Consider the following 72089-nt stretch of genomic DNA (forward strand, 5'->3'; position numbering starts at 1 on the left):
ACGAGCCATACGACCGTACCATAACCCTTCAGATTCATGTTTCTCTCAGTAGGAACCAACAGTAAAGACCTGCTGAAAGTCCTGTTCACATTTCTCCCCCTACTCTTGCTAATAYGGCTAAAATGACAGACATTCATAAAGTCGTTAAACCCCCTTGCCTAGCGGCGCTGTTCTGTTCCTCTGTGCCGGGTCATAATGCAGCTCAGTCACTTCCAGGCTAATCAGATGCCCTGGGCCATGAAGTCATGAAGACATCGCCTTTCGAGAGTTCACATGCTCCATCCTCCAGACCTCGTCTGTGAGAACGACCTCTTAAACCTCATGCAGACAATGACTCATAGGCCCAGTTCRAAAATGASAACCTACTCCYTATGTTARACTGAATTCCAAATCMACTCCTGGCACCCTTCCTATCATGAAGGYGATAGATGGAGATGGAGCTAGCTATGAACACAACGCTCATAGAACCTACATATCGGATCCTCTCAGACCACCACATAATGTCTAGGCAGCGGCGGTCAGCCCATCAGGGAGTTAGGGGCGGCGCCCCACTTTTGATCGGTCAAAAAATAAATACATTATATAATTCATGKATTATGTTTGAAATGCTCATAAAAGTGTGCTAAATGTGTACATTTTCCTGTTTTAGAAAAACACAAGCTGTTCARTTACTTACTACTCCGCCCCTCAGTGACTGCCAGCAGCAGCAGCTCCACCTCCGTGGGGCACATAAGCCGTGCGAACATTGCTTGGATTGTTTTGCCAGCTATTTACCGTGAGGGAGAACTGCTCCAATGAAATCGCAGGATTTCCCGAGGATAAATTATAACAGCACAAAGTAAACGGACCGTCCTGGGGAGCTCAAATGCGCGTTCAGTCAGAACTTCTGGGGCTGCTCTAGTCTCCCTCCCGATGAGTCTCTCACGCCAGGCGGCTTACTTCCGYGTGAGACTAGGTCTGCTCAATCAGGTACAGGTGGCGCTAAAGCAAAAAGCGAATTGTAATGAAGTTGTAAATAAATAATCCTAAGAGTCATGGGAGCCTGGGACCTGATAAACCCGGACAACTACATCCAACAAGAGTTGAAGGACAGAGGGATACACTAGCTAGAACCTTCTAATCCCGGATCTGATCTTACATGTTGCTCATCAGTTTCTACTCTAGGTGACATGTTGTGTGGGCTAAAAGAGTCATTTTGAGAAGCATTTAAGAAATATTGTAGTTTGCTCCATTTTTTGGTAAATTAACCGGTTCTCTACCTTGAATAATCAGCTAGATAGCACTCGTTCTAAATAGTATAATCCAAGCTGTTCAAAACAGAGGCAGCATGTGCAACAGTGCTCATTCGGTTTTTGACACGCAAAAGTCAAATAGGTGTATTTATGCTGTCGTTCAAATCCACAGATTGCTTTACACAGTATATATTCTCAAATAAACTACCGGTAGTTCGAAAACTTTGCATCGTATTTCTGTCATGCTGCTTTGTTGATCTCGCGCGGCCGCCACTGTGTCTAGGGCGTGGTTAGAGGCACGGGTTCGATTTGGGATTCTGCATTACTCACTCCCACTGACCCATGGTGCAAGGCAGAGGCCCTCTGGACACTGGCCTTTTTCCGTTTCTTTAACCATTTCCAAGCTGGAGCAAAGCCCTAGAGCTGCCACGCCTGCCCTGTCAGTTCTAATCTCTCAGCTACGCACCATGAWATGGTGCTTATTAAGAGTTTAACTGAGATCAGCAGAACCACCATCCAAGACATTTAACTGAAAATCAAAAAAAAATTGCAAACTCAGAAAAGCACAWAACCAGGTGGCGAAAGGATTCGTGTCGTTTGCCAAAGCCCTTGGTGTGTTTTCTGTCTCCTCTCTCTCCTCCAGCCTGGCCTCAGAGCCATACGAAACATACTTTAGGTCATTCTGAGCACCTCCAAGATGTATGATTGATACTAATGGTCTAGCTACTTTAGACAGAAACTAAAGTAGGGAGGTTTGTCAGGGAGGATGGTTGGGTCTAGAAATCCAAAGGTTGTGTGTTCGAGTCGCGTCGGGGACAACTGTACCATTTTAGCTCACCCTTCCCCTAACTCTTATTCTAAACATCCTAACCTGCTRCATAAATTCACCTGACCTTTGTCGTTTTAATTCCCGTAACCTTCCACGTTAATTATCCTAACCTTTGTCGTTAGTTCTCCTAACTACCAAATGTAAATTCTCCCCGTTAATTCTCCTTTGTTGTTACAGTGCAACGAGCAACCTGGTCTCAAAGAATGGCGTATAATACTACACATCTCCAAGATGTATGATAAGTTACAGCATGTCATTCAATTTGTATGCTATCGTACAACTGGGTAGACGTATGATACTATACATCCTCTAAATCGTATGATATTGTACGACCGCTATTCCATTCCAAATGTAACCTAATGTAAAGTAAAATATTATACTAAATGGMGTGTTACAGATTTACATATAGAATAATACGAAATGCCCTGAGACCATGTTGTCTCCTCTCCTCCTCTCCTCTCGCTGTCTCTCTGTCTCTGGATTTGAAGTGTGATTGAAGCCCGTCCCGGGTGGTTCTGGCTTTAGAGCAGGGATCACAACTCTCACAACTTAGCCATGAAAAAAAAACTGACACAAACAAAACAAGATACATTTGTAAATCAATAAACAGCTTGTGGTTGAAAATATCAAAATCATTATTCATTTWTGTTGCCGTCCAGTTAATTTGCCATTACAACAACAAACTATTTCAATACTATATCAATTGACGGAAGGGCAAAAATAATTCTGGATTGAGACAAATGTTTGTCGCAGGAGGATTGCACCATACCTGCAGTGTACATGTAATACCATCCTCCTACACATAACATCCAATAATACTACACACTTCTTCCACTTAATTCCTACCTCAGGGTATAGTTTTATTCAGTTTATCTGCAGATACACCAGACTTGTGTCACACAATCTGCTGCGAAACATGTGTACAACATGAAAGTCATTTGCAGCTTACCTCTGGCACGAGACGAACAGGACTGATGACAATCCTATACACACACACCCTTCTCCCATCRCCTTCAAATGCTCTCTTTATCTGGCTATTGCTGCCTCCACCTCAGAAAGCCATCTTGGCTGAACATGGCTCCAGTACACCAAGGCCTCATCTCTCCCAGGCAGACAGAATGAGCAGACAGACCCAGCAGCCTGAGCATCCAGTCGCTCCTGTCTCTCTGCCCACCAGGGACCAGCACCAAGTGGACCTTCTATCTGTGTTTATCAAGCCTGAGATGACACACACACACGGCACATGCAGGCAGACAGCTGTGGTAGAAAAAGTACCCAATTGTCATACTTGAGTAAAAGTAAAGATACTTTAATGGAAAACGACTCAAGGGGCTCCCGAGTGGCGCCGCGGTCTAAGGCACTGTATCGCAGTGCTAGAGGCGTCACTACAGACCYGGGTTCGATCCCGGGCTGTATCACAATCGGCCGTGATCGAGAGTCCCGTRGGGCGGCGCACAATTGGACCAGTGTCGTCCGGGTTAGGGGAGGATTTGGCCGGGGGGGTGCTTTACTTGGCTCATTGCTCTCTAGCGACTCCTTGTGGTGTACCTGGCACCTGCAGGCTGACCTCAGTCGTCAGGTGAACGGTGTTTCCTCCGACACATTGGTGCGGCTGGCTTCCGGTTTAAGCGGGCGGGTGTTAAGAAGTGCGGCTTGGCGGGTGTCATGTTTTGGAGGACGCATGACTCACCTCCTGAACCCATTGGGGAGTTGCAGTGATGAGACAAGATTGAAAAGGGGGTAAAATATAAATAATTTCAAATGCCCTTCATTAAGCAAAGCATACAGCACCCTTTTCTTGTTTTTAACATTTATGGATAGCCAGGRGCACACTCCAACATAATTTACAAACGATGCATTTGTGTTTAATGAGTCCGCCAGATCAGAGGCCGTAGGGATGACCATGTGTTCTCCTGATAACTGCGTGAATTGGACCATTTTCCTGTCCTGCTAAACATAAAAAATGTAACAAGTACTTTTGGGTGTCAGGAAAAATKTATAGAGTAAAAAGTACATTATTTTCTTTAGGAATGTAGTGAAGTAAAAGTAAAAATTGTCAAAAATATGAATATATGTTCACAATGGTGGAGAGCATGGTTGTATCTGATATGATGGAGAGGACCACACAGCCAACATTTATCTTTAAGACTAACAATATGTATTTCTCTCTTATTAATGACGCATGATTTGTGAGGTGTACGAATAGACTTTTAAGGTGAATTGACTATAATGGTGGATTTAAAACCTTTTCCTTTGATACTCATAATCTACTACCTCTATACTGAGTGCACCAGAGGTTTCTTATGGTATCATTTTTCTTGCTTCAGGTAAACATGGTCATTTTGGCCCAACAGGGCTGAGGCACCCCAGTCAGCCTCGTTTAGTGGAAGTAGCCATCTGTAGTGTGATTCATGATGTTTCGACAGGAAGCCGAGAGCTGATGATCCGTAGTGGGGGTATACTACCCCCATGTGGCCGTATAGAGTAACTGCACTTTACTGACATACCATTTTTTTTATGTAACGTTTATTTTAACAGGGAGTCATGCTAAGACCAACTTCTCTTTCACAGATGAGCCCTGTATACACATCAATACACAAAAAGCTAAATACAAACACATTCTTCAGGAAAAAGGTCCTCAATCAGCCTTTTGAATTGCCCTAGACCAGGGCTGCCCAACCCTCTTCCTGGAGATCTACTGTCCTGTAGGTTTTCAGTCCAACCCTCTTCCTGGAGATCTACTGTCCTGTAGGTTTTCAGTCCAACCCTCTTCCTGGAGGTCTACTGTCCTTATAGGTTTTCAGTTCAACCCTAATTTAGCAGTTCTGATTCAGCTAGTTAAGGTCTTGTTGAGCAGCTAATTAGTATAACCAGGTGTGTTAAACTAGGGTTGGACTGAAAACCCACAGGAYRGWRGATCTCCAGGAAGAGGGTTGGGCAGCCCTGSYCTAGAGGCAACAATTCATCCAACTTTAGAGAGCRTTGGAGATCMTTCTATAAGTAAGGTGTAAAAAAACTAAAAGCAGATTTACCTAACTCAGTGGAGACCGAAGGGATCTCCATTCCTGAGACTGGGTCTGGTGTCTCGTACGTCTGTAAGTTAACAATGAAGTAAGGTACGGTGGARGTTTATGCAGGAGTGCTTTATAAACAAAAAAAGTGCAATGCGTTCATCGTTGAGACTTCAAAGAGGGCAGGCCTACTTTCTAATACAGAAAAATTGAATGATACAATGAATGATGGCGAGTGAAATTATGGGGAGGGAGTTCATTTAAGATTGAATGAATGCCTCTACTGAAAACACTATATTTTGTACACAAAAGTTGCATCTCGAATTTTCGAGATTCTCCATTTTACATTTGTAAGACACTTTGGGATTCTGAAAATAAAGGCAAGTTACAAATCAAATGTATTATTACTAAAATGTSTAATAAAAACTAAATAAACTTCTGGATAGATCCATCGTCCAAGTCACGGACTCAAGCAGACAGACCTTGAATCTAGTGTTACTGCTGGGCTGTAAAAATCATGGGCTGACGCACACCCAAAACATTTGGTAGAGGTGCTTACTAACAGAGAGTAAACTGTCAAAAAAGAAAACAAGTTGCACACTATATATAGCAGGGGTACTCAAGTACTATTTGAGAAAGTCCAGTCACACAWATWTCCTAGGTGGCAAAGGTCCAAATGGATACTGCCATATATCGGTTTAATAACAAACACGCACCTCGCAACTCATAGGACCCCAAAYTGTTAACACCCCATATCTTATGTTCATATACCTGAGTAACGCAACAAAATCAATGGGGACCCCCTAGGGGTCATAGCCCCTAGRCACGTACTCTGGCCATACAAGATCTGGATAGCTGATTAGCTAACATGGGCTAGTTGATCAACTGGAAATTTCTGTCAGKGAATAAAGAGCACTAAGGTCTGTCAGCGATATAGTAGGCCTGCTGTTTCTGAATCTCTCGTGGACAGATGACGTAACAAATAGTACCGTAATCGTTCTTAAATCGAGCATCTGAACAAAAATCACACAAGATTTTAGTTCTGGGTTAGTCGAGAAGCCCTGACACAGCTGGTGGTGTGGCAGCATTGTTGATCTAACACTCTGCACAGGATCAGGGAAAAGCCTCTGTTCCATTAACACTCAGTGTGTGTGTGTGTGTGTGGGAGGGGGGCATACTCTCTCGGGGGGGGGGGCTTCCAGACAGGAGCAAGGAGCGTATGTTCACAAGATAACTTTAGCTTAGCAAAGAAAATGGAGGAAGGACATACCACAAAACAATTAAATCAAACAAAAACAGGTTCCAGTGCAGGGAAAGTATTTCAACATTATCATTAACTTAAAGCATCATTTAATAAAAAATAAACAATGCTTCCAAAGCAGCTCTGCCCCAGCTTCACCACAACTGTCGCTTCCCTCTCACCTGCACCTTTCCCTGGGCAGCCACACCACAACCAAAAGAAAGGTTATGAAGGGGCGAGGAAGCACAGTGAGCAAATCACATCGCTCAATGAATCAAGCAATAAACTAGCTCTCAATTAAAAGCACATGGGCAGAATCAGGCACAGTAATTAAGAGCATTCGTCACACCTGTGACATTTATAATACTTGTATGCCCTATAAACAATAATGAGTCGGTAGGACGTCATGAAATGGTAGCCTAAAGTCGTCATGGTCACCTGGAGGTTTTGTCTAGTTCCCGGTTGGTCACGGGGATGTCCCAGAGGATATTTTTAGGACTTTCTTTGGCTATTGTGTCATGGTCCCCTAAAGGTCTCCTGAACATTTGTGGGACGTTGTGTCCCCTGGAGGTTTTTGTCTAGTTCTCGGGTTGTCCCAGGGATGTAACCTGATGGTCACAAAGAAACTAACCCCCCCAAAAATCTAACATTTTACCCAAGGCACGTGCACCCTAGTTTCATTACACATCACCCCTTGTTACTGTTGCCAAGCCCATCAAGGCCCTGATTAATGAATGACTAATCCAGTCACAGTTCAATTTCTTTTGGCAATGCTAGGGACATCATGTAACGGCTGTTGGAAGGAGAGGACCAAGGTGCAGCGTGGTACGTGTCCATATTTAAGAAATGAACACTGAAATAACAAAGAATAACAACCGAAACAGTTCTGGCTGGTGCAGACACACAACAGGAAACAGAAAATAACTACCCACAAACACAGGTGGGAACAGGCTACCTAAGTATGGTTCTCAATCAGAGACAACGATAGACAGCTGCCTCTGATTGGGAACCATACCAGGCCAAACACATAGAAATACAAAACATAGAACAACATAGAACACCAGACATAGAATGCCCACCCAAACTCACGCCCTGACCAACCAAAATAGAGACATAAAAAAKATCTCCAAGGTCAGGGCGTGACACATCAACACACACACAAACAGTGATTTTAATGTACATATTGGACACACTTTGACATACAACATTACATTGTGTACAGTGTCTTCAGAAAGTATTCACACCCCTTGACTTTTTCCACATTTTGTTGTGGTACAGCCTGAATTTAAAATTGTTCCAATTTAGATTTTGTGTCACAGGYCTACATACAATACCACATAATGTCAAAGTGCTATTATGTTTTTCTAAATGTTTTCAAATTAATAAAAAATGCTGAAATGTCTTGAGTCATTAAAGGAAACGGAACGGCGCTAAGCACAGACTAAATCCTAGAGGAAAACCTGGTTCAGTCTACTTTCCAACCGACACTGGGAGACAAATTCACCTTTCAGCAGGACAATAACCTAAAACACAAGGCCAAATATACACTGGAGTTGCTTACTAAGATGACAGTGAATGTTCCTGGGTGGCCTAGTTACAGTTTCACTTAAATTGGCTTGAAAATCTATGGCAAGACTTGAAAATGGCTGTCTATCAATAATCAACAACCAACTTGACAGAGCTTGAAGAGTTTTTTTAATAATAATCTACACATGTTGCACAATCCAGGTGTGCAAAGCTCTTAGAAACTTACCAAGGTAAAACAGCTGTAATTGCTGCCAAAGGTGCTTCTACAAAGTATTGACTCATGGGTGTGAATACTGATGTGAGATATTTCTGTATTTSATTTTCAATGTATTTGCAAATACTTCAAWAAACATGTTGTCACTTTGTCATTATGGGGTATTGTGTGTCGATCGGGTTGGAAAAAGAAAATCTACTTAATCAATTTTGAATTTAGGCTGTAACACACATGTCAAACTCATTCCACGGAGGGCCGAGTGTCTGTGGGTTTTCGCTCCCACCTTATCCTTAATTTAAGAATTAAGGTCACGGGTTAGTAAGGAACTCCCCTCACCTGGTTGTCTAGGTTTTAACCGAAAGAAAGGAACAAAAAACAGCAGACACAAGGCCCTCCATGGAAGGAGTGTGGCACCCCTGCTGTGACACAACTAAATGTGGAATAAGTCAAAGGGTACTTTCTGAAGGTGTATTCATTCAGTAAATATTATTTAACATGTCCTTCCCTGGGACTTCAACTCACAACCGCATTCCAATGTTCCTGCTACTCCACCATGTCTGTATCAATGACTGATTTCACCTATTATACTTATCATAGCAATTCAGAAGTAACATTAAAACAGAATAATATGCCCCACCAACAATAAGACAACTATACTGATAACTAAATGAAATCAATGAGAGACGAGTCAGATTAACCCATAACTAAAATAGCATTTCAGATGGTACTCTCTTCCCAACTGCAGAGATGTATTACAGGTAATTCATGTTTAGGGGACTTCTACAGATCAGCATACCCCAAATCCAGATGTTGTGAGTTCAAATTCCAGTTGGGATCATATTGAAAAGTCACTAATAAATGATCACGTCAAATACTGTAATTCATTCATGTTTTTTACACTATTTCAGATGAACAGCCTACCACTTATCATAAACCCCCCCCCCCCATACCATTTCATTACTTTACTTATAATGGTTTGGGACACCTGGGGGCCATCAAGTGTTGTCCTAAGGACTAGTAAAATGAAAGTCCTGAGAACATCCTAAAAAAGTCCTGACACGGTCCTCAGTGATGTACTGGTAACTTACAGGGAACTACACAAAGGTCCCCCAGAGAATGTTACCTTTGGACTATCAAGTGACGTTCTCAGAACATCAGTGGGATTACGTTACACCGGAACCTTTACCTAATGGGAACGTCGCCAAATGTCTTCAGGACGTCCCGATTGTTGGGTGTTGCCATGGTGAGGCCTCTCTTAGGATGAAGTTCACCWCTTATGAATCATGAACCATGCTGGTGTAACAGTTTAACTTTACGTCCGTCCCCTCGCGAACCAGGGACCCTCTGCACACATCAACAACAGTCACCCACGAAGCGTCGTTACCCATCACTCCACAAAAGCCGCGGCCCTTGCAGAGCAAGGGGAACCACTACTTCTAGGTTTCAAAGCAAGTGACGTAACCGACTGAAAGGCTGCTAGCGCGCACCACCGCTAACTAGCTAGCCATTTCACATCCGTTACACTGGGATGCACCAAGTTCTTTATATTTTGATTTATTGCATTGGGCAATATTTTAAAAAAAATATGCTAACACTTGCAAAGTTTGTATATAAACAAGACTAGCTTCACATTAATACAATGTGAAATGGTATTTTCTATGSTTCTATTCCACCTGTGCAACTAGAAACGTATACAAAGATCTCCCTCGCCCTCCATTTGGAAATCTGACCATAATTCTATCCTCCTGATTCCTGCTTACAAGTAAAAATTCTAATCAGGAAGTACCAGTGACGTGCTCAATACGGAAGTGGTCCAATGAAGCCGATGGTAAGCTAAAAGACTGTTTCACTAGCACAGACTGGAAGAAGTTCTGGGATTCATCCGATAACATTGAGGAGTTTACCAAATCAGTCACTGGCTTCATAAATAAGTGCATCGACGACGTCCTTCCCACAGTGACCGTACGTACATATCCCAACCAGAAGCCATGGATTACAGGCAACCTCCTCACTGAGCTAAAGGCTAGAGCTGCAGCTTTCAAGGAGYGGGACACTAATCTGGACGCTTATAAGAAATCCTGCTATGACCACCAATGAGCCATCAAACAGTCAAAACATCAATACAGGACTAAGATCGAATCCTACAATTCCGGCTCTAACGTTCGTCGGAAGTGACAGGGCTTGTAAACTATCACGGATTACAAAGGGAAACCCAGCAACGAGATGCCCAGTGACGCGAGCCTACTAGACAAGTTAAATTCAATGCATGAGAGCACCAGCTGTTCCAGATGACTGTGTGATCTCACTCTCCATAGCCGATGTGAACAAGACCTTTAAACAAGTAAACATTCACAAGGCCGTGGGTCCAGACGGATTACCAGGACGCATACTCAGAGCATGCGCTGACCACCTGGCAAGTGTCTTCACTGACATTTTCAACCTCTCTCTGACCCAGTCTGTAATACCTACATGTTTCAAGCGGACCACCATAGTCCCTGTGCCCAAGAACACCAAGGGAACATCTGCAGCCATGAAATGCTTTGAAAGGCTGGTCATGGCTCACATCAACACCATCATCCCAGACACCCTGGACACACTCCAATTCACATACCGCCCCAACAGATCCACAGATGACAAAATCTCTATTGCACTCCACACTGCCCTCTCCCACCTGAACAACAGGAACACCTATGTGAGAACGCTGTTCATTGACTATAGCTCAGCGGTCAACACCATAGTGTCCTCCAAGCTCATCACTAAGTTCAGGACCCTGGGTCTGAACACCTCCCTCTGCAACTGGGTCCTGGACTTCCTGACGGGCCGCCCCCAGGTGGTGAGGGTAGGAAATGACACATCCACCACGCTGGCCCTCAATACCGGGGCCCCTTAGGGGTGCGTGCTTAGTCTCCTCCTGGAGTGCCTGTTCACCCACGACTGAGTGGCCAAACACGACTCCAACACCATCATTAAGTTTGCTGACGACACGACGGTGGTTGGCCTGATCACCAACGACAGCGAGACAGCCCTATACGGAAGAGGTCAGTGACCTGGCAGTCTGGTGCCAAGACAGTAACCTCTCCCTCAACGTCAGCAAGAAAAAGGAGMTAATCGTGGACTACAAGAAACGGAGGGCTGAGCACGCCCCCATCCACATCGACGTGGCTGTAGTGGAGCGCGTCGAGAGCTTCAAGTTCCTCGGTGTCCACATCACTAAGGGATTATCATGGTCTACACACACCAACACAGTCGTGAAGAAGGCACAACAACACCTCTTCCGCTTCAGGAATTGGCATGGGCTCCTTAGATCCTCAAAAGGTTCTACAGCTGCACCATCGAGAGCATCTTGACGGGCTGCATCAGCGCTTGGTATGGCAACTGCTTGGCATCCAACTGCAAGGCGCTACAAAGGGTAGTGCGTACGGCCCGGTACATCACTGGGGCCAAGCTTCCTGACATCCAGAACCTATATAYTAGGCGGTGTCAGAGGAAGGCCCCAAAAATTGTCAAGACTCCAGTCACCCAAGTCATAGACTGTTCTCTCTGCTACCGCACGGCAAGCGGTGCCGGAGCGCCAAGTCTAGGACCAAAATGCTCCTTAACAGCTTCTACTCCGAAGCCATAAGACTGCTGAACAATTAATCAAATGGCCACCCATTTGATTAAAGGGCTTGTAAGTAAGCATTTCACAGTAAGGTCTACACCTGTTGTATTAGGCGGATGTAACAAATACAATTTGATTTGATCAAAAATAGAAGTTGAATTGATGTCTGTACAAAGCAGGATGTAGTTGGTGCTTCACTCTGATGGAGGTAATAAAGACTTAACTCCAGTGCTATAAATCTTAGCTATAATACTCCCTGATATCTCCAGTGTGCCGAAAMGTCAGTTCACTCGGTTTAGTCATTCAATGAATACCTGGAAGAGCTATTGAGTGTTACTTTCCATTATCTTCTCAATGCTATCTGATCATAACAAATCCAGCCACCTGCACTCATATTGATCGTATTAATAAGGTAAGTGGTCCCTCTCCATTGTAGCATGTTGAGCTAGCAGGCGCACCCACTAAGCTARGGTGGCTTTACTGAGCTCTGGCCGAAAGATTGAGGAAGGCCAAAGTTGATAAGACACAACCAGCGAGACGGTTAAGTCACACCAATTACAATTTTTTTATTTAACCTTTATTTAACGAGGCAAGTCAGTTAAGAACAAATTATTATGTACAATGACGGCCTACCGGGGAGCAGTGGGTTAACTGCCTTGTTCAGGGGCAGAACAACAGATTTTTCCTAAACTCTGTTGTGTGGGGGGGGAAGATCTGTGAAAAGAACGTTTCTTTGTGACAACTGTATGGTGTCAAACGGGCTTTGATTGATTGATTAATAATGTTGTTTTGTTCCATATTTTTGGATGATATGCGCTGATTATGCATATGTCTGATGTCTGCATGGATACAGAAATAATTTAGTTAGAAATGTTTTTTAATGTCCCAGATTTACAATCTTCAACAATATTTATTGTTGATATTTTTCTTAAAATGCACTTTAAATAAAGATTACTCGCCTGACGAAAGTGCTCAAACTTCCTAATCCATTTGATCTATCCTTGAGGTTTAGAAAAATCAAACGGCTCTGGAGGCTGTATGCTAAATGTAGCACTTTGGCCTGTATGGGCAAGGATCTGTGCCCCTACCGCCACAATGACATATGTCTTGGACTGTCACCAGCAACGCAAGATAAACATAATGTCTCATCAAGCCTACTAATTTCTACGGGGCACATGTTACGTAGCATGATGGAGACATTTGAMTGAACAGACCATCAATATGGCATGAGTGAGGCAGCATAACAAGCAAAGGGACCTGGAAGTGTGAACTCGCATTRTTATCGTTTTAGTTTAATTGCAGGTCTGAACTTTGTTCACAACACTAGGGGATAGAAACAACTCACACCTTCAGAATCAGCTTTCAAAGAACAAAAGGGACCACAACAGTTAGCTGTGTGAGCTGCGTTCAGTACGAAAAAACGCTCAATTAAATGGAAACGGTGCTGTTCTGAACGACTAGTTAAAAACAGGAGGGGTTCATGATTGGGGGAACACTGTCAGCAGGGCCGCTGCACTTTAAATGCGTCAGTCAATGCTTCAAGCCACACCCGCCACACCCACCAAACACACGTACCTCAAAGTCTGCTCAAGAACGTACAGGAACGTTTTGGGAAAGCATGTCATTCAATACAAAACCGTTCCGCAACATGTCAAACGTACACCCCTGTTGTAAAAYGGAGGAGAATATAACACCTACACCTTGATAAGGCAATAGGCTAACGCCATGTTATTTTGTGAAATAGGGGTACGCCTAACAAGGCTGGGCAGTTTAGATATGTAAGCCTATCTGCCCTTTTCTAGTCTCAAAATAGAGGGTTATAATCAGATTTGTGAGTGGTTTTCATTTGTAGCCAGAGCTCAGAGCTAAGCAGCTAAATAGATTGTTTTGGTTTTAGTGCAAATATGTACAAAATAAGTCTCTTAGCCTAGCGGTTTTCCTCCTGTACAGAAAGTAGGTCATAGGCCACACGGAAAACAAACAAACTGCCAGCAAGCCTGTCTCTCTGTCACATCCTCTCTTTAGCTAAATGTTCCTATAATGTGCTTCCTTAGGGCTCTCATTGCTTCCTAAACTTCAACTCACTCATCTTCGATCACTCACTGAGAACATGCTTTGCCAGAAATGTAGGCTAACACTCAACACACTTCTTTGAGCCCAGGCAAAATCTTCTATTTTGAGATTGTCTAAGTCTACTCGTTGTTCTAAACAATTTCCATTGCTATCAAATTATTCTCATCAAAACGGTTTTTCTTTTACACAGACCCCAGTGTACTACAGCACAACAGTAGAGTTATTATTGTGCAGTATGTAGGCCATCTGAGGAAGAGAAATGGATCACTTATTTATGTGGTCATTTTTCTTATAGGCGGCGTCGTGTGACACACCAGGGACATTAACTCACTTTAAAGACTATCCCAGATAGGATGACATCCCCCCAGCCTATACCCTATACCTGTGCGTGTGTGTGTGTGTAGGATCAGGAGGCTGATGAGCCATCTGCCTTCAGCCTGTTGCCGGCTTATAGCAGCATTATACTAGTGTTATAGCACCGCTGTATAGGGCTCTCCACAGGGATTTCAGTCTATGCAAACGAAGCTACGGAGCTCTATTTGCATCTGCATCGCTTAAACCGCACCAAATTATGTAGAACTACTGATAGAGCTACACGAATGAACTTCCGTCGAATCCGTTGCCGTTCTGTTGCATAGACAGCGTAGAGCCTTTAAGTATTTTAAGAATCCACTGAAGTGGTTTGCCGGCCTTCCTTTCTGGGGGTCTATTTCTGACAACGACTAAAGCACAAACAGATTTGCTTCCAGGGATGTGCACTTTCAGTAAAGAAGTAGTCGGCTACTTCTGACTAAACATGATTTTTCAGGAGGTGACCATTCGTGCCTCCCTGTTCCACCAGACCTTGTGTAGATTGACAGACACACAGCTGGGAACAATAGGCCTACTAACATGCCTGGCTCTAACCCCTCTATCCCTCTCCTTCCAGACATGGCCCAGCCCATCCAACAGCTCACCTCAGACAGAGAGAGCACAACAGACAGGGAGAAAGCCCCTTTCACACTGGTCAGACGCAAAGAGAAGGTAAGGTAAGCTAAGCTAGCTCCTTCTGTGCGCCCTCTGTCGCCATTAGGGAAAGATGGACTAGTCAACAGGCAGTTGCTTTATATAGCCTGTCTTGTATCTGTCACACCCTGATCTGTTTCACCTGTTCTCGTTATTGTCTCCACCCCCTCCAGGTGTTGCTTGTTTTCCCCAGTGTATTTATCCCTGTGTTTCATGTCTCTCTGTCTCTTTGTCTTGTATGTCCAAGCCTACCAGCAGTTTTTCCCAGTTTCCTGCTTTGCCTTTTCTCCTTTTTCTAGTCCTCCTGGTTTGGACCCTTGCCTGTTCTGGACTCTGTACCCACCTGCCTGACCATTCTGCCTGCCCTGATCTCAAGACTGCCTGCCACTCTGTACCTCCTGGACTCTGATCTGGTTATGACCTTTTGCCTGTCCACGACCATTCTCTTGCCTATTCTCCCTTTGGATTTATTACACATCTTAAACTCCAACCATCTGCCTCCTAGTGTCATGATAGTATCCTTGGCTTGAGTTCATTGAGTTTGAGTAAACAGGGGAGAATTGTCAGAGTATTGATGCACGCCTTTGAGCCAGAGAAGATGGCTAGATACAGTATATAGGAACAAATCAGTATCTACAGTACCACTTTCTAGGTCTCTCTCTCTCTCGCTCTATTGCTATCAATCCCTTCTACAGTGCCCTCTGTAAATCATTTTTTATTATTTTGGCTCTATACTCCAAAAGTTTGGATTTGAAACCAAACAATGTAAGGTTAAAGTGACGACTTTCAGCTTTAATTTGAGGATATTTTCATACATATCGGGTGAACCATTTAACTTTTTGTATGGATAATTGTGAATAATGATGAGTGAGAACGTTAGACGCACACATCATACCCCAAAGACAAGCTAACCTCTCACCCTTACAATGACAGGGGAGGTTAGACTTGTTGTGGGTCTCCCGAGTGGTGCAGTGGTCTAAGGCACTGCATTGCTGACGTGGTCACAACTGACGTGGTCTTCCTGTCTGGGTTGACGCCCCCCCTTGGGTTGTGCCGGAGATCTTTGTGGGCTTATACTCGGCCTTGTCTCAGGATGGTAAGTTGGTGGTTGAAGATATCCCTCTAGTGGTGTGGGGGCTGTGCTTTGGCAAAGTGGGTGGGGTTATATCCTGCCTGTTTGGCCCTGTCCGGGGGTATCATCGGATGGGGCCACAGTGTTTCCTGACCCCTCCTGTCTCAGCCTCCAGTATTTATGCTGCAGTAGTTTATGTGTCGGGGGGCTAGGGTCAGTCTGTTATATCTGGAGTATTTCTCCTGTCTTATCCGGTGTCCTGTGTGAATTTAAATGCTCTCTCTAATTCTCTCTTTCTTTCTTTCTCTCTCTCGGAGGACCTGAGCCCTAGGACCATGCCTCAGGACTACCTGGCATGACCTGCTGTCCCCAGTCCACCTGACCGTGCTGCTGCTCCAGTTTCAACTGTTCTGCCTGCGGCTATGGAACCCTGACCTGTTCACCGGACGTGCTACCTGTCCCAGACCTGCTGTTTTCAACTCTCTAGAGACAGCAGGAGCGGTAGAGATACTCTCAATGATTGGCTATAAAAAGCCAACTGACATTTACTCCTGAGGTGCTGACCAGTTGCACCCTCGACAACTACTGTGATTATTATTATTTGACCATGCTGGTCATTTATGAACATCTTGGCCATGTTCTGTTATAATCTCCACCCGGCACAGCCAGAAGAGGACTGGCCACCCCTCATAGCCTGGTTCCTCTCTAGGTTTCGTCCTAGGTTTTGGCCTTTCTAGGGAGTTTTTCCTAGCCACCGTGCTTCTACACCTGCATTGCTTGCTGTTTGGGGTTTTAGGCTGTGTTTCTGTACAGCACTTTGAGATATCAGCTGATGTAAGAAGGGCTATATAAATCAATTTGATTTGATTGCAGTTGCAGTTGCTAGCTGTGCCACTAGAGATCCTGGTTTGAGTCCAGGCTGTCGCAGCCGGCTGTGACCGGGAGACCCATGGGGCGGCGCACCATTGGCCAGCGCCGTCTGGGTTAAGGGAGGGTTTGGTCGGCAGGGATGTGCTTGTCCCATCGCGCTCTAGCGACTCCTGTGGCGGGCAGGGTGCATGCACGCTAACACGGTCACCAGCTGTATGGTGTTTCCTCCGACACATTGGTGTGGCTGGCTTCCGTGTTAAGTGGGCATTGTGTCAAGAAGCAGTGCTGCTTGGTTGGGTCGTGTTTCGGAGGACGCATGGCTCTCGACCTTCGCCTCTCCCGAGTCCGTACGTGAGTTGCGGTGATAAGACAAGACTGTAACTACCAATTGGATACCACGAAATTGGGGAGAAAAAGGGGCAAAAATATATTTTTTAAAATAAGAATTTTCTAAAATATAAAAAAGTTTTAAAAAATTGGTGGAGGTATTATATTAGTGCATCTAACTTTCTCACTCATCATTATTCACGATTCATTCAGGATTATCCGTAATCATGGTAGCATCTACATTCATGTATAAGTGTTAAGAAACATATTATATTCTTATTTACAATACATGTGACTCCAAAATGACACAATACATTATTTATCATTCATTTCTATTGGGCGCAAAATAATCATAAACACAGCCAAATCAAACAGCAAATGCATCCAACAAATGTGTAGAGTCACAAGCTTTATGTAGTCATTTTGTGCTATGAATATGCGACCAAATACTTAACTTTGTATTACTTTAATACCCATGTAAGTGAATTTGTCCCAATTCTTTTGGTGCCCTAAAATGGGGGGACTATGTACAAAACGTTCTGTCATTTCTAAACGGTTCACCCGATATGGATGAAAATGATTTGATTTCAAATCCAAACTTTTGGAGTATAGAGCCAAAAGAAGAAAAAATGCTTCACCGTCCCAATAATTATGGAGGGCACTGTATATCTCGTCTGTCATTTCTCTCTCTTCCGCACTCTCTCCATTTCTCTCACTTTTTCCTTCCCCTTGTCCCTCACCCCATCTTCCTGTTGCACCCTCATTGTCCCTCTCTATGCCCCTCTGAGTCCATTTATCCACCAATCTGCCTTATGCATTGTGCATTGTGCAGTGTGAGAATGTACTGTATGAGAAGCGAATCTACGAGAAGACAATTGAGGCATATGGATTGTGTATGTGTGCCATTCAGAGGGTGAATGGGCAAGACACATTTGTAAGAGCCATTGAACGGGGTATGGTAGTAGGTGCCGGGCGCACCTGTTTGTGTCAAGAACTGCAACGCTGCTAGGTTTTTAACAAATGGTCCATCACCTAAAGGACATCCAGCCAACTTGCCCGACGAATTGAGGCTGTTCTGAGGGCAAAAGGGGAGGCTGCAACCAATATTCACTCTAATTCTTTGAGAAAATGTTTGGTCTTGTGAGCGAAACCTTGAACATTGTGAGAATTGTGTGCAACTTCCAATGCGTTAACAGTGAACACTGAGGCTGTACCCTTGCAGTTTTAGACAGTAGCCAATAGGCTATTGTGGCTATTTGAGCATAATATAGGCCTACCAACAAAACCAATGGAGCAAATCCCAGAACATTTTCACATGGAAATAGCTTTTGATTTCTATGATATAGCCTACAGTAGGGCACTGTAGGTGGTGTTCAATGCAGGCCTACATTGCATGAGACTTTTTAAAAACGTTTTTACATTATAAAGGGCCAGACATGAATTCATTATTGTTTACTTGGTCTGTAACACCATTGGCCAAATAGGTGACTGTACATTGCATTGCATTGTGTTGTAAGAAACCACAAAATAAAATGTATTATTATTACCACACAGAGAATTCGACAATGTAGGCTACCCCTCTGCCTATTGGCTTATTTTCATATTCAAGCCATTCTCAAAATACAACACTGCCCCTTTAATTAAGACAAACTTTTTACCTGGCTGGCAAAGACAGCTTGAAATGTAGCCTACACGTTTTGTGCTCTTGTAAGAAGCAGTAACTCCCCATTGCTGACCAATACGTATCTATCATCCAGCTAATAACTGGCTAACTAGCAAAGAGATGTGCAAACCCGTGGCTCTGCGCTGATCTGAAAAGCGTATTCACTCGCGGGTGATTGAAAGACCGCTCGTGGGCTACACCCGCCAATATAATTCTACTCTGTTGCACTCTAGCTCTGCCTACAACAAAATCACAGGCTCAATCTTGCAAAGTTCGATTTGTTTTGGTTTGTTGCATAACACGTGATGCTATGACCTTGCAGCCCTTCACTCATATTCAGCACCACCTGCATCCCCTGATTCTTCTCAGGCACTCCGCTGGGTAGCTTCCCAGTGTATACTTGCATAATCCATGCATAGCTTGATTTGGCATCACATGCTGCCCATATTTTGATGCCATATTTTTCAGGCTTGTTTGGCATATACTGTCGGAAGGGACAGCATCCTCTGAATGGAACAAGGCGTTCATCCACTGTAACATGAGGACCAGGGTTGTACAGTAACTGTAGAATTTCCAYCCGTTTGTMYMAYMSTGATWYCWGAYYWSMKCWARKTKRWMKMKWYMAMYTWGMKSWRRTCWGRWATCASKRTKRKACAAACGGRTGGAAATTCTACAGTTACTGTACAAYCCTGGTCCTCATGTTACAGTGGATGAACGCCTTGTTCCATTCAGAGGATGCTGTCCCTTCCGACAGTATATGCCAAACAAGCCTGAAAAATATGGCCGAGCAGCCGCACACAAACCTAAGATCATCATGTGCAATGCCAAGCTTTGGCTGGAGTGGTGTAAAGCTCGCCACCATTGGTCTCTGGAGCAGTGGAAACGCGTTCTCTGGAGTGATGAATCACTCTTCACCATCTGGCAGTCCGACGGACGAATCTGGGTTTGGCAGATGCCAGGAGAACGCTACCTGCCCCAATGCATAGTGCCAACTGTAAAGTTTGGTGGATGAGCAATAATGGTCTAGGGCTGGTTTTCATGGTTCGGGCTAGGCCCCTTAGTTCCAGTGAAGGTAAATCTTAACGCTTCAGCATACAATTACATTTTAGACAATGCTGTGCTTCCAACTTTGTGGCAACAGTTTGGGGAAAGCCCTTTCCTGTTTCAGCATGACAATGCCCCCATGCACAAAGTGATGTCCATACAGAAATGTTGGTCGAGATCGGGGTGGAAGAACTTGACTGGCCTGCACAGAGACCTGACCTCAACCTCATCGAACACCTTTGGGCTGAATTGAAACGCCGACTGCGAGCCAGGCCTAATCATCCAACATCAGTGCCCCACCTCACTTAAGCTCTTGTGGCTGAATGGAATCAAGTCCCCGTAGCAATGTTCCAACATCTACTGGAAAGCCTTCCCAGAAGAGTGGAGGCTGTTATAGCAGGACAAACTCCATATCAATGCCCATGATTTTGGAATGAGATGCTCGACAAGCAGATGTTCACATACTTTTGGTTATGTAGTGTGTGTATATATATATATGCTATAATAAACAGGATATCTTGGTAGCCAGGCTAACAAAGTATATTGTTGTTGACCGCATATTTTATTGACGCTTTAAAGCTGTGTTTACATTTCATTGCATTCATTAAATCCCTGGCTGTCATTATTATTGTTTTTTTGCCAGTCGATGTATACTGAACAAAAATATTAACGCATCATGCAATTATTTCAAAGATTTTACTGAGTTACAGTTCATATAAGGAAATCAGTCCATTTAAATAAATAAATAAATCACTAATTTATGGATTTCACATTACTGGGCAGGGGTGGGCATGGGCCATGGGTGGGCCTAGGAGGGCATAGGCCCACCCACTTGGAAGCCCAGCCAATCAGAATGAGTTTTTCCCCTCAAAGGGCTTTATTGCAGACAGAAATACTCCTCACCACCCAGCTGTGTAATGATCATGCTGTTTAATCCGTTTGTTGATAGTTTTCACTTCTATTTTCATAGCATTTTATATTTTCATCAGTAGACAGACACACGTGATATATCAGTCAGGCCTAAACCAGGTGTTTATAAACCTCAGGTAATGTGTTCATGGTTTCTTGACTATTATTTCAGCTACAAACTGTAGTAGGAAGGAGTCAATGCAAAAGTAGTCACTAACGTTTGTCTATTTTTGTTTTTACAAAAGATGAATAAAAAAAACTGTTGTCTGTCTATAGCTTTGCCTCTTGACGGAATACAACTTATTAACTGCTATACAAAGATTTACCACCAAAATTCACTGATTATACAGACTAAGGTGGGACTCTTTAATACACTTCAGTTGTGGAAGAATGAGTTTAAAACACAGGCAAAGCCGGGAAAAGGACTGATATGGTTTCTCTAACACATCTCTACCACAAGGTGGCATCGGAAGGAATTTGATTTACAATCAATTGCAACCCCGTGCACGGTCTTGAAGAACATGTCCGTATATATAATTGACCACATTATCACTTGCAATTTTCTTACAGGTGGTTTCATTAAATGCACATTATTAATTTGCAATATTCAACATGAATATACACTTTGTATTTTCTATTTTATTAATGAAAAAAATACAAAGAACTGCATCTAATGTCAGATTTCTTTGTCAGATTTTGCAATCAAAGTCTAAATAATTATTTTCTGGTCCTGTAAAATATATTTATTAAGCAGAGCACTAATGATGATGATCTCCCTTTGCACCAAGGCAAGCCAAACCGCAAAAAATACTGTTTTGTTGCAGTATGAGAATTTAAGCAGCAGGTTATGAGACGGAGGTTATGGTTGGTGTTAGGGTTAGCGAAAATGCTCTCCTAACCTGCTACGGAAATCACTTTGTATCGAAGTGGCGTGAAAAGTGTCACAAGAAGATTGCGCCTCCGGTCCTCCCACAACGGAGGTGAAAGTTCAGCAGTGCGCCTTGTAAAATGGCGGCTGAATTGACCAGAGAGTGGAGCGATGAGCAGCTCAAAAGTGATGATCTATCCAAAAAAGACGTTATTAAGTTCATTCAGGACAATGCGGCCCACTCGGTATGTTTTATGTTTGATCAATGCATGCATTGATTTAACAGCACTAACTAAAACGCCATTGCTCACTTTTAGTGCGCACGCATGGTGATATCAGTTACCTCCGCATTGGCGCACCACTGCCAATTTAGCTTGATGCTAGCTTGTTAGCCTAGCATGTAACAGTTCAACATGGCATGCATGTATAGTCCCATTCGTTCTGTATATCACCATTCCGTGTCAAGTTTTTTGATACGACTACTTATTTAACTTTGAATATCTTTTTCGCCGGTGGGCCACCCGGTAGCAAATGCGTTATTGCACCAGACCGTAAACAACAAGCTACGAATCAGAGATGGTGTTAGCCCGTTTTGGGTTAGTCTGGCTAACACCTCAAAACCAATGTGTAGGCTAAACAGTAACATGCTTACTTACGTATAGGCCTTTCCCAACAATGCAGAATATTTTTTTTTAAATAATAATTGAGAAGGAAAAAAACTAAGAATAAATACACAATGAGCAGTGATAGCTTGGCTATATACATAGGGTATATTTAGGTAGGTACAGTGCATTCGTAAAGTATTCAGACTCCTTTACTTTTCCCACATTTTGTTACAGCCTTATTGTGAAATGTATTTTTCCCTCATCAATCTACGCACAATACCCCATAGCAATAAAGCGAAAACAGGTTTTTAGAATTGTTTAAAAAATGTACGTATTTATATAAGTATTCAGACCCTTTGCTATGAGACTCGAAATTGACCTCCGGTGCATCCTGTTTCCATTGATCATCCTTGAGATGTTTCTACAACTTGATTGGAGTCCACCTGTGGTCAATTCAATGTATTGTACATGGTTTGGAAAGGCACTGTCTATATAAGGTCCCACAGTTGACAGTGCATTTCAGAGCGAAAACCAAGCCATAAGGTAGAAGGAATTGTCTGTAGAGCTCTGAGACAGGATTGTGTTGAGGCACAGATCTGGGGAAGCTTACCAAAAAATGTATGCGGCATTGAAGGTCCCCAAGAACACAGTGACCGACATCATTCTTAAATGGAAGAAGTTTGGTCCCACCAATACTCTTCCTGGGAGACTAGTCAGAATGGAGGGAAAGATGAATGGAGCAAAGTACAGAGAGAACCTTGATGAAAACCTTCTCCAGAGCGCTCAGGATTTCAGACTTGGGTGAAGGTTCATCTTCCAACAGGACAACGACCCTAAGCACACAGCCAAGACAACACAGGAGTGGCTTCGGGACAAGTCTCTGAATGTTCTTAAGTGGCCCAGCCAGAGCGTGGACTTGAACCCGATTGAGCATCTCTGGAGAGATCTGAAAATAGCTGTGCAGCAACGCTCCCCATCCAACCTGACAGCTTGAGAGGATCTGCAGAGAAGAATGGGAGAAACTCCCCAAATAGAGGTGTGCCAAGCGTGTAGTGTCATACCCAAGAAGATTCGAGGCTGTAACTGCTGCCAAACGTACTGAGTAAAGGGTCTGCATGCTTATGTGAATGTGATTTTTAAGTTTTTTATTATAAACTCAGCAGCCAAAAAAAACATTCCTTTTTCAGGACCCTGTCTTTGAAAGATAATTCGTAAAAATCCAAATAACTTCACAGATCTTCATTGTAAAAGGTTTAAACACTGTTTCCCGTGCTTGTTCAATGAACCATAAAAAATGTATTAACATGCACCAGTGGAACGGTCGTTAAGACTCTAACAGCTTACAGACGGTAGGCAATTAAGGTTACAGTTATGAAAACTTAGGACACGAAAGAGGACAAGAAAGATGTCCAGGGTCCCTGCTCATCTGCATGAACGTGCCTGAGGCATGAGGACTGCAGATGTGGCCAGGGCAATAACTTGCAATGTCAGTACTGTGAGATGCCTAAGACAGCGCTACAGGGAGACAGGACGGACAGCTGATCGTCCTCTCAGTGGCAGACCACCTGTAACAACAACTGCACAGGATCAGTACATCCGAACATCACACCTGCGGGACAGGTACAGGATGGCAACAACTGCTCGAGGTACACCAGGAACGCACAATCCCTCCATCAGTGCTCAGACTGTCTGCAATAGGTTGAGAGAGGCTGGACTGCGGGCTTGTAGGCCTGTTGTAAGGCAGGTCCTCACCAGACCTCACCGGCAACAACGCCACCTATGGGCACAAACCCACCGTCGCTGGACCAGACAGGATTGGGAAAAAGTGCTCTTCACTGACCAATCAATCAAATGTATTTATAAAGCCATTTTTACATCAGCCGATGTCACAAAGTGCTATACAGAAACCCAGCTTAAAACCCCAAACAGCAAGCAATTACATTCTGTTACATTGTAGACCTCGACATAACCAAATAGTACTTAGTTCTACTTTTGTTTTGATATTCTGCACTGTACACAATGCACTCCACTCTACCCTTTTATTCTAGCCTACAGTCAGTCACAACAACCTTCACCAGAGTGCATCACACAGACAGGGTGAGAGGAGGACAGATGTATCGCCCTGAGTCAATTATACAGAGAGACCAGCCCTCCAGTCATAGCTACTGACGAGTCGCGGTTTTGTCTCGGCAGAGGAGATGGTCGGATTTGCGTTTATCGTCGAAGGAATGAGCGTTACACCGAGGCCTGTACTCTGGAGCGTGATCGATTTGGAGGTAGAGGGTCCGTCATGGTCTGGGGCGGTGTGTCACAGCATCATCGAACTGAGCTTGTCATTGCAGGCAATCTCAACGCTGTGCGTTACAGGGAAGACATCCTCCTCGCTCATGTGGTACCCTTCCTGCAGGCTCATCCTGACATGACCCTCTAGCCTGACAATGCCACCAGCCATACTGCTTGTTCTGTGTGTGATTTCCTGCAAGACAGGAATGTCAGTGTTCTGCCATGGCCAGCGAAGAGCCCAGATCTCAATCCCATTGAGCACGTCTGGGACTTGTTGGATCGGAGGGTGATGGCTAGGGCCATTCCCCCCAAAGATGTCCGGGAACTTGCAGGTGCCTTGGAGGAAGAGTGGGGTAACATCTCACAGCAAGAACTGGCAAATCTGGTGCAGTCCATGAGGAGGAGATGCACTGCAGTATTTAATGCAGCTGGTGGCCACACCAGATACTGACTGTTACTTTTGATTTTGATAATGTGTTCAGGGACACATTACATTTCTGTTCGTGACATGTCTTTGGAACCTGTTCATTTTATGTCTCGGTTGTTGAATCTTATGTTCATACAAATATTTACACATGTTAAGTTTGCTGAAAATAAACGCAGTTGACAGTGAGAGGACGTTTCTTTTTTTTTGCAGAGTTTATTTATATTTGCAAAAATGTATAGAAACCTGTTTCTGCTTTGTCATTTTGGGGGTATTGTGTGTAGATTGGAGAGAGACAAAAGGTTGTAACATAACAAAATGTGGAAAAAGTCAAGGGGTCTGAATACTTTCCGAATGCTCTAGATATGTACATATAGGTAGGGGTAAAATGACTAGGAAACAGGATAGATAATAGACAATAGCAGCAGTGTATATGTCGGCGTGAGTGTGGTGGTAGAGTCAGAGTTACTGCAGAAAGGGTCAATGCTAATAGTACGGGTAGCTGTTTGCTTGGGGGTAGAAGCTGTTCATGAGCCTTTTGGTTCCAGACTTAGGTACCGTTTGCCGTGCGGTCGTAAGAGCAAACCGTTTATGACTTGTGTCTTTGATCATTTTTAGGGCCTTCCTCTTACACCGCCTGGTATAGAGTTCCTGGCTGGCAGGTAGTTTGACCCCTCTGTAGCGCGTACTACTTAGTGCAAAGACGCTGTCGGTGTGTTCAAAGCGTTAGCCCTCTGTCCTCCGTCTGTATTGCATGAACATGCTGTAATGGGGCTGCGTGGGGGAACTCAAACCTTCAAAGGTTTTACTTTTTTTTAATGTTTAACTTTTTTTGTTTTGAAGAAGATAAAATAATGTTGCACTGATATGAAAGATACTTTGCTTATGTTTCCAAAACCGTACTACAAGCTATGCGTGTTTAAGTGCAGTCGAGGCTCTTAACTTCCCTGGCCCAGAAGATACCTTCATTAATAGACACAAAGGGTAGTTAGTCTATGAATGGGCTCGCTAACACCTAAATCGACGTCACTGTGTCCCCATGAGTCACGTCAGCCAGGCTTGTTTTTTTGGTCGCCAATTTTGGGAAATAATAATAATGCAAAAGCATCCATTTGCACCAAAGGGTTGAGTGTTGCTTTCATGCCACAATAACCCTCTTTGACGTCATTACTTTTCTTTTCCAGTTTCTTGCCGAGCACAAGCTGATGGGAAATATCAAGAATGTTGCCAAAACGGCGAAGAAAGAGCAACTGATTATTGCCTACAACGACTTGTTTGAGAGCAAGGTAGGTGGACAACATGGATGGAGTGATGCATATTTTAGAAGCACATGGCATGACATAAGATGTGAATTACGAATGATAAGATTGTGTTTTTTTTTGTTTGTGCAACTAACAGAGGTTTTTAGGGTCGGAACCCATTGAAGATGTGACAGAGCATGTGAAAAATGTGAAGATTGACGACAAGCCCAAAGAAGTCGTGGATGTCGTGGATGAGGTAAACGGCCCATGTTTGAAAAGCTTTTGATTCAACGTTTCCCGCTGAAATAAGCATCAGGGTAAAAGTGTTGAACAGAATTGAACAAATCTCAAAGTTACTGCAACTCCACTACATCCACGTTCCACTGGTTGTCAGAATAATTTGATTGTTAAAATGGTCACTTGTGTTATGCATTTCCATTCCCAGGGTCCTCCTAAGTTCTTTAAGTCTGTGCTGAAGAAAGGAGACAAGACTAACTTCCCTAAGAAGGGAGACAATGTGAGCTGTTGGTACACTGGCTCCCTGGAGGATGGCACAGTGTTCGACACCAACATCCCTGCAAGTACGTTTTCTCTCTCATACACACACATGCAGACTATCTCTGTCTCAAACGCACATATTGTCACTCTGTCACACACACACTCCCTTCTGCTCAATTACCTTTCTCTCATTAATACCAATAATGATTTTACTGTTTCCTCTGTCCTCCCCTCTCCAGCTGCCAGAAAGAAGAAACAGAGCAAGCCACTGAGCTTCAAAGTTGGCCTGGGCCGGGTCATCAGAGGGGTAAGACCATAGAGAGATTGATGTTGTATTTCGGGCTTCTGAGTGGCACAGCGGTCTACGGCACTGCATCTCAGTGCAGGAGTTGTCACTACAGTCCCTGGTTTCAAATCCAGGCTGTATCACATCCAACCGTGATTGGGAGTCCCATAGGGCTGCGCACAATTGGCCCAGCGTCGTCCGGGTTTGGCCGGGGTAGGCCGTCCGTTGTCAATAAGAATAAGTTCTTAACTGACTTACCTAGTTAAAGGTTAAATAAATAAAAATATATGCATGTATGTGCCTTATTGCAACCATTTCCCTTGTTGAAAAATAGATTGCAACAGTTATCACTAAGTCTTATGAGACATGTTTTTTTCCCACAGTGGGATGAAGGCATCCTAACGATGAGCAAAGGGGAGACGGCCAAACTGGAGATTGAACCAGAATGGGCCTACGGGAAGAAGGGACTTCCTGACTCAAAGTATCCTTTACATTGGAACATCATGGGAACTATGGGCTAATATTTAACTAGGAGATTAAAGTCAAGATGCTTCACTTTCTGCTATGTTTTACACCACCAGTGATCGTCAGGACGATTGACAATCCTCCGAGAGGAGTCTTCTCCTGTACAATGGCTCTATCATAGCTTTCTCGATACTAATTGAATTTGAGCTGGATTTCTTACCACCAAGTCTTTTAAAGTTGAACTATATAATGAATGTCTCCCTCTCTGAATCGATATGCAACTGTTTCCTGTGTGCTTCCCTTAACTCTCCCACCACCAGAATCCCACCCAACGCAAAGCTGATCTTCGAGGTCGAGCTGGTGGCTGTCGATTAACGGCAGAAACCGACTCAGCATGCACTTCTCTCCGTGGACGGGGAAGACGCAGTAGTCACCAGATGGCCATGCGCAAAAGGACAGAAGTGGCTTTCATTGTCAGAACTTTGAAGAAAGAATCTGTAATATATTTTCTTAATTTACGTTTAAGGTTAGTCTGGTTGTTTCAAGTCTTTTTCTGCTTAAGCCAAGTCCTTTATCATTGTCTTGGCATGTTTGGCATATTGTCTGAAGCAGGAACAGACATGGGACCAGGTTAGGGTTATTAGTGCTGAGTTAAGTAGGTGCTTTACTTCTGTCCTTTCCAGCATGGCCAGATAGTGACGACTGGGCAACACTGTACAGACGGGGCATCCTTTCTGACAAGTTACACACCGCAGAGTAAAGCCTCTCAGGATATTCTGTTTTATTCCTGTTTTTTTTGTTGTTTTTATTGCATGTATAATGTTCTTGTAAAGATTAAACCAATTTTGGAGACTAAATTGTCATATGCATCTGAAATTGTGTTTATTGGACACCTTCAGTAAGTATTTGAATGGTCAAGAAAACTGGGCATCAGTGAATGGTTTGGAAATAAGTTCCTGCACTTGAAATCAGACGTATGATCAAGTTTCAATGTCACATGCAGAAGTACAGTGAGATGCATTTCTTTTCACTGAACGTTGTAAATATGTCCCTGGAACTGAATGACCCTGTATATATAGTATGCTTGCTTTCTTGTTCCTCTTATTTCTAATTTAAATGACTTTTAGTATTACATTATTGGGTTTAGAGCTTGCAAGAAAGGCATTTCACTTGTACTTGTGCATGTGACAACTTAACTTTGCAAGCTCCAATGGTATGTCATCAGGTATGTCATCACGTTTTTAACCTGAAGGTGGGCAGTTTCATGTAGTGGTAGCACACAATTGCACTCTGGGCCACAATATATATTTTTTTTTAAACAGCACTGGTTCTGTTGACAAACGTTAACTCCTGTTGAACATGACCCAGTTCCTTTTGGAAATGTATACTTGAAATACTATTTTTAGTATGAAGATTTATACTACACACGAGAACTCTGCCCTCAAGTCACTTTGGATAGCTACCAGAACTATATATAACTCCTCTTGGACTATCACATGGTGTTGGTATTACCAGTTTGATTTTGCTAACATCCCTGAGACTACATCTAGTCAGCAGTTTGAAGTTCCTTGGCGCCCACATCAGAGGACATGGACCAACAGCGCCTCTACTTCCTAAGGCAGCTGAAGAAATTTGGCATGCCAACCAGGGTCCTCTCCAAATACCGCTGCGCCATCGAGAGCATCATGGCCTGGTAAGGGAATTGCTCCATCCACAACCGCAAGGCCCTCCAGCGGGTGGTGAAGACAGCCCAGGTTCCCACCCACTTGAAACGGTGCCCAAGGATGTCCCGCAGCATCAAGGACCCCACATGAGCTGTTCACTCCCTTAATGTTAGGCAGATGGTATCAGACCTCATGCTCTGATAACAGGGTCAGAAAGTCTATCTACAAGCCATCAGACTGCTGAATGACCTGGACTGAATCTCCACTTTAAAACATCACAATTGCTGCTACCAGACTTAAACACTTTCCCCCTTTCTCTGATACATGTACATATTTTTCCTACCTGTATACTTATGCTAAAATGTTTATTATTCTGAGCCATTTACTTTGCAACAATAAGAAATCAAATATGAACATTGTCGATACAAAACCTGCAAGTAAGCATTTCATTGGACGCTGTATACTCCTCAAACTCAACTCTGGACCTTGAAGCCAGTTTCAACTCTTACCCTATGAGGTCCAGAGCCCGCTGGTTCTGTTCTACCTGAATTGCACCCACCTGTTGTCTCAAGTCTAAGTCAGTCCCTGATWAGAGGGGAATAAAACAATGCTGTGATGCTGGCTTCAAGGTCCAGAGTTGAGTTTGATGGTTATACACCATATGTAGCCTTTACATACAACTAATAAAACATTACATTGCCAAATAAACCATTAGAAACTAGAACAGGAAAATTCATATTGACCTYCAAGCCAGCTCAACTGCCAATTTAAATGTTTTCCCTCTAATCAGGGACAGATTTAGATTTGGGACACGGTGGGTGCAATTATCAGGTACAACAGAAAACCAGCAGTACTGCAGCCAGGCTCAATCACTTTTCAATTTGTTGTCCAAACAATCCTTTCTATTACGAGCCATTTATATTATCGAGCAACCCGGTCTCAAAATGCATAAACACCCAAGAAATGACAAACAAGTTCATTAGTCTAAGCCAAATTTTTATTCTGTACAGGAGGAAAACCTTTCAGTGGGTTAAAATGAAAGGGGTGTCATCACAAGTATTCTCCTGAGGGACAGTGTTTTTAGGAGTTGGCGTTGGGGCCCTTCTTCTTGCCGAAGGTGGGCACAACATTGACGAAGCGCCTGTTGTACTGGATGCGGCGCTTGGCGCGACCAGTCTTCTTTTTCTTCTTCTCCTGTTTGTCAACCTGAAGTGATAAAAAGAGGCACAGCGCTACCATGGTCATTACTATGCAGAAATACATAACATTTAGCAGACACTAATCCAGGAGCTATAATGACTTTTAAAACAACCAGACAATGTTACAATTGCCACAAGATCAACTACAAAATCATAGCCAACTAACAATCTAAATATATATTTTTTAAATGCAGAAAGTATCTGCTGACCTTGGGTGTCTGTCCCCTCACTTTACCGGCACGGGCCAGGGAGCCATGGACCTTTCCTGGTGGAGAGAGAAACCAAAGAGTGATTATTCCAAGTGAACATACAGCAATGGAACTAATGACAAAAGAAATTCATAGTATCCTTGAGTAAACGACTGATCCGGAACTGTATGTACAGCAGGTGGCCTAGCGGTTAGAGCATTGCGCCAGTAACCAGAAGGTTGCCTTTTCGAATCTGAGCCGACAAGGTGAATAATCTATTGTTATGCCCCTGAGCAAGGCACTTTAACCCCCCACAACAGCTCCCCAATGTGGTAACCCCCCTGAACTTCCCAGATTCAGACAGGTTCTGTTAAAAGCAAAAGTCAAGTTTCGGTTGGACTGTTTGTGCAATTGACGATACAAATAAATGTACCAGAAAACCTTTTAATAAGTCAAAGCAAGGTGTCCACCCTATTTCTTTCAACAATATCCAATCCTCATGTGTGATTACTTTCAMGGGGGGAAGGAAGCATTTTCAAAGTATTCAAAATCAGGCCATATTTGATGCGCCATCATTTTGAGAACTGACCTCCCAGCAGTCTGCCGGCCACCTCCAGGGTGCAGTGCTCAGAGATGCCACATTCCACCAGAGAGGAAGCATCCTCCAGGGGGGAGCCGGCCAGCAACAACACCTGGTCCTCCACTAGGAGACCCTCCAGACTCTGGACATGGACCTGAAACCACACACACAATGGTTTGATCCAGACAATTTACATACATGTAACAATCCAGACAAGAGCATGCAGAATACGATTTGTGGCTGTGGTATTGTAGACTCCAAACAGTACACCAGTTACCATTACACCACAATTAACATTTTCATTGATGTACCCTAGCTTGGCCTCACCTTGAGATCTCTGACAGTCTCCTGTCCTGTCACCTCAAGGGTGTGAGTGTTCTGGGCACGCAAGAAGAGCTGCATCTTGATGCTGTGGATAAGAAGAGATGGCCAGTTAGCTTCCAGTATGAAAACAGCAGGCAGTAAGTGGGGTGTCATTAGTCCACATGTGACTTGAATCCCCTCTAAAAAGCAATAATGACTGAGCTAGGATTGAAGAGAGAACTTAAACAGGCAATATGTCAAACTATTTGTAGACATCTACAAATCAATAGATAGCAATTTAGGAACCAATAACTACAACTTTGCACGAACGAGAGCAATGTTAGCTAGTTAAATAGCAAACTAGCTAGCATTGCAGTAAGGATGAGGAATGAAGAATTTCACTGGCTAACGTTAGCTTAAGTTGTAGTTTGACAGTTAACGTTAGCCCGGCAATAAGTTTGCAAATCAGCAACATGACAAATATGTGAAAATACGTTTGATTATACGACCATATATGTATTATATTACCAAATTTAGCTAGCTAGCTATCCATACTTGTTTGCTTCACGACAGTCACGTAATTAACGTTAGCTAGCTAAAGCTAGCCACGAGGCATGCGGTTTCGGAAAAACTATTAAAATTGCCAAATAAGGCAATCCAAAAAACTATTGTTCATCGTGGATGGTGAACTACTTACGATCAATATTCCTACCTGATATGTTGTCTCTAAAGGGTATAAAATTCAACATTTCCTCTCATTTTGCACAGGCCTTACCTCGTTTGGTGCTAGTCGTTCAACACTAGGTTAAAAAAGGACTTAGGGAGCGTCGGCGGTGCGCATGTGTCAACGTGTGACGTCGATAAGTAGAGAACCAAAGAGATCCTATTAAACTACTAGAGGATAATTGTCACAAATCCTCATATTTGCATAATTCAGTGTGAATGGCAGCCATCTTGGTCAGGGAGAAATTTCAAACTAGTCTAGTTGGGAATAAATGGCAGTAGAGGCATAGGTGATGCTTTTCCTGCTTTTAATTATGAAGAAAAGTAAAAGGCATGTGATGTATCAGAAATGGTGTAATGGAATATTAGTCAACCTAAGATAGTCATAATTATAGAGTTTATATGGGTCTTATACAAATTTTCTGCATAAGTAGCCTCTAAAATATAGTGAACAGACCATCAATTACTGGAAAGCTGTGAGTCCTATTATATGATACAATATCAGGCCTTGTTGCATTTACAACTTGTCTAAGTCCTATCATTAACTGATTTGAGCCAGTGTATGGTTGTGGATTGACAGCATTGTTCAAATGGAATGTTGCCAGTTCATTTGAAAAAATGCATGGAATCATTCTTCTAAAACTGTCTGGCTAGCAGTTTCTAACAGTGCAGATAAATTCTTCAAATTCATGTTTTAAACAATATCTTATCACAGCACTAGCAAACCATGATCAATATGGATGACCTTCATGATCAATATGGATGACCTTGGGACCATCATAAGGGACACGGTTCTTAGAACCCCTTCTAGTACTGCAATTCCTAATTTCTAAACTCAGCAAAGAGAGAAATGTCCTCTCACTGTCAACTGCATTTGTTTTCAGCAAACTTAACATGTGTAAATATTTGTATGAACATAACAAGATTCAACAACTGAGACATAAACTGAACAAGTTCCAAAGACATGTGACAAACAGAAATAGAATAATGTGTCCCTGAACAAAGTGGGGAGTCAAAATCAAAAGTAACAGTCAGTATCTGGTGTGGCCACCAGCTGTATTAAGTACCACAGTGCATCTCCTCATGGACTGCACCAGATTTGCCAGTTCTTGCTGTGAGATGTTACCCCACTCTTCCACCAAGGCACCTGCAAGTTCCCGGACATTTCTGGGGGGAATGGCCCTAGCCCTCACCCTCCGATCCAACAGGTCCCAGACGTGCTCAATGGGATTGAGATCTGGGCTCTTCGCTGGCCATGGCAGAAGACTGACATTCCTGTCTTGCAGGAAATCACACACAGAACAAGCAGTATGGCTGGTGGCATTGTCAGGCTAGAGGGTCATGTCAGGATGAGCCTGCAGGAAGGGTACCACATGAGGGAGGAGGATGTCTTCCCTGTAACGCATAGCTTTGAGATTGCCTGCAATGACAAGCTCAGTCCGATGATGTGACACACCGCCCCAGACCATGACGGACCCTCCACCTCCAAATCAAACCCGCTCCAGAGTACAGGCCTCGGTGTAACGATCATTCCTTCAACGATAAACGTGAATCCGACCATCACCCCTGGTGAAACAAAACCGAGACTTGTCAGAGAAGAGCACTTTTTGCCAGTCCTGTCTGGTCCAGAAACGGTGGGTTTGTGCCCATAGGTGACGTTTTTGCCGGTGAGGACCTGCCTTACAACAGGCCTACAAGCCCAGCCTCTCTCAGCCTATTGCAGACAGTCTGAGCACTGATAGAGGGATTATGCATTCCTGGTGTAACTCAGGCAGTTGTTGTTGCCATCCTGTACCTGTCTCGCAGGTGTGATGTTCGGATGTACCGATCCTGTGCAGCTGTTGTTACACGTGGTCTACCACTGCGAGGATGATCAGCTGTCCGTCCTGTCTTCGACGTCTCACAGTACGGACATTGCAATTTATTGCCCTGGCCACATCTGCAGTCCTCATACTTCCTTGCAGCATGCCTAAGGCACGTTCACACAGATGAGCAGGGACCCCGGGCATCTTTCTTTTGGTGTTTTTCAGTCAGTAGAAAGGCCTCTAGTGTTCTAAGCTTTCATAACTGTGATCTTAATTGCCTACCGTCTGTAAGCTGTTAGTGTCTTAATGACCGTTCCACAGGTGCATGTTCATTAATTTTTTATGGTTCATTGAACAAGCATGGGAAACAGTATTTAAACCCTTTACAATGAAGATCTGTGATCTATTTGGATTTTAACAAATTATCTTTGAAAGACGGTCATGAAAAAGGGATGTTTCTTTTTTTGCTGAGTTTATGTAGTGCACTGGCTGAGGTCACTCCCATCCACAACAWAAAAATCCAATTAGAACTGCTGGATTAAGACCATGATAAACTACATCATCTTTGTAGTGGTGGGTTGGACTTGGAACAAAAGCCAGCACACACCACATCCTACTGTACCACTCCATGACCAGGGTTGATGTCTGCTGAGTATGACCTATGCTTTCATCTATAAAATGTGTAGAAGGAGTAAGTACATGTCAATTACAGGAATGTATGATTGGAGAGCAAATTGCCTGTACCTACCCAATCTTAACGGTTACGCTGCAATGGCAATGATATTAAAAATGGTTAATTCAGGGAACAAAACAAGAAATAGGATATCAATGTCTTTATTATGAAATTAAGTCAAAATAAAAAAATGAATCTTCATTCATTTCTGTTCTTGTCCCAGAAAACAAAACAAACCTTAATCTTAGGAAAGCAGAGGAGAGGCTCAGGGAGGACTCGGAGCACAGCAGGTACCACTACCTCTATACGAATCTATAATCTGTATCAAACATAACTAGTTTCCCCACACAGAGATATCGAAGAGGAACCAATCTAAAATTAAAAACATATAATTTGGCGTAATTTTGACTGTGGGGGAAAAATAATAATCGGAAGTCCGCATCACCAACACATGCGTAAAGAACACAAAAAGCARCCAGTCAATGAATGATGGTGAGATGATGATTACAATGAATATGTCAAATGGCCAATGGAAACAAAAGGACATCAAACAACAAATCAAAGAGGATGGTCAAGCTGAGCGGTTGGGCTGGGTAGAAAGTATGCTTCCTCTGAATTTCTTCCTTCAGAAGGATCTCTGCCCATCGGTCTTTGAAACATCATGTTGGTGGAGGGGGGTAGTACTGGTTATACTGCTGGGCATACTGGTTGTACTGTCCCCAGGAATGCTGTCCCCAGTTATTGTACTGTTGCTGTAGAAGGAAAGCAAGGAAAGACAGGGTTAGTTGGCATTCCTGTCAGCGTCACCAGATGATAGAGTTCAACACTATAGTCCTCCCATTTTTTTTTTATTCTAGTGAGAACCAATTGTCAGGGATGGTATTACATGTGTCACCTTGCAATACAAATTGCATGTATAACAATGTTTGACKCCGTTCTATCATAGGACTCACTTGGTACCAGTTGTAGTTGTAGGCAGAGTTATCTCCCTGCATCATGTGCCCTGAGCTGGTGTGGTCGTCTGTACGCTGTCTCTTCGACTCGGGCTCCTGGGAGCTGCAGGGACACGAAGGAACAGGTTCATGTCAATCAAGAGCACCCAACTAAATCAATTCAGGTATGGCGATTCACAACCTGCTATGAAGCATCCTACGGTGTTGTACTCAATGTCGTAAATGTTAAACAGAGAGAGAAGTGAACAAATTCAAATCTTACCCATTCTCTGCTTTCCTCTTTGTCGACTCATGTTCTTTCAGAAGCTTCTGGTGTTCATCGTATGCAGTCACTAACCTGTGAGGACGGAAAAAGAGTACATGGTTGAGATTAGGAGTGCAAGCATGCCATATKGATTCATTGTCATTCATTGACCAATCAGAACACTGGTCAGTGAAAATGTACTCATTGTTTGAGGGTGTAGGTACTGTAGGTCAACTGACTTATTGATGTCGCTGCCAAAGTCCTCGAGGAACTCGAGCTTGCGCTGAGAGAAGGTGAGGCGGCAGTCGAGGGGCAGCGGGCTGCTCAGGGCGCGGTCGAAGCAGGCCAAGATTTCCGCCTCATTCTGCTGCACGTCCCCACTGTACTCCAGCTCTAGCAGGTTCAGGTACAGCTTAGGACTCGTCTGGAGACACACACACACACAGATTAATGATGAACTCAAATGGTTTCTCTAAACACATTTTCTCTGAATCAATCTCCCTTTGACACCATGTACTGTATCTCAATATCAAGATCCTGAACCAAGTGATTCCATTCATCTAGCTCTGTGATCTTACCTGGTCCTTGTCTATGGTGTCCAGCAACACTTTGCGGGCCTTGGTGAGGCTCCTCTGCACCTTCAGCAGCTGCCGGGCCAGCTTCACGGCGTAGAACGACGTCTCGCTGGCGTTCTTCCCCGATGCCATCGCCTCGCTCAGCAGGGCCTCTGCCTCCTCCAGATTGCCGTGGCGGCGTTCCAGGCTGACCCGCCGCAGACGCACCATGGCCAGACCCGGTACCACCTCTTCCAGAGACTTCAGGATGCCGCGTGCCTCCTCTATGTTCCCTGCAGGGAAACAAAACACCAAAACTCAGTTCCACTTCTGGGTTGAATGTTACTTACTAGTATGTGTAGACCGAGGCTACCAAGGCTTTTGAACTTCTATTACGTGATCGTCTCAGCCTCATTAGTCGAATGCACTTGTTTGTAAATCACATCAGGTAAAGGTCTGACAAGTGAAGTGTGTGAATCGTGGGGCTGGCACAATCGTACAACCAACAATTATGGACAATCACCATGAACCACAATTGTTTTGTCAGAATTGTCTTAACACATTCATTTTAATATGGTGGGGATTCATTTTTATTTTCAAATAGACAAAGTTTACCTAATAATCATTACGTTTTTACAGTTGAAGTCGGAAGTTTACATACACCTTAGCCAAATACATTTAAACTCAGTTTCACAATTCCTGACATTTAATCCAAGTAAAAATTACCTGTCTTAGGATCACCACTTTATTTTAAGAATGTGAAATGTCAGAATAATACACTGCTCAAAAAAATAAAGGGAACACTTAAACAACACAATGTAACTTCAAGTCAATCACACTTCTGTGAAATCAAACTGTCCACTTAGGAAGCAACACTGATTGACAATAMATTTCACATGCTGTTGTGCAAATGGAATAGACAAAAGGTGGAAATTATAGGCAATTAGCAAGACACCCCCAATAAAGGAGTGGTTCTGCACGTGGTGACCACAGACCACTTCTCAGTTCCTATGCTTCCTGGCTGATGTTTTGGTCACTTTTGAATGCTGGCGGTGCTTTCACTCTAGTGGTAGCATGAGACGGAGTCTACAACCCACACAAGTGGCTCAGGTAGTGCAGCTCATCCAGGATGGCACATCAATGCGAGCTGTGGCAAGAAGGTTTGCTGTGTCTGTCAGCGTAGTGTCCAGAGCATGGAGGCGCTACCAGGAGACAGGCCAGTACATCAGGAGACGTGGAGGAGGCCGTAGGAAGGCAACAACCCAGCAGCAGGACCGCTACCTCCGCCTTTGTGCAAGGAGGAGCACTGCCAGAGCCCTGCAAAATGACCAGCAGACCACAGACCTTGTGGGTAGCCTTCCCACAATAAATTGGGTGAATTTTGGCACATTCCTCCTGACAAAGCTGGTGTAACTGAGTTAGGTTTGTAGGCCGCCTTGCTCGCACACGCTTTTTCAGTTCTGCCCACAAATTTTCTATAGGATTGAGGCCAGGGCTTTGTGATGGCCACTCCAATACCTTGACTTTGTTGTCCTTGAGCCATTTTGCCACAACTTTGGAAGTATGCTGGGGGGTCATTGTCCATTTGGAAGACTCATTTGCGACCAAGCTTTAACTTCCTGACTGATGTCTTGAGATGTTGCTTCAATATATCCACATAATTTTCCTCCTCATGGTGCCATCTATTTTGTGAAGTGCACCAGTCCCTCCTGCAGCAAAGCACCCCCACAACATGATGCAGCCACCCCCGTGCTTCACGGTTGGGATGGTGTTCTTTGGCTTGCAAGCCTCCCCGTTTTTCCTCCAAACATAACGATGGTCATTATGGCCAAATAGTTCTATTTTTGTTTCATCAGACCGGAGGACATTTCTCCAAAAAGTACGATCTTTGTCCCCATGTGCAGTTGCAAACCGTAGTCTGGCTTTTTTTATGGCAGTTTTGGAGCAGTGGCTTCTTCCTYGCTGAGCAGCCTTTCAGGTTGCCGATATAGGACTCGTTTTACTGTGGATATAGATGCTTTTGTACCTGTTTCCTCCAGCATCTTCACAAGGTCCTTTGCTGTTGTTCTGGGATTGATTTGCACTTTTCACACCAAAGTACGTTCATCTCTAGGAGACAGACAGCTCCTTCCTGAGCAGAATGACGGCTGCGTGGTCCCATGGTGTTTATACTTGCGTACTATTGTTTGTACAGATGAACATGGTACCTTCAGGCATTTGGAAATTGCTCCCAAGGATGAACCAGACTTGTGGAGGTCTAAAACTTATTTTCTGAGGTCTTGGCAGATTTATTTTGATTTTCACATTATGTCAAGCAACGAGGCACTGAGTTTGAAGGTAGGACTTGAAATACATCCACAGGTACACCTCCAATTGACTCAAATGTCAATTAGCCTATCAGAAGCTTCTAAAGCCATGACATCATTTTCTGGAATTTTCCAAGCTGTTTAAAGGCACAGTCAACTTAGTGCATTGTAAACTTCTGACCCACTGGAATTGTGATACAGTGAATATAAGTGAAATAATCTGTCTGTGAACAATTGTTGGGAAAATGACTTGTGTCATGCACAAAGTAGATATCCTAACCAACTTGCCAAAACTATAGTTTGTTAACAAGAAATTTGTGGAGTGGTTAAAACAACAAGTTAAAATTCCATAACCGTCACAGCTTTATGTGAATGTGATGTTAAGTGGGAACTAKAAACACCACTCACCCTGCTGCTCCTCGAACGCGGCCCACAGCAGGTGAATGTTGGGCTTCTTGGATAGGTGGATGGTACACGCCTTCTTGTACACATGTCGCACTCCCTCAATGCTGTAGCTCTCTAGATATTTTGCGTACTTCAGTATGAAGCAAGAGAAAGAGAGGGTTGGAGAAAGAGGGGAGGACGGGGTGGATGGAGAGCAGGAGGTGGAGAGAAGACGAGGAAGGGAAGGTGACAACAACATTTTAAAACACCCATTTCCGGTTTGCTCAACCAGTGAATTTCTTCATTGACAAGATCGTGTTTTTAGAAATGTTCTTTGTAAACCCATCAGCACCTTCATGGAACCAATAAGATAAGTTTCTGTAAGGTAGTGGGAGACGGAGAAGATGCAACGTAGTAGTTGGCAAATGCTGGAGTCAAATCTTGTGTGGCAAAGCTGGCCATCCCCTAATACAACAGATACAGTGATTAACAGATCAACGTTACACGCAAAGAAGAGATGTTCAGGACGATTTACTGTTGTCAGGAAGTGATGCAATCGTTGATGGGGGAAGTGCGGGGGTCATTATTTTTGAGGTGGGGTTGAAGATCAAATGTTATGGTTGGGTTACCTTCATCCAGAAGTCCTCGTAGAGAGCACAGGCGATGAGGCAGCGTTCGAACAAAACGACCACACGTTCGGGAGTGCCATTCTCCATCTCAAAGTCCAGATACTCCTTCCAGTTGCTGAGCTGGGTCTTCTCCAGGGCTTTAACGTGGAAGTAGGGCCGTTTTATCTACGAGGGGAAAAGGGAAACGCGGCATTCAAAATGGCGGCGGACCAAAATGTACAACCATTTCAAAAGTAACGTTATTAACAATGGAAGGAAATTAATGAGGGATAGTTCACCCCAAAAATCAACATRTATTTTCATACCTCGTATTCCATCTACTGTGTAGACATCTGTAGGCCTCAATCCCAAATGAATGGGAAAGAGTGGCACCATCCAATTCCATCTCCACCCAGCTTGACAAAGCCCACTTTAGAGGTATGAAAACTTTGAGGTGAACTATTCCTTTTAACATTATGAAATACAATTGGATGATATTCTGATCATTAAAAAAGACAGATGTCAGTACTCACCCCTTCCTCAAAGGCCCAGCGTTTGCTGACCTCCTGCTCGTTTTGGTTGAACACCTCCTGGCGTAACTCGATCACCTTGTGGCGCATGTTCTCAATCTCCGTCACTCTCTAAACATAACACAAGACACCCAACGTTAATTGCTTGACTTTAAAACAATCTCGTAACCATCTCATTCTCCACTGATGTGCAAACTGCATGTCCTGCTGCCAAGGTTATTTACATCACCCTGAGGCTGAAAGAGAGCCAGAGACAAGCAGGGGCTCTGCCTGTCGAAGGTGTTGGGGCCTACCCAGGGACCGAGGCCCACCCCGGGACAGGGTATGTACCATATACACCCTGTCTGTAGGCCAGTCCTGGTGCTGGCGACTGGAGAGGACGAGGGGAGTCACTCAACTAGGCCAGCCAGCCCACGATCCATCCATTCCAAATCCCTGACTGGATGATGCCCACGTACTCATTGGCTTGGCTGCTGACGGAAAGACACCTCTTCAAACCTGCACAGATGTGTGTTTCACCCCATGGATGATGTCTCCATGGGTGATAATGAAGAGACAAGGGCCTCCTTCCTAACCCTCTGGCATGTTGTGGTACATCAACCCCCCTGAAGGTGAGGCGGCGGAGTCGTACCTTAGCAGGATCTGGGAGGTCCTCGGTGCCGGCTGGGAGACCCTCGGGCTCCGCGGGTGTTGCTTCCTCTCCTTCCTCATTGACGGTGACTGCATTGGCTTTGGCTAGCTCCACCCGGAGCTGGACAAACTCCTCCTCTGACAGGAAGTGTTTGGGGTTGTTGTTCTGCACATGCTCTTTGAACCTGAAGAATGACAATTAGTACATCACTAAGAGAACAAAAAGTACGACCAGAAAATAGTTCCCCTGAAAGTAAGTGTGGCTGGTTAGAACTAAGGTTAACACTGGCATTAGAACTAATGCCAGTGTTTCATTTCTCTGAGCTACCCACTACCTGAGATGTAGACCATAACCCTCATGGACGGTTTATCAAAACCTATTGTGAATGAGCTGAACCGTCATACCTCTGGAGGTGCTGGGAGTAGAGCTGGGTGGGTATGCCCAGGATACGATCGTAGATGGCCGTGACGTTGGCCAATTTCTCCTGCTCCGTCTCCCAGTTGATGTAGGCCTCCCACAGACGGTCAGAGCGGAAGTCTGTCCCTGCTGCCAACACAGCATGCTCATACGCACTGTAGGAACACAGACGACATGATTAACAATCAGGGTTGGGTAGGTTACTTTCTAAATGTAATTTGTTACAGTTATCTGTCCACATTTATCAGTAATGTAACTGTTGGATTACCCAAACTTAGTAACGTAATCTGATTACTTTCCCTTTAAAAAGGCATTAGAAGAAGACAAAAAGGATCCATGTGTGTCATCATAGTGGTCTTTGACTTGTCAGACTAGCTCAGGTGGAACAAACTTAAACTTGCACCCTTTTTCAATGCTGAATGGAAGATCAATGAGAAAACAAAGGTGTCAATACATTTTTTCTGAATATTACTATTTTTCAAAAGCATTTGTAATCTGATTAGTTATGTTTTTGGAAAACAAATTACTCCCCAACCCTGTTAACAATACACTATGACCTGTAAAATCGGTAAAACACTTGGTTTTGGTTGTGGAATTGTCACAAGGCTCTCGCGCACCTAACTTGTGGATATACAGGAGTGTGTGTGTTGAGGTGCGGCGTTTCACTTTTCAGTGAGGACAGAGCTCTTTACTCACGCTCTAATGCGTGACGRTGTCTCTGGGTCTTCAGGGTCAGCGTTGTCCTTGATGAAGGACAGGTAGTGGAGCCACAGGTCCACACTGAGGGGGATGGCATGCACACCCCGCCGGTACACCTGGGGATAGGAGGCAAAAACGACATTGGGGAATGAGACAACCAGTGTGAAAAGCCGAATGAATGCCACAGCAAGAACCCAAACAGTAGACAGAACAAAGCTCCAGCCACTAACCCTGTCAAGCCCTTTCAGATCAGGACAGGAGGAGAAGATGTCCATTTACACTATTAAATACCACTGCATGAGCCCAGCGATGGAAGACAAAGACTTACCTCCTCTGCCACCTGTGCATTGCCATGTTTCTTCTCAGTGTCAGCTAACTTCTTCCAGTAGCCGTAGCAGTAGGGGTAGCGCAAGAAAAACGCATCAAACGCCTTCCGCACCACACCTAGATGATTCTGAGGCGGCAAAAAAATGACATTTACAACTTGCTTACTGACAGAAAAACCTCAATGTTTACATGTAGTTTAATAGAGCAGATAAAACCTAGCCACAATAGAAGCAAGGGTCAACATAAAAATTCCAGGACTTTTCCACACTCACCTCTTGCTCCACATACTGCAGCAGGTAGACCCAACCATTGAAGTCATCAGGGTTCTCCTCACACCCTTTAGCCAGCTTCTCATACTCAGAAGGGATAAGAGGCTCAGTAGGGACAGCTGGTTCTTCAACAGGTTCCCCCTGCTCTGTCTCTTTGGATTCGTCAAGTTCCATGTTAGCTGGGCTACCATCTTCTGCAACCATTGGTGGCTGGGCTTGGACTCGATCTTGTTGCTGTTCTACAGCGTCGGACAACTTGTCGCTCTGTATCAGAGGCTCTGTGGCTGTGTTGTGCCCATCCTGACTCTCGTCTGACGATGCCTCCATTTGGTTCTGTTGTTCTGCCTGTGGAGAACCAGACTGCTCATCTGAATCCTCATGCTCCCGACGCTCCTCTTGGAAGAGTTCAGCACTCGCTAGCTGGAAGTGCTGCACCGCCTGTTCAACAGATCCAAGATCAGACTGCTGGACCTGGTGCTGCTCTATTACCTCTGGTGACGATTGATCTGACTCTGAGTCCGAGTCGTGGATAACCGTGGTGAGGTTATGGGGATCCTGGTCAAGGGGGAAGGAAATTATTACCAACAAGCAACTAAGAAAATAGGTAAGGGACTGCCTCATGTTTGAGAGAGCACCACTATTGAAAGATGGAAGTGTTGGTGTTTAGACCTACTAGTAATGCAGGCAGACAAAATAGCATTTGCTATGAATAATAACAAAAGGGATACATTGGCTTTGTCATTACAACTACATGAAGGGCAAAAGAGGTCAAACCCCACGTGCATTTCCCACACTGACCTGATCCATGGTCCATTCAGCAGCATGCGTGAGGACAGGCAGGTCGGGGAGGAAGTCCTCTCCGTTGCCCTCCATGGCTGGGGAATCCACACTCTCAGGGCTGTCTGTGTCCAACATCCCCGTCATGGGCTCGTCTGAGAGGTGCAGGTCTGGGGAGAGGAACACACAATGCACGTCAATATCACAAAATCGAGAAGGGACAGTAATTATTAGTTAGTATTACAGGAAATTGATGTGGAATCAGTTCTGACTGGGTGATATGGAAGTCCCWTGTTTAATGAAATGTCACAGAAAATGTCCAACCTAGGAGTGTGAACCAAGTTGGGATCCTTAACTTTAATATAAACCTCTAACCAAAAAAAAACGGTCTTCACCCACTGCACGTAAATATAATCACAGTTCAGTTACACAACCAACATTTTTTATTTTTATTTATTTTTTTAACATGTTATAGCCGATAGGTTATAATGGCCTGTGGAGATTGTGTAATTCAAATAAAACCAGAGAGGAAGAGGCAAACTTTAGGCTACTTGGTGAATTTGCAAGGCATGCAAGACAAGATATTGCGAGATGCAGATTACCAAAACATATGAGCACGCTTCTTCTGCCTCTCTCAATCCCGCCGTCACGCTGGCTTGCCTGCGCTGTCTCTTCACTAATGATGCAAGTGTGTGTTCAAGCACGGGGTAGCCTACTCATAGTTTTTGCCGCATGAAATCACAGTAGACTACCGGTAGCATGTATCGATTACGCTTTTCAGGCGTAATGGAATGTGGCCCCTTGAAAGTGCCTCGGCTACAGCATATCTGTCTGTTAGGGTAGGCTACCCTACGTTTTATTGTTTTATGCCAGCACAAAACCTTCTCTGGTGATATGAACAGACATTTTACTTGTCTGTAAAGGAACGCCACTTCTGAAGCCGGACTAAAGTCCATCACTAGGCAACCAGAACTGTCAACCAAATAAATCGAGCYGCTTCGTGCAGCCTGCACGCAGATCACTCTTTCCTAAAAGAAAGTACTGTTTGTAAAATACCAAGACATTTAGTAGAAATACAACATCTAGCTACCATAAAAATAAAAAAGGTATTAAAACACAACAGCAGCACATCAATCAGCAACCTTTGTTGTAAAAGGAAAAAACTGAATATTTTAAGCCAGAGAAGAATTCTACCATCTGACAATAGTACAAAGATTTTTTATAACTAACCGAAGAATGACCACAGCCTGTCGTTTCCAACGGGAACAAATGAGTCAGTGGGCAGAACAAGGAAGGAGGTTGGAGATTCAATTGGCGCATTCTAGCATGCATTTGCATATTTCCGTTAGGGAACACCTACTCTGAAGTGTGCAATAACTCAATTTACCATTGTACTCCTAAACATATATATATAAATACACACATATATAAATATATATGTATTTATTTACTTGGCACACAGTGAAGTTAACAAAACKTTGCCCCTTTGTTCATAACAGCTTCTAGTTTTGGGAACAGAAAACTGTATTGAGATCAATTGTTTAAAAATCGAGGAGAAAATGTGTAGAATGTCTGCCGAAATCCATCTTGTTCCATCTTCGGTAGCGAGTAGAAACGCCAAGTGGATGCTTCACATTTATACATCCCGTGAAATATCTGTCTCATTGTTCTGTGGTACAGAACTGAGGCACCACTTTCTAAAAAAATTCTGAAAAATGGTATCAATTGTCGCTATTAGGGTTGCACATTTTGTGGAATGTTCAGAGGTCGAAACTTTCCGTGGGTATTAATATTAAAACCATTTAAATGTAGATGTTTATTGCATTGGATATATTTACCATATCATATGGAGACAAACATAAACCTTTAACATTATCATAAGTAGACATAACTGCAAGTGATTAAATCCTTCCAATAGAAATAAAATAACAATTTAGTTACAAATTGAACTTTAAAATGAGTTGACCTTTTACATGGGATGATCTCACTGAACAACAAAGGGAATATTGAATGATCCCCCAATGATCCATCGCATCTCCCCCAAAAAAATTCAACATACATCTGTAAAATGATAGTCCAGAAACTAAAGCTTTGGTTGTCTTCCTCTCAGGCTTCCATGTCTTCTCCCTGGACCTCCTCAATGTCCACCTCTTGAACATCAGACTCTGAGGCCTCATCTTCACTGTCACTTTCCAACCTTGTTGAGGATGGTTCGCTGTCGGGCTCACAAAGCCTCAAATTTGCCCAGATGGCCACCAAYTTTCAACCCTTGTATTGGTCAGCCTGTTGCGTGCTTTGGTGYGAGTATTCCTAAACAAGGACCAGTTGCGCTCTGAGGCAGCCGATGTTCGTGGGATTTGGAGGATGATGGAGACAACAGGGAAAAGAGCCTCAGATCCACAAAGTCCCTTCCACCAGGTGGCTGATGAGATATGTTGGCACGACGGCCACATTGCATCTCCATCCCAAAGCCCTTGCTTTGAAGTGTACTTCGCCAGACTACCAAGAACCTTTGCCCTCATCCAGGCCAAGGTGGCGAGACAGTAGTGATGACACCATAGGCCTTGTTGATCTCTGCACCAGACAGGACACTCTTGCCAGCATACTTGGGGTCCAACATGTACGCTGCAGTGTGTACGGGCTACAGGCAATAGTCTTCACGCTTTTTGATGTATTTCAGAACTGCAGTTTCCTCTGCTTGGAGCAACAGGGAAGTGGGCAGGGCAAAACGGATTTCTCCTCTTACATCTGCAAGCAGAGTCTGAACATCAGACAGGATGGCATGGTCAATCCGTGCAATGRCTATTGCAATAGGWTTCAGGAGTTTCAGGCTGCTTACCACTCTCTCCCAAAATACATCACCCATTTAAGCAAAATTCCACAAATTTCAGGGCTTAAAACTTCTTATGGATAGGGGGCAGCATTTTCACATTTGGATGAAAAGCGTGCCCAGAGTAACCTGCCTCCTACTCAGTCCCAGATGCTAATATATGCATATTAGTAGTAGTATTGGATAGATAACTTCTCAAGTTTCTAAAACTGTTTGAATGATGTCTGTGAGTATAACAGAACTCATATGGCAGGCAAAAACCTAAGAAAAAAAATCCAACCAGGAAGTGGGAAATCTGAGGTTTGTAGTTTTTCAACTCAGCCCCTATTGAATATACAGTGGAATATGGGTCACCTTGCACTTCCTAGGGGTTCCACTAGACGTCAACAGTCTTTAGAACCTTGTCTGGTGCTTCTACTGTGAAGTGGGGCCGAATGAGAGGGGAATGAGTCAGAGGTCTGCCAGCAGCCACGAGCTGACCATGCACGTTCACATGACAGGTAGCTCCCGTTCCATTTGCTTTTCTGAAGACAAAGGAATTCTCCGGTTGGAACATTGAAGATTAATGATAAAAACATCCTAAAGATTGATTCTATACATCGTTTGATTTGTTTCTACGACCAGTAATATTACTTTTTGGAATTTCCATCTGACATTTCCGCTGGACTTGCCCGCGCCTCGTGGGTTTCGATTTGTTTACTAAAMSCCCAAACAAAAGAGGAGGAATTTGGACATAAATKATGGACTTTATGGAACAAATCAAACATTTATTGTGRAACTGGGATTCCTGGGAGTGCATTCTGACGAAGATCWTCAAAGGTAAGTGAATATTTATAATGCTWTTTCTGACTTATGTTGACTCCAACATGGCGGATATATTCTTGGGTTGTGAATGTCTGAGCGYSGTACTCAGATTATAGCATGGTTTGCTTTTTCCGTAAAGTTTTTTTGAAATCTGACACRGTGGTTGCATTAAGGAGAAGTATATCTTTAAATCTGTGAATAACACTTGTATCTTTTATTAATGATTATTATGAGTATTTCTGTGATTTGATGTGGCTCTGTGCAAATTCACGGGATGTTTTGGAGGCAAAGCCAAATGTAAACTGAGGTTTTTGGATATAAATAATAACTTGATCGAACAAAACATACATGTATTGTGTAACATGTTGTCCCGGGAGTGTCATCCGATGAAGAATATCAAAGGTTAGTGATTCATTTTATCAATATTTCTGCTTTTTGTAAAATAATAAAAATAATAATAATAAATTAATAAACCTTTTTATTATTTTTTTTTTTTTTAATCGCTGTATGCTTTCTGTGACTAGTTGCTGACCTAACATAATGATATGTTCTGCTTTTGCCGAAAAGCTTTTTTGAAATCGGACACTGTGGTTGGATTAACGAGAACTTTATCTTTAAAATGGTGCCTAATACTTGTATGTTTGAGAAAATTTAAATATGAGATTTCTTTTGATTGAATTTGGCRCCCTAAATTTCATTGGCGAGTTAACTTGCGGTAGATAACGTCATCGCCCGGCCCTAGAGGTCATACATGCGTAATAGCACCATTATTCAGCATTGTAAATTTACTTGGAATTTATGAGTTATCATTTTAATGGAAAACCGATTAAGAAAATAGCAGTTTAAGTGTTAAGCAAAATTGTCAATTTGTCACAGCCCTATTCCATATGCACAAATATCTTATTTCTCAAATCGCACTTTTTTCCTACGTTCTCTAAATAAGCTTTTTTTTTTTTTTTTAACAATGAAAAGGTCAATACACTGCATTTCAAACAGCCAGGAATAATGTAATTAATTCAGGGCGTCTAAAATTATACCKTGGCTAAATATAGGCTTTCCACAAACATAAGACCCACTAATATTGTAATTATTTTAACAAAATAAATTGGATCTGCTTTTTTGCAATAATCACTGATCTGGCTTTCAAGTCTATGAAAATGCAATTTTTGTTACAAATTTAACCAGAACCATGCACAGCCACAAATAATGACAAACTTCTAGCAGCAGGCATTATAGAAAATTATTAACACAGGTACCATAAACACTCAAGTGAGTAACCAGCTAAACTTTATATTTAAAGTCTAGCCAACTTGGATCTACTTGCTTGCCAACAAGGTAGAATAGTGAAACTTACGAATACACCTGTCCATCACTAACTACTTGAACAACAGCCTGTTCACTTTGTTTAGACACTGAAATCAAGTGGCCTACCTGTATAAAAAGATGCTTAGGCTATTTCTCAGAATGAGAACGAGTTGCCAATGTCTTATATAAATGCACCTTATGCTCATTTATAAAACACAGACAATACATTTAGCACATAAGTATGTGGCTAAAATGCTGCTAGCAGTACGTTGTGAGACAGAAACTGAACATACACTTTCCACAATCATGTTCTACATTTTGGGAGTCGAGACCAAAAAAAAGTATCGTTAGAAAAGATTCTCAACTATTACAGTAAAATAATGTCTAAGTGTTTCGGAGTCCATATGCCCAAATCTGTTGGACCAAACCTCAACCGCAAATAGCGAGTTTAAACTGTTCGTTGTCAGAGAGGAAGAAGTTATCTTTTGTCATTGTGTTTGGCAGGGGCTTGGTGTCTGTGTAAAGTCCCTACAGCACAGGAGCGAAGGAGACAAAAATGATTAAGGCAGGAAAATGTCAACCTTGATACTTGCAACAATGCTCTAACACATGAATTTTAGTTAATACGATATGGTCGCCCAGCCCTCGAGTAAGAAGTGGATCCAGACAGTGTTGACATAAAATGCAATGCCAAAGGTCACATTGACATAACTGGGTTATGCGTAGCCTCCTTTCCGAATCCAAGAGTGAAATACTAACATGTAGGCTCAGCATCCCTGAACAGTCCATTACAAGTAAGAATGCTGAACAAACTTAATTTCAACTTTACTTGTTGTCCCCCGATTTCGGCAACATATTGTAGGTAATATAATACAAAATATCTACAGGGAAGTGTTATCAACATGACTTTCAGTACGCTGATCTGTATATCGGTTTGTATTTCCGTTTCAGAATTTGTAATACTAATGAAATTTGCACTTATACAAGCACCTGCACAATGTGGTTGAGCCTAACCAAAAAGGAATTCAAAATCTTCCAGCTGATTGCGAGGAAACATACATCACGTGCAATGCCTCAAGAGATTGAAAATACAAGCTACAGAACCTTCAATGCAGTCGGAAAGTATTCAGACCCCTTCACTTTTTCCACATTTGTAACGTTACAGCCTTATTCTAAAATGGATTAAATAGTCCGTCCCCCCCTCAATCTACACACAATACAAAAAAACTGATTATACATTTTTTATTTGCCAACATTTAACTGAAATCACATTTACATAAGTATTCAGACCCTTTAATCAGTACATTGTTGAACCACCGTTGTCAGCGATTACAGGCTTGAATCTTCTTGGGTATGACGCTACAATCTCGGCACACCTGTATTTAGGGAGTGTCTCCCATTCTTCTCTGCAGAGCCTCTCAAGCTCTGTCAAGTTGGATGGGGAGCGTCGCTGCACAGCTACTTTCAGGTTTCTTCAGAGATGTTCGATCAGGTTCAAGTGCAGGCTCTGGCTGGGCCACTCAAGGACATTGAGAGACTTGTCCCGAAGCCACTCCTGCGTTGTCTTGGCTGTGTGCTTAGGGTCATTGTCCTGTTGAAAGGTGAACCTTCACCCCACTCTGTTCCTCTATCCTGACTTGTCTCCTAGCCCCTGCCGCTGAAAAACATCCCCACAGCATGATGCTGCCACCACCATGCTTCACCGCAGGGATGGTGCCAGGTTTCCTCCAGACGTGACACTTGCAATGCAGGCCAAAGAATCTTGTTTCTCATGGTCTGGGAGTCTTTAGGTCTCTTTTGGCAAACTCCAAGCGGGCTGTCATGTGCAGCCTCCTTTTACTGAGGAATGGCTTCCGTCTGGCCCCTCTACCATAAAGGCCTGATTGGTGGAGTGCTGCAGAGATGGTTGTCCTTCTGGAAAATGCTCCCATCAGGGTTTTGGTCACCCCCCCCAATACCAAGGCCCGACTCCCCCATTTGCTCAGTTTGACTGGGCAGCCAGCTCTAAGAAGAGTTTTGCTGGTTCCGAACTTCTTCCATTTCAGAATGATGAAAGCCACTGTACTTGGAGACCTTCAATGCTGCAGAACATTTTTGGTACCCTTCCGCAGATCTGTGTCTCGACTAAATCCTGCCATGAAGCTCTACGGATAATTCMTTTGAACTCATGGCTTGGTTTTTGCTCTGACATGCACCGTCAACTGTGGGACCTCATATTGACAGTTGTGTGCCTTTCCAAATCATGTCCAATCAATTAAATTAACCACAGGTGAACTTCAATCACGTTGTAGAAACATCTCAAGGATGATCAATGGAAACAGGATTTACCTGAGCACAATTTCGAGTCTCATTGCRAAGGGTCTGAAATAAGGTATTTTTTTGTGCGCTAAAATTATCCAAAACTTACTTTCGCTTTGGCATTACGTGGTATTGTGTGTATATTGATGAGAAAACAAATTATTCCATTTTAGAATAAGGCTGTAAAATGTGGAAAAGGTGAAGGGGCCTGAACACTTCTCGAATGCACAGTAACGCAAAAAAATTGGGTAAACAACATTATTTCCACGTCCTACCACCAAAAAGGACCAAGAGCATGTACAACTGTTAAGTACGGATACATATTTTTATTAAACATTCTGGCCTGTAAAGAGTATTGCGTCTTTTTAGGGCGACTTCGATCAGCCTGAAAGTCCATGGAGCAACCATGGTAACAATTTGATGTTTAGGCAGGGTTATAGGTTCCTGTGGCATCTCTAGTAATGCACTAAAACAGATTTTTTTATATATATATATATATATATATATTTATGATCCAAATGTCCACATATGGCTAACTAAGTAAACTGAAAACGTAACAAAATAAATGTCCAGATTAGTAACCTGAACCATTCAAGTCATGCTCAACTTTATTCAAGTAGTTGTAAACCAAAGAATCCCCACCGACCGCAGCTCCTGACTTTTTCAGTCACACCGACTTGTGCAAGCATGCGTACTTCCGTGTTTAGGAACATAGCTAGCATGTCAGCTAGCACAGGCGCGCGTGTTGGCGTATAGTAACGTTAGCTATCATATATAACTAAACATTTTACTTGCTCAATCAACAACGACCAAAATAGCTTACTATCTAGCTAGCACACTTGTAATGATAGCTAGCCAGACATCATTGAAGCACGACGCGGTAAACACAACAGTGAAGTTGGCTTAGTAACCTAACTAACCGTAGCTAGTTAATTCAAACGGATCTAAATACCTAACTTACCCACTGACTGTATATCCTCGGAAATAAGACGTTAGTAAAGTCCACATATGCTGCGTGTCATTGTAATGATAGTAGGGAAAGGCGACCGTTTAATTTTAATCCAATAATTGGCTGAAAGTCTTACAAACAGTACCACAGCGTAGTTATGTCTTCAACCCTGCCTTGGTTTGGGCCTAACGACGTTAGCTGCTAGCTAGCCAGACCGCACACGTCCACCACCATCTTCACATTACAGCAAGCGGAGTGGTAACAAGTTCAGGGGAAAACATGTATAAAAATAAATAAAAAATCCCAACTTACCAGTATCTTCCATGAAATTCAGTTTAGACAAATGTGTATTTCTGTTACTTTAAACGTATCTAACCAACAACATGTAGCCGCGTTTCTACTCTCATTCTCCAGCGACAACTTTGAGGAGGCTTCGGAAGGGCAGACAGAATGTGCGCATGCGTAAGGTTCTCAATAGTTACCACAAACACAAAGTCAAAATGGCTATATCGTAAACATTTGCTTTTGGTTTAAGGTTTGGGTCAGGTATAAGGTTAGCAGTGTATTTCATGTTATGTTTAAAAACAGATTTAAATTAGATTCATTGTAGAAAGAGGCGGAGTTTAGCCATAATGTATTTGTGGCTATAGTAACTAGTGACGACCCATGCGTACTGTAGGGGGGCGGATCCACTAATATAATGGCTGTGTTCGAGAGGATCAAAATCGTAATATATCATGGCTAAATTGTGACTGACTGATCTACAAAAAATAAAGAGTAGTTATTTATGATATAATGTTCTTTGTTGAGTAGTCAGTCGACAGTCGCCTGCAGCCGGCTCCAATGTCGAACAAGCCCAAAGTAACCAAGAATGGTTACACTGTATATCTGTCGACTTGTGTTTGTCTGGCTACTTTGTAATGAATCCAACAAACGTAGCCAGTAGAGGCTGCAGTCACGGATTTATGCAAAAAGGTGAATAAGAATAAGATAATAATATACCTATTTGTCATTGGCTTTGTTGCCACTATTTTACATGATTTAAAAAACAAACATTTATTTATCATTGAACTGTAGAAGAATTGAAATGGGAGCATAGATTTGACTAAGGTATAGATTAGAAATAATAGAAAAAATCCATTGTAGGCGAGTGTATTAACTGACATTTAACCTCTCCCTGACCTACATGTTTCAAGCAGACCACCATAGTCCCTGTACCCAAGAAAGTGAAGGTAACCTGCCTAAGTGACTACCGCCCCGTAGCACTCACGTCGGTAGCCATGAAGTGCTTTGAAAGGCTGGTCATGTCTCACATCAACACCATCATCCCGGAAACTCTAGACCCAAAACAATTCGCAAACCCCCCCAAAAGATCCACAGATGATGCCATCTCAATCGCACTCCACACAGCCCTTTCCCACCTGGACAAAAGGAACACCTATGTGAGAATGCTATTCATTGACTACAGCTCAGCGTTCAACACCATAGTGCCCTCAAAGCTCATCACTAAGCTAAGGTCCCTGGGACTAAACACCTCTCTCTGCAACTGGATGATGGACTTCCTGACCTGCCGCCTCCGGGAACAGCTGATGCTCTCATGCATGTTTCAGTATTACTTGCCTCGAAGCAATCATAGAAGTAATTTAGTTTGTCTGGTAGGCTCGTGTCACTGGGCAGCTCTCGGCTGTGCTTTCCTTTGTAGTCCGTAATAGTTTGCAAGCCCTGCCACATCCGACGAGTGTCGGAACCGGTGTAGTAAGATTCGATCTTAGTCCTGTATTGATGCTTTGCCTGTTTGATGGTTCGTCGGAGGGCATAGCGGGATAATCTTATAAGCTTCCGGGTTAGAGTCCCGCTCCTTGAAAGCGGCAGCTTTATCCTTTAGCTCAGTGCGAATGTTGCCTGTAATCAATGGTTTCTGGTTGGGGTATGTACGTACAGTCACTGTGGTGACGACGTCATCGATACACTTATTGGTGTAGCCAGTGACTGATGTGGTGTACTCCTCAATGMMATCGGAGGAATCCCGGAACATATTCCAGTCTGTGCTAGCAAAACAGTCCTATTGTTTAGCATCTGCTTCATCTGACCACTTTTTTATTGACCGAGTCACTGGTGCTCACTGCTTAAATTTTTGCTGATAAGCAGGACTCAGGAGAATAGAATTATGATCAGATTTTCCAAATGGAGGGCGAGGGAGAGCTTTGTACGCGTCTCTGTGTGTGGAGTAAAGGTGGTCTAGATTTTTTCCCCTCTGGTTGCACATTTAACATGCTGGTAGAAATTAGATAAAACATATTTAAGTTTCCCTACATTAAAGTCCCTGGCCACTAGGAGCGCCGCCTCTGGATAAGCGTTTTCCTGTTTGCTTATGGCCGTATACAGCTCATTGAGTACGGTCTTAGTGCCAGCATCGGTTTGTGGTGGTAAATAGACAGCTACAAAGAATATAGATGAACTCGCTAGGTAGATAGTGTGGTCTACAGCTTATCATAAAATACTCTCCCTCAGGCAGGCAAAACCTTGAGACTTCCTTAGTCGAGACTTCCTTCCTTAGTGCACCAGCTGTTGTTTACAAATATACATAGACCGCCACCCATTGTCTTACCAGAGGATGATGTTCTATCCTGCCGATACAGTGTATAACCCAGCCAGCTGTATGTTATTCTTGTCGTCGTTCAGCCACGACTCGGTGAAACAAGATATTACAGTTTTTAATGTCCCGTTGGTAGGATATACGTGATTGTAGTTCGTCCACTTTATTATCCAGCGACTGTACGTTGGCCAATAGTACCGATGGCAAAGGCAGATTAGCCACTCATCGCCTAATCCTCACAAGGCACCCCGATCTCCATTCGCGATATCTCTGTCTCCTTCTCCTGCGAATGACAGGGATGAGGGCCCTTTCGGGTGTCTAGAGTAAATCCCTCTCGTCCAACTCGTTAAAGAAACACCATCATTAAGTTTGCTGACCACACAACATTGGTAGACCTGATCACAGACAACGATGAGACAGCCTATAGGGAGGAGGTCAGAGACCTGGTGGTGGGGTGCCAGGACAACAACCTCTCCCTCAAACTATCATGGTCCAAAAACACACCACGACAGTTGTGAAGAGGGCACTAGAACACCTTTTCCCCCTCAGGAGACTAAAAAGGTTTGTCATGGTTCCCTAGATCCTCAAAAAGTTCTASAGCTGCACCATCAAGAGCAACCTGACCGGTTACATCATCGCCTGGTATGGCTACTGCTCGGCATCCGACCGCAAGGCGCTACAGAGGGTAGTGCGTACGGCCCAATACATCACTGGGGCCAAGCTTCCTGCCATCCAGGACCTATATAATAGAGTACCCCATGGTGAGAGTAGGGTTATGGTATGGGCAGGCATAAGCTATGGACAATGAACTCAATTGTCTTTTATCGATACCAATTTGAATGAGCAGAGATACCATGACGAGTTCATGAGGCCCATTGTTGTACCATTCATCCGCCGCCATCACCTCATGTTTCAGCATGATAATATACAGCCCCATGTCGCAAGGATCTGCACACATTTCCTGGAAGCTGAAAATGTCCCAGTTCTTCCATGGCCTGCATACTCAGGAATGTCACCCATTGAGCATGTTTGGGATGTTCTGGATCGACGTGTACAACAGCGTTTTCCAGTTCCCGCCAATATCCAGCAACTTCGCACAGCCATTGAAGAGGAGTGGGACAGCTATCCATAGGCCACAATCAACAGCCTGATTAACTCTATGCGAAGGAGATGTGTCGCACTGCATGAGGCAAATGATGGTCACACCAGACACTGACTGGTTTTCTGATCCACGCCCCTACCTTTTTTGAAGGTACCTGTGACCAAAAGATGCATATCTGTATTCCCAATCATGAGCAATCCATATATTACAGCCTAATGAATTTTATTTAAATTTACTGATTTCCTTATAAACTATAACTTGGTAAAATCTTTGAAATTGTTGAATGCTGCATTTATATTTTTGTTCAGTGTATATAAACAGTACCAGTCAAAAGTTTGGACACCTACTCATTCCAGGGAATTTCTTTATTTGACTATTTTCTACATTGTAGCATAATAGTGAAGGCATCAAAACTATGAAATAACACATATGGAATAATGTAGTAACCGAAAAAGTGTAAAACAAATCAAAATATATTTTATATTTGAGATTCTTCAAAGTAGCCACCCTTTGCCTTGATGAAGGCTTTACACACTCTTGGCATTGGTGTGCCTTGGTGTGCCTTGTTATTTGTGGAATTTCTTTCCTTCTTAATGCGTTTGAGCCAATCAGTTGTTGTGACAAGGTAGGGTTGGTATACGGAAGATGGTCTTTTACCAAATAGGGCTAAGTCCATATTATGGCAAGAACAGTTCAAATAAGCTAATAGAAAGGACAGTCCATCATTACTTTAAGATATGAAGGTTTTCAAGAACTTTGAATGTTTCTTCAAGTGCAGTCGCTACACCATTTTTTTATCGCTTTCAAATAGGCACATTCTTCTCTTCTCCTCTACCCTGCAACTCTTCCCTGGGTCCTTGGTGTAGAAGATATGTGTTTTCTGTCAATATGCCTGGTAAAATAATGGTTAATAAACAACTCTAAGGGGGCCCCATAAAATTATATGAGGTATTTTCCTGCATTCTGTTTTTTCTCTCCTGGACATTTTTCACACTAAATATTACAATTATTCATAGAGAAACAAAATACATTTTAGACAATTTTATGTCTTTTTTTGGTGTAATTCCCCTTTAATTGGGCATCTGGTTCATGGTTATAAATAACTTCTATGATCTAACGAGATTGAAATGTGTCATCTAGCGATGTTAGGCCTACTGCTGCAGAACATACCATGGCAGAGTTTGCAAAACAATCGGCACCCAATTGATTCAAATCATGATATAGTTCTGTCAGGTAAGCCGTCTTTGCAGTTAACGTTCAACTGAGAAGGTTTTTGAGAAAAGTCTATCTACCCACAAGACAGTTATCATCATTGGGGCTCCCGAGTGGCGCGGTGGTCTAAGGCACTGCATCTCAGTACAAGAGCCATCACTGCAGTTCCTGGTTCGGATCCAGGATGCATCACATCCGGCCGTGATTGGGAGTCCCATAGGGTGGTGCACAATTGACCCAGGGTTGTCTGGCAGTCATTGTAAATAAGGATTTGTTCTTAACTGACTTGCCTAGTTAAATAAAGGTTAATAAAAAAATATTTTAAAAAGTGGCTAATTGGCTACATACAGTAATAGACAAACGTGCACACCAAAACAAACAGGTAGAAATGAATTGGCAGTGTTACATTTGGCTTTTTAAGGCAATAGTGGCTAACCAGGGATAGGGTAATGTCAATATGGCTTGATTGTATAGTAGCAGGGAGCTTTATGTTGAAAAATGGCAAGCTCCTCATAGGTGGGCTGCAAGCTAATCGTAGCTCGTGATCTATCTGTTGGAGATGCCTGATCTAGACTCTGAAGCCTACATGCTTACCCTTTCAAAGTAGGAGGTACATATGCAAATAAAAGATGACTGATCATTGGTCAGAATATTCAGATCAGATTGTGATGTCATGATCTGGGCAAAAAACTCCATCCCACCTGAACAGGCTGAAATTCCTGGCATTTAAAAAAACAAATGTTAACAAACAGCTMTTACACAAAAAGGGCATTATCATAATTTTCACAATATCATTTATTTTTTTAGTCTCTCATGTTTTTAACTTCACTGCCCCTTTAAAATAATCCAGAGCATGCAAACAGAATTAGCCTAACCATGTGTATTGGGATTTATAATTAGTTGCATTGGAGTTTGCGCGTAAGCCTTATACTATATGCAATTTGTTACGTTAAATGAATGTTCAGGTACACAGCAGGGACAAGTATTTCAGTAATTGTAACATCAAGATTTCTCAAAATCCTCATGACTATTAACCCAATAGCCTACTCTGAAATACATCCACATTTTCTGTCTGTTTGTAGGTAGGCTACAAACACACAGAAAATGTGGATGCATTTCAGAGTTGGAAGCAAGCGTATGGTAAGCTTGACATTACAGTAGGTGTAATGTCAAGCTTACCATACGCTTGCTTCCAAGTCAAAACGGTTCACACATTGTAACAATGTATGCAGAAAGTTGGGAACAAGTTCAGGGCGTGAACACGTTTAACAAACAAAACAAGAACCACTAACAGCGCACCGGCATGAAACCGATACAGAAACAATAACGCCTGGGGAAGCAACCAAAGGGAGTGACATAAATAGGGCAGGTAATCAAGGGAGTGATGGAGTCCAGGTGAGTATCAATAAGCGCTGGCGCGCATGACGATGGTGACAGGTGCGCGTAATAATCAGCAGTCTGGTGATCTAGAGGCCAGAGGGAATGTACGTGACAGTACCCCCTCCCTGACGCACGGCTCCAGCCGCAGGGACGTCCCGGGGATCAGGAACGGACCGGCCACCTCTGCCAAAGCGCGGGAACCTGGCGAGCCAGCTGTGGCATGGGAACCTGCTGAGCCTACCGAGTCTTGAAAACCTGACGAGCTAGCTAAGGCATGGAAGCCTGACGAGCTAGCTGAGGCATCCTCGGTAGAGTCAGCAAGGGACGCTTGACCCGCCAACCGAGTCTTGACACTCGATGTACCAGCTGAGGCATGAAAAGCATGACGAGCCGGCTGAGGCATCCTCGGTTGCTCCGGCAGCGGAACCCAGACCCAACATCTCCAACACAAAAATACAAAAACACTCCCTGATGCTTCTCTTGGGTGAGGCGTTATTCTGTAACAATGTACGCTGAGAGTCCGGAAGCAAGTTCAGGGAGTGAATACATGTAATAAATGAACAAAACAAGAACCACAAACAGTGCAACGACATAAAACAGAAACAATAACGCCTAGGGAGGTGTGCGTAATAATCAGCAGTCTGGTGACCTAGAGGTCAGAGAGGGAGTATACGTGACACACATACAGCGCCATCTGAAAGTATTCAGACTCCTTGAATTTTTCCACATTTTGTTACGTTACAGCCTTATTAAAAAAATATATATCTAAAATCCTCAGCAATCTACACACAATACCCCATAATGACAAAGCAAACACTGTTTATTTTATTTTAGCGAATGTATTAAAAATAAAACGTATTTACATAAGTATTTAGACCCTTTGCTATGAGACTTTGAAATTGAGCTCAGGTACATCCTGTTACCAATGATCATCCTTGAGATGTTTCTATAACTTGATTGTTGTCCACCTGTGGTAAATTCAATTGATTGGACATGATTTGGAAAGGCACACAACTGTCAATAGAAGGTCCCACAGTTGTTAGTGCATGTCAGAGCAAAAACCAAGCCATGAGGTCGAAGGAATTCTCTGTAGATGCGCCGAGTACAGGATTGTGGAGAGGCACAGATCTGGGGAAGGGTACCAAAACATTTCTGCAGCATTGGAGGTCCCCAAGAACACAGTAGCCTCCATCATTCTTAAATGGAAGAAGTTTGGAACCACCAAGACTCTTTCTAGAGCTGGCCGCCCGGCCAAACTGAGCAATCGAGGGAGACGGGCCTTGGTCAGGGAGGTGACCAAGAACCCGATGGTCACTCTGACAGACTTCTAGAGTTCCTTTTGTGGAGATGGGAGAAACTTCCAGAAGGACAACCATCTCTGCAGCACTCCACCAATCAGGCCTTTATGGTAGAGGGTAGAGGGGCCAGACGGAAGCCACTCCTCAGTAAACGGAGGCTGCACATGACAGCCCGCTTTGAGTTTGCCAAAAGGCACCTAAAGACTCTCAGACCATAAGAAACAAGATTCTTTGGCCTGAATGCCAAGCGTCACGTCTGGAGGAAACCTGGCACCATCCCTACGGTGAAGCATGGTGGTGGCATGCATCATGCTGGGCGACTAGTCAGGATCGAGGGAAAGATGAACTGAGCAAAATACAGAGAGATCTTGATGAAAACCTGCTCCAGAGCACTCAGGACCTCAGACTGGGGTGAAGGTTCACCTTCCAACAGGACAACGACCCTAAGCACACAGCGACGACAACGCAGGAGTGGCTTCGGGACAAGTCTCTGAATGTCCTTGAGTGACCCAGCCAGAGCCCGGACTTGAACCTGATCGAACATCTCTGGAGATACCTGAAAGTAGCTGTGCAGCAATGCTCCCCATCCAACCTGACAGAGCTTGATAGCATCTGCAGAGAAGAATGGGAGAAACTCCCCAAATACAAGTGTGCCACGCTTCTGGCGTCATACCCAAGAAGACTGCCAGCGAATACCACATCGAAAGGTGCTTCAACAAAGTACTGAGTATATTTCCATTTTTTATTTGTAATAAATTTGCAAACATTTCTAAAAATGGCCTCCCGAGTGGCGCAGTTGTCTAAGGCACTGCATCGCAGTGCCAACTGTGCCACTAGAGATTCTGGGTTCGAGTCCAGACTGTCGCAGCCGGCTGCGACCGGGAGACCCGTGGGGCGGCGCACAATTAGCCCAGCGTCGTCCGGGTTAGGGGAGGGTTTGGCAGGCAGGGATAWCCTTGTCCCATCGCGCAATAGCGACTCCTGTGGCGGGCATTGTCAAGAAGCAGTGCGGTTGGGTTGTGTTTCGGAGGACGCGCGGCTCTCGACCTTCGCCTCTCCCGAGTTCGTACGGGAGTTGCAATGATGAGACAAGACTAACTACCAATTGGATACCACGAAATTTGAGATTTTTTGTAAACTTTTTTCTAAAAACCTTACATTATGGTGTAGATTGAGRTGAAAGAAACAATTGAATACATTTTAGAATAAGTTTAACGTAACAAAATATGGTTAAGACTTTCCGAAGGCACTGTATGTTATGACAAAATTGACCTTTGTTAGTTTTGGTCTTCGGGTGTTTTTTTGGGGGGCTGGTGGTGCGCACAGAGATTGGTCAACAGTACTACTCCAAATAGTAATCAACGAGATTACTCATTTTCATGCAGTTTTTCACTTGGGAAATACTGCACCAAACATCTTGGATATAAAATTGCAAACATTTTGGCAAAAACTTTCAAATGAAAGATGTYTTGAGCTGCAAAAACATTTTGGGCGACCTGACCAACTTCACATAGAAATGCATTATCTGTAATTCTCATTGAAAGTGAGTCTAAGAAGTGGTAGATCTGTTCTATTTCTATGCTTCCCGTTCTTAAGTTTAGTTTTTGCGTCTTTTACTTTCGGTTTTGTACACCAGTTTGCAAAAGCTGAAAATAATATTTTTGGTTGTGGAAAATATATTTCACAGCAGTTGTCACCAACTGAAAATAAGTAAACTATTTTTTGCAACCAGGAAATGGTGGAAGGATTTCTGCATAGCTCATCTTTTAATTCTGACTAATTTGAGGAAGTGTTACTAGCTATGTTGTTGCTACAGTGTCTCAAGAGGGTCAAATAGTAATATTGCTGCTTTTTTCCCCTCATTCTTCAAGCGAAGGTCTTTTTAGGGGAGTATGCAAGTTCGCTTCTCCTAACCAAGTTCTGGTAGAAGCAAACTGAACCTTGTAACTATGTGCGCTGAGAATCGGGAAGCAAGTTCAGGGAGTCAGTGATTTATCAATAAGCGAAACAGACATGAAACCAAAACAATGACGACTGGGGAAGGAACCAAAGAGTGACATATATATATATATATATATAGCACGTAATCAAAGAGATGATGGAGTCCAGGTGAGTGTCATTATGCGCGTAACCATGGTGTGCGGTGTGAGCCATAACGAGCAGCCTGGTGACCTAGAGGCCGGAGAAGGAGCACCCACAAACCTAGTCAAATTGACTTGTTATAGATCAAAGGCTGTTTGTGCTGACAAATTACTTTTTGCGGTTAAATTCCCATGTACCGAATAAAATAAAAAATACATGTGTTTCCATCGCCTTTAACTCTACTGATGGTTTTCTCACAAAATGTAGTATTGGCACGTGCGCTCTAGCCAACAGCTCTCAGAAATAGTGCTGGTGAGAATATTATGTATAAAAGAGTAATATTTTAATGCTACCAGAATAAGACCCTCAACATTTATTGGAAAGGAGTATAAAGCTCATCACCTTGCACTTTCACCAACCTGTGAAGTTCATGTCACGTGTGCTCCCTCTCCGGCCTCTAGGTCACCAGGCAGCACCTCATGACACTCACCTGGACTCCATCACCTCCTTGATTATCTTCCCTATATCTGTCACTCCCCTTGGTTCTTTCCTCAGGTGTTATTGACTCGGTTTCATGTCAGTGTGTTTGTGGTTCTTGTTTTACGTACCGGTTATTTACTAACCATTCACTCCCTGTACTTTCTTCCTGACTCTCAGCGTACATCGTTACAGTTCATCATAACTTATTTCACCTGTAGCCTAAAACTGCATGGTTTCCCGAGTCATAGGAGGAGGAACACACACCATATAAATATACAGTACCAGTTGTTACGTTCCCCAGTTTCTGTGTTGTGGGTTTGTATGTGTGTGTATTTCAGAAAATGGCTTCCTGGATTCCTAAAGCAGCTGATTGGTCGGCCCCATCGCTGATTGGAGCTCTGACCCCTCCCTCTCGTCAGGGATACAGCTGTCTCTTCAATTACTAACTCCTTCTCCAGCTTGATAATAGCCAGTGTTCCTTTATCATGGAAGAGAGATTCTTTTTATGTCTTGTGTTGGTTGTTGTGGCAAAGTTTCTTTATATTTTTTTGTAGCCGCTCCTTCAGAGGTATGTGTATGTAAATAGGACTTAGTGTTTTTGGTTAATGAAATGTTTCACTTAAAGTTTTGGTAATCATTGTTTCATTTGGGGGGGGGCTAAACACCTTGGGGAGTGTTTAGGCAAGAGGCCTGCGGGCATACGTAACCCGTAGCATTTAATCTGTCTATGCACACTAGATAAGACCTGGGCGGACCACCCCCTGAACTTTGGTTAGCGSACCAGGTGGTGCTAAAGGTTGGGTAAGAAGTGGGAAGGCAGGTAAGGTAGGAGAGGGGACGTTAACTTTTCATTTCTTTGCTTTGGTTCTATCCAGCCCCCTTTCCCCACTTTACTGTGTTTAGGAATAATAAATTCCCTGTAAACKGTATTTTTCTCTGCTTCTGTCGTCCTTCCCCGCACCTATCACATACTTTTTTCACTCCACGGGGAGTTGAGACGTGGCGGGGTGTTGAGTTCACTCCAAGACGCCTACGTAACAGTCAAAAGTTTGGACATACCTACTCATTCAAGGGTTTAATTTATTTTTACCAATCAAAATATATTTGAGATTCTTCAAAGTAGCCACGCTCAGCATATCGATTGTGCTACCAGGGCTGGTAAAACCCTGGATCATTGTTATTCTAACTTCCGCGAAGCATATAAGGCCCTCCCCCGCCCTCCTTTTGGAAAAGCTGACCACGACTCCATTTTGTTGCTCCCAGCCTACAGACAGGAACTATAACAAGAAGCTCCCGCGCTCAGGTCTGTTCAACGCTGGTCCGACCAGATCTGATTCCACGCTTCAAGACTGCTTCGATTTTTTTTTTTTTTTTTACCTTTATTTAACCAGGTAGGCTAGTTGAGAACAAGTTCTCATTTGCAACTGCGACCTGGCCAAGATAAAGCATAGCAGTGTGAACAGACCAAACACAGAGTTACACATGGAGTAAACAATAAACAAGTCAATAACATGGTAGAAAAAAAGAGAATCTATATACAATGTGTGCAAAAGGCATGAGGAGGTAGGCAATAAATCGAATAATTACAATTTAGCAGATTAACACTGGAGTGATAAATATCAGATGATCATGTGCAAGTAGAGATACTGGTGTGCAAAAGAGCAGAAAAGTAAATAAATAAAAGCAGTATGGGGGGTGAGGTAGGTAAATTGGGTGGCTATATACCGATGGACTATGTACAGCTGCAGCGATCGGTTAGCTGCTCGGATAGCAGATGTTTAAAGTTGTTGAGGGAGATAAGTCTCCAACTTCAGAGATTTTTGCAATTCGTTCCAGTCGCAGCAGCAGAGAACTGGAAGGAAAGGCGTCCAAATGAGGTTTTGGCTTTAGGGAATCAGTGAGATACACCTGCTGGAGCGCGTGCTACGGGTGGGTGTAGCCATCGTGACCAGTGAACTGAGATAAGGCGGCACTTTACCTAGCATAGCCTTGTAGATGACCTGGAGCCAGTGGGTCTGACGACGAACATGTAGCGAGGGCCAGCCGACTAGGGCATACAGGTCGAGTGGTGGGTCGTATAAGGTTTTAGTAACAAAACGGATGGCACTGTGATAAACTGCATCCAGTTTGCTGAGTAAGAGTATTGGAAGCTATTTTGTAGATGACATCGCCGAAGTCGAGGATCGGTAGGATAGTCAGTTTTACTAGGGTAAGTTTGGCGGCGTGAGTGAAGGAGGCTTTGTTGCGAAATAGAAAGCCGACTCTAGATTTGATTTTGGATTGGAGATGTTTGATATGAGTCTGGAAGGAGAGTTTGCAGTCTAGCCAGACACCTAGGTACTTATAGATGTCACATATTCTAGGTCGGAACCGTCCAGGGTGGTGATGCTAGTCGGGCGTGCGGGTGCAGGCAGCGAACGGTTGAAAAGCATGCATTTGGTTTTACTAGCGTTTAAGAGCAGTTGGAGGCCACGGAAGGAGTGTTGTATGGCATTGAAGCTCGTTTGGAGGTTAGATAGCACAGTGTCCAAGGAAGGGCCAGAAGTATACAGAATGGTGTCGTCTGCGTAGAGGTGGATCAGGAATCGCCCGCAGCAAGAGCAACATCATTGATATATACAGAGAAAAGAGTCGGCCGAGAATTGAACCCTGTGGTACCCCCATAGAGACTGCCAGAGGACCGGACAACATGCCCTCCGATTTGACACACTGAACTCTGTCTGCAAAGTAGTTGGTGAACCAGGCAAGGCAGTCATTAGAAAAACCGAGGCTACTGAGTCTGCCGATAAGAATATGGTGATTGACAGAGTCGAAAGCCTTGGCCAGGTCGATGAAGACGGCTGCACAGTACTGTCTTTTATCGATGCCGGTATGATATCGTTTAGTACCTTGAGCGTGGCTGAGGTGCACCCGTGACCGGCTCGGAAACCGGATTGCAGAGCGGAGAAGGTACGGTGGGATTCGAGATGGTCAGTGATCGTTTTGTTGACTTGGCTTTCGAAGACCTTAGATAGGCAGGGCAGGATGGATATCGGTCTGTAACAGTTTGGGTCCAGGGTGTCTCCCCCTTTGAAGAGGGGGATGACCGCGGCAGCTTTCCAATCCTTGGGGATCTTCAGATGATACGAAGGAGAGGTTGAACAGGCTGGTAATAGGGGGTGCGACAATGGCGGCGGACAGTTTCAGAAATAGGGGGTCCAGATTGTCAAGCCCAGGTTTTCCAGCTCTTTCAGAACATCTGCTATCTGGATTTGGGTAAAGGAGAAGCTGGGGTGGCTTGGGCGAGTAGCAGCGGGGGGGGCGGGCTGTTGGCCAAGGTTGGAGTCGCCAGGAGGAAGGCATGGCCAGCCATTGAGAAATGCTTGTTGAAGTTTTCGATTATCACGGATTTATCGGTGGTGACCGTGTTACCTAGCCTCAGTGCAGTGGGCAACTGGGAGGGGGTGCTCTTGTTCTCCATGGACTTTACAGTATCCCAGAACTTTTTGGAGTTAGAGCTACAGGATGCAAATTTCTGCTTGAAAAAGCTGGCCTTTGCTTTCCTGACTGACTGCGTGTATTGGTTCCTGACTTCCCTGAACAGTTGCATATCGCGGGGGCTCTTCGATGCTATTGCAGTTCGCCACAGGATGTTTTTGTGCTGGTCGAGGGCAGTCAGGTCTGGAGTGAACCAAGGGCTATATCTGTTCTTAGTTCTGCATTTTTTTGAACGGAGCATGCTTGTCTAATATGGTGAGGAAGTAACTTTTAAAGAATGACCAGGCATCCTCAACTGACGGGATGAGATCAATTCCTTCCAGGGTACCCGGGCCAGGTCGATTAGAAAGGCCTGCTCGCAGAAGTGTTTTAGGGAGCGTTTAACAGTGTGATGGGTGGTCGTTTGACCGCGGACCCGTAGCGGATACAGGCAATGAGGCAGTGATCGCTGAGATCTTGATTGAAGACAGCAGAGGTGTATTTGGAGGGCAAGTTGGCAGGATAATGTCTATTAGGGTGCCCATGTTTACGGATTTAGGGTTGTACCTGGTGGGTTCCTTGATGATTTGTGTGAGATTGAGGGCATCTAGCTTAGATTGTAGGACTGCCGGGGTGTTAAGCATATCCCAGTTTAGGTCACCTAACAGAACAAACTCTGAAGCTAGTGGGGAGCGATCAATTCACAGATGGTGTCCAGGGCACAGCTGGGAGCTGAGGGGGGTCGGTAGCAGCGGCACAGTGAGAGACTTATTTCTGGAGAGATTAATTTTTAAAATTAGAAGTTCGAACTGTTTGGGCATAGACCTGGAAAGTATGACAGAACTTTGCAGGCTATCTCTGCAGTAGATTGCAACTCCTCCCCTTTGGCAGTTCTATCTTGATGGAAAGTGTTATAGTTGGGTATGGAAATCTCAGAATTTTTGGTGGCCTTCCTAAGCCAGGATTCAGACCAGGCAAGGACATCAGGGTTGGCAGAGTGTGCTAAAGCGGTGAGTAAGACAAACTTAGGGGGAGGCTTCTGATGTTGACATGCATGAGGCCAAGGATTTTTCGATCACAGAAGTCAAACAATGAGGGTGCCTGGGGACACGCAGGGCCTGGGTTTACCTCCACATCACCCGAGGAACAGAGGAGTAGTAGGATGAGGGTGCGGCTAAAGGCTATCAAAACTGGTCGCCTAGAGCGTTGGGGACAAGGAATAAAAGGAGCAGATTTATGGCTGTGGTAGAATAGATTCTGGGCATAATGTGCAGACAGGGGTATGGTGGGGCACGGGTACAGCGGAGGCAAGCCCAGGCACTGGGTGATGATAAGAGAGGTTGTATCTCTGGACATGCTGGTCTCAATGGGTGAGGTCACCGCATGTGTGGGAGGTGGGACAAAGGAGGTATCAGAGGTACGGAGAGTGGAACTACGGGGTCCATTGCAAACCAAAACATGATAACTAGCCTGAACAACAGTATACAAGGCATATTGATATTCGAGAGAGACATACAGTAAGGCATAAAGTGATTGCAGGTCTTGATTGGGAGAGCTAGCTAAAACAACAGGTGAGATAACAGCAGCTAGTCAGCTAACACAGCAAACAGCAGGTAAAAATGGCGACGACTAGGCAGAGAGGGTCGGATTGACTACACACAGAGCCTGAGTTAAAACACAGAGCCGACAGATAAAACACAAATAAAACAGAATGGAGTACCGTGAATTAATGGACAGTCCGGCAGGCATCAGCTATGTACCAAGTGATCATAGTGTCCAGGGGGCAGCCGTAGATGGAGCGGGAGCCGCCACTAAGCTAGCACGCAGTGTTTTAAAGTTAGTAGCCCGGGGGGTGGTCTGCTCAGACGGAGGGGGTCTGCTCAGACGGAGGCCGGTTGAGGGCACAGCGGATGGGGTATACGTCTGCAGACCAGACGTGGTCGTGTCGACAGAGAATCCAAGCCGGATGGCGATGGCGAAAGAGAGGTTGTGATTGTAGAATTGTGTTTGCTAACTGATGCTAGCTTCGTGGCAGTGGCGCTAGCTGCAAGCTAGCTGTGAGGATCAGAAGTAGTGGCTCAGGGATTACGGCAGGAATCCGGCGTTGTTGTCGAGAGACAGTCCGATGCTGGTAAATTGGTGAGTAATATCCAGGCTAATAACAGGGCTGGTGTCTGTGCAGAAGGTAAAAGCTGCTAGCAGCGGCTAAAAATGGCTAAGTAGCTTGTAGCTGATTAGCTGGTTAGCTACTGGGGTTCTTGAATGTGTTCCAAAGTTAAAAAAATAATAGCGATTCCGTATCACATTGGGTGAGGTAGGTTACCGGAAGGTATAATCGAGTTAAAATCGAAAAGAGATAGATTTTTTTTTTAAAATATATACAAGAATACGAAAAAAATACAAAGTACACGAGAGGACTGAACAGACACGTCTACACTGCTACGCCATCTTGGATTCCAGTCGATCACGTGGATTGGGATATGTTCCCATTGCGTCCAACAACAACATTGACGAATACGCTGATTCGGTGAGCGAGTTCATTAGAAAGTGCATCGGTGACGTTATACCCACAGCAACGATTAAAACGTTCCCAAACCAGAAACCGTGGATTGATGGCAGCATTCGCGCGAAACTGAAAGCGCGAACCACTGCTTTTAACCAGGGCAAGGTGACCGGAAACATGATCAAATACAAACAGTGTAGCTATTCCCTCCAGGCAATCAAACAAGCTAAGTGCCAGTATAGAGACAAAGTAGAGTCGCAATTCAACGGCTCAGACACAACAGGTATGTGGCGGGTCTACAGTCAATCACGGATTACAAAAAGAAAACCAGCCCCGTCGCGGACCAGGATGTCTTGCTCCCAGACAGACTAAATAACCTTTTTGCTCGCTTTGAGGACAATACAGTGCCACTGACACGGCCCGCTACCAAAACCTGCGGGCTCTCCTTACTGCAGCCGAGGTGAGTAAAACATTTAAACGTGTTAACCCTCGCAAGGCTGCAGGCCCAGACGCATTCCAGCCGTGTCCTCAGAGCATGCGCAGACCAGCTGGCTGGTGTGTTTACGGACATATTCAATCAATCCTTATCACAGTCTGCTGTTCCCACATGCTTCAAGAGGCCACCATTGTTCCTGTTCCCAAGAAAGCTATGGTAACTGAGCTAAACGACTACCGCCCCGTAGCACTCACTTCCGTCATCATGAAGTGCTTTGAGAGACTAGTCAAGGACCATATCACCTCCACCCTACCTGACACCCTAGACCCACTCCAATTTGCTTACCGACCCAATAGGTCCACAGACGACGCAATCGCAACGACACTGCACACTGCCCTAACCCATCTGGACAAGAGGAATACTTATGTGAGAATGCTGTTCATCGACTACAGCTCAGCATTTAACACCATAGTACCCTCCAAACTCGTCATCAAGCTCGAGACCCTGGGTCTCGACCCCGCACTGTGCAACTGGGTACTGGACTTCCTGACGGGCCACCCCCAGGTGGTGAGGGTAGGTAACAACATCTCCACCCGCTGATCCTCAACACTGGGGCCACAAGGGTGCGTTCTGAGCCCTCTCCTGTACTCCCTGTTCACCCACGACTGCGTGGCCATGCACGCCTCCAACTCAATCATCAAGTTTGCAGACGACACTACAGTGGTAGGCTTGATTACCAACAACGACGAGACGGCCTACAGGGAGGAGGTGAGGGCCCTCGGAGTGGTGTGTCAGGAAAATAACCTCACACACAACGTCAACAAAACAAAGGAGATGATTGTGGACTTCAGAAAACAGCAGAGGGAGCACCCCCCTATCCACATTGACGGGAGTAGTGGAGAGGGTAGTAAGTTTTAAGTTCCTCGCGTACACATCACGGACAAACTGAATTGGTCCACCCACACAGACAGCGTTGTGAAGAAGGCGCAAGAAATTCGTTTGTCACCAAAAGCACTCACAAACTTCTACAGATGCACAATCGAGAGCATCCTGTCGGCTGTATCGCCGCCTGGTCGGCAACTGCTCCGCCCACAACTGTAAAGCTCTCCAGAGGGTAGTGAGGTCTGCACAACGCATCACCGGGGGCAAACTACCTGCCCTCCAGGACACCTACACCACCCGATGTCACAGGAAGGCCATAAAGATCATCAAGGACAACAACCACCCGAGCCACTGCCTGTTCACCCCGCTATCATCCGAAGGCGAGGTCAGTACAGGTGCATCAAAGCAGGGACCGAGAGACTGAAAAACAGCTCTACTCTCAAGGCCATCAGACTGTTAAACAGCCACCACTAACATTTAGTGGCTGCTGCCAACATACTGACTCAACTCCAGCCACTTTAATAATGGGAATTGATGGAAATTTATGTAAAAATGTATCACTAGCCACTTTAAACAATGCCACTTAATATAATGTTTACATACCCTACATTACTCATCTCATATATATTACTGTACTCTATATCATCTACTGCATCTTGCCATCTTTATGTAATACATGTATCACTAGCCACTTTAAACTATGCCACTTTTTGTTTATATACCCTACATTACTCATCTCATATGTATATACTGTACTCTACCATCTATTGCATCTTGCCTATGCTGTTCTGTACCGTCACTCATTCATATATCTTTATGTACATATTCTTTATCCCTTTACACTTGTGTATAAGGTAGTAGTTGTGGAATTGGTAGGTTAGATTACTCGTTGGTTATTACTGCATTGTCGGAACTAGAAGCACAAGCATTTCGCTACACTCGCAATAACATCTGCTAACCATGTGTGTGTGACAAATAAAATTTGATTTGAATTGGGTTGAGGTCAGGTGATTGTGGAGGCCAGGTATTTTGATTCAGCACTCCATCACTCTCCTTCTTGTTCAAATAGCCCATACACAGCCTGGAGATGTGTTGGGTCATTGTCCTGTTGAAAAGCTAATTATAGTCCCACTAAGTGCAAAACAGATGGGATGGCGTATCGTTGCAGAATGCTGTGGTTGCCATGCTGGTTAAGTGTGCCTTGAATTTTAAATAAATCACTGACAGTGAGTTTGACCATGAAGGCCTCATGAGAGCCAGTTTCATCATAGTGCTTAATGGCTCTTGTGAATGCACTTGAAGAAACTTTAAAAGTTAATGAAATTTTCCGAATTGACTGACCATGTCTTTAAAGTAATGATGGACGGTTGTTTCTCTTTGCTTATTTGAGCTGTTCTTGCCATTTTACCACAGAGGGCTATCTTCTGTGTACAACCCCTCCCTTGTCACAACACTACTGATTGGCTCAAACTTATTAAGAACTAAAGAAATTCCACAAATTTATTTTGTTAATTGTAACGCATTCCAGGTGACTACCTCATGAAGCTGGTTGAGAGAATGCCAAGAGTGTGCAAAGATGTCATTAAGGCGAAGGGTGGCTACTTTGCACAAATCTCAAATATAAAATATATTTTTATTTGTTCAACACTTTTTTGGTTACATGATTCCATATGTGTTACTTCATAGTTTTGATGTCTTCACTACTATATATTTTATTTTACCTATATAGTTGAGAACAAGTTCTCATTTACAACTGCGACCTGGCCAAGATAAAGCAAAGCAGTTCAACACATAACACAGAGTTACACATGGAGTAAAACAAACATACAGTCAATAATACAGTAGAAAAATAAGTCTATATACAATGTTAGCAAATGAGGTGAAATAAGGGACTGTTCTACAATGTGGAAAATAATACAAATAAATAAAAACCCTTGAATGAGCAAACTTTTGACTGGTACTGTATATCTCATGACTAAGTTTCTGCCACCATTTCTCGCATCATTAATTTTAACACAAAGATCCTACCATGTCAAACGAACAAATGATCTGTCTGCATTCTGCATGAACAACCAAAACTATCGTTTTCCATCACAGCTGTAGTGATTTTTTGTTGTTGTTGGTGTATGACTTTACTCGCATAAACTGGATGGAAACGTAGTTAGCTGACATTGATTCTCTCAATTTGGGCATGGCAACAAATCTTGCATTACTTGTGTCATTATTTAAACTCAACGTCTAGTGAACAACCATGACGTCATAATGAGGCGCATTATCACGGAACATGACGTAGACAATAGGGAGATCAGATTGGTTTCTAGATCTGTAAACACAGAACCAGATAATCACAACACAAAATTAAACCGTGCTGTTTTCGTAATAATACCCAACAACTGGCGTCCATTTCAACTATCATACGATCGTTTTGCTGTTGAATCTCTCGGTGTGCGCATGCCAAATGGCGTAGTGCATGAGCAATCGAGAGGAAGTGGCGGGTGATCTGGGTCCGCACCTTTTCCGGTAACACAGCACCGCCACCGCTTTGACTGAACGACAGTAGAGAGAGGCAAGAGCGGGGAGAATCAACCTGGGGACCGGGGGTTGCCGCAGTTGTAGGTAAGCTACCTATCACATTTTCCAACGCGACGCCTTTTGTGTAAGCTTTAAAATTATTTTGCGCGCTATTTTCAGGCTTGAACAGTGCACTTTTGACATAAGGGTAGCCGATTAAAGTTGTTCTCTGTCTGTCTGACACCCCTCCCTTTTCTGAATTGCTCTTGTGTTACAGGGAGAGAGAGAAGAGAGAGGAAGAGCGTAAAGTCGGATGAATCAATTACCTTTTGAGCATTCTAGACCTGGTTGTCCCCGGCGAAGATACGACTGGGGGTGATCTTATTTGTCTCCGGTACAATGAACTCCCGAATAGAATCGTTATTTTGAATCCGCCGATTGGAATAAGGGCAAGTGGACAGCCGGCAGACAAGGAGGAAGTCGGAACTACTACGGGCTTTTGAGAGGGCCTACTTTCTTAAACGCAACTATTAGGCTATATTTTTGGTATTTCTTTCTACATTATTGAAAACACCAAGGTACGCACCGGGACCTGAAATTTAGATTCGCTAATCGTTTGAATCAAATAGACTGAATTATAGTGTTGTGGATTATGAAAATATTTCCCCACCCTCTCCCGGCACCTAGACGTCAAATTCTCAACCACTTCAATTTCCCTTTGCACACCTCTCATAGTTCCTAGTTATTTTCTGACAGCTGTTAAGGTAACGGAATATTTGTATTTTTCAGTGAATAATTTTCCATTGCTTGCCCGCCATTCTAGACACGAGTATCTGGAACAGTC

The 72089-nt window shown here is 43.8% G+C and overlaps 4 protein-coding genes across 6 annotated transcripts in view; 2 read left to right on the plus strand and 2 right to left on the minus strand.

Annotated features, from left to right (window-relative positions):
• The first annotated feature begins 21587 nt into the window (after positions 1 to 21587).
• LOC111954217 (peptidyl-prolyl cis-trans isomerase FKBP3) lies at positions 21588 to 28150 on the plus strand. Its single transcript, XM_023973757.3, has 7 exons — positions 21588 to 21730; positions 25982 to 26083; positions 26196 to 26294; positions 26484 to 26619; positions 26776 to 26843; positions 27206 to 27303; positions 27608 to 28150. Exons 1-7 carry the CDS (start codon positions 21626 to 21628, stop codon positions 27660 to 27662), a joined length of 663 nt encoding a protein of 220 aa, XP_023829525.1. The 5' UTR covers positions 21588 to 21625; the 3' UTR covers positions 27663 to 28150.
• Positions 28151 to 29930: 1780 nt separating this feature from the next.
• On the minus strand, positions 29931 to 32086 carry LOC111954218 (ubiquitin-like FUBI-ribosomal protein eS30 fusion protein). Of its 2 annotated transcripts, none has more exons than XM_023973758.2 (5): positions 31997 to 32086; positions 31246 to 31327; positions 30928 to 31072; positions 30360 to 30415; positions 29931 to 30157 (listed from the first exon to the last, which is right to left on the minus strand). In XM_023973758.2, the coding sequence occupies exons 2-5, from the start codon at positions 31318 to 31320 to the stop codon at positions 30032 to 30034; spliced, it is 402 nt and encodes a 133-aa protein (XP_023829526.1). In that variant the 5' UTR covers positions 31321 to 31327; positions 31997 to 32086; the 3' UTR covers positions 29931 to 30031. The 2 variants fall into 2 exon arrangements, with proteins under 2 accessions (XP_023829526.1, XP_070291917.1); XM_070435816.1 differs by having other exon boundaries at positions 31934 to 31998.
• Positions 32087 to 34567: 2481 nt separating this feature from the next.
• On the minus strand, positions 34568 to 51760 carry LOC111954219 (pre-mRNA-processing factor 39). The gene is made up of 15 exons (XM_023973759.2): positions 51620 to 51760; positions 43143 to 43291; positions 42348 to 42899; positions 42077 to 42202; positions 41746 to 41864; positions 41037 to 41204; positions 40633 to 40816; positions 40005 to 40112; positions 39493 to 39657; positions 38888 to 39014; positions 36198 to 36466; positions 35859 to 36043; positions 35638 to 35712; positions 35376 to 35478; positions 34568 to 35174 (listed from the first exon to the last, which is right to left on the minus strand). The coding sequence occupies exons 1-15, from the start codon at positions 51630 to 51632 to the stop codon at positions 35082 to 35084; spliced, it is 2436 nt and encodes an 811-aa protein (XP_023829527.1). The 5' UTR covers positions 51633 to 51760; the 3' UTR covers positions 34568 to 35081.
• A 19344-nt stretch (positions 51761 to 71104) lies between these two features.
• The window catches only part of LOC111954220 (ADP-ribosylation factor 6), a 2966-nt gene continuing 1981 nt past the window's right edge, over positions 71105 to 72089 (plus strand). Inside the window, exons 1-2 of one of the 2 annotated variants that reach the window (XM_023973761.3) lie at positions 71105 to 71350; positions 71523 to 72089. The exon at positions 71523 to 72089 is cut by the window's right edge and continues 1981 nt beyond it. The gene's annotated coding sequence lies outside the window, so the exon portion shown is untranslated. The remainder of the gene's footprint in view (positions 71351 to 71522) is intronic. The other variant, XM_023973762.3, reaches the window with a different exon arrangement.

The sequence above is a fragment of the Salvelinus sp. IW2-2015 genome, linkage group LG28 (genome assembly GCF_002910315.2).
Source record: "Salvelinus sp. IW2-2015 linkage group LG28, ASM291031v2, whole genome shotgun sequence".
Taxonomy (NCBI): domain Eukaryota; kingdom Metazoa; phylum Chordata; class Actinopteri; order Salmoniformes; family Salmonidae; genus Salvelinus; species Salvelinus sp. IW2-2015.

Coding starts and splice junctions, on each gene's coding strand:
- LOC111954217 (XM_023973757.3), top strand. CDS start 21,626: ATGGCGGCTGAATTGACCAGAGAGTGGAGCGATGAGCAGCTCAAAAGT. Junction 21,731..25,981: donor AGGACAATGCGGCCCACTCG/GTATGTTTTATG, acceptor TTTCTTTTCCAG/TTTCTTGCCGAGCACAAGCT. Junction 27,304..27,607: donor AAGGGACTTCCTGACTCAAA/GTATCCTTTACA, acceptor TCCCACCACCAG/AATCCCACCCAACGCAAAGC.
- LOC111954218 (XM_023973758.2), bottom strand. CDS start 31,320: ATGCAGCTCTTCTTGCGTGCCCAGAACACTCACACCCTTGAGGTGACA. Junction 31,073..31,245: donor AGACTGTCAGAGATCTCAAG/GTGAGGCCAAGC, acceptor GTGTGGTTTCAG/GTCCATGTCCAGAGTCTGGA. Junction 30,416..30,927: donor GGCCGGCAGACTGCTGGGAG/GTCAGTTCTCAA, acceptor TCTCTCCACCAG/GAAAGGTCCATGGCTCCCTG.